Raw genomic sequence first — 62,207 nt, forward strand, 5'->3', positions numbered from 1 at the left:
CACTCAAAAGGTAAGTTCCCGCAAAACTCCCTTTTATCTTCTATTGAAACAAGAAAACTCAAAAATAGATCGTGTAGTATTCTCGAGCTTTATCCCCAGCCAATCAGCATTAGGGTTTTAAACCCTAAACTGAATTTTCCTTTTAGTCAGCATTAGGGTTTTAAACCCTAAACTGAACTTTTTCCTTTCAGCCAGCATTAGAGTTTTAAACTCTAAACTGAGCTCTTCCATGCAATCAGCATTAGGGTTTTAAACCCTAAACTGAATTTTCCTTTTAGTCAGCATTAGGGTTTTAAACCCTAAACTGAACTTTTCCCTTTCAGCCAGCATTAGAGTTTTAAACTCTAAACTGAGCTCTTTCATGCAATCAGCATTAGGGTTTTAAACCCTAAACTGAATTTTCCTTTTAGTCAGCATTAGGGTTTTAAACCCTAAACTGAACTTTTCCCTTTCAGCCAGCATTAGAGTTTTAAACTCTAAACTGAGCTCTTCCATGCAATCAGCATTAGGGTTTTAAACCCTAAACTGAATTTTCCTTTTAGTCAGCATTAGGGTTTTAAACCCTAAACTGAACTTTTCCCTTTCAGCCAGCATTAGAGTTTTAAACTCTAAACTGAGCTTTTCCATGCAATCAGCATTAGGGTTTTAAACCCTAAACTGAATTTTCCTTTTAGTCAGCATTAGGGTTTTAAACCCTAAACTGAACTTTTTCCTTTCAGCCAGCATTAGAGTTTTAAACTCTAAACTGAGCTTTTCCATGCAATCAGCATTAGGGTTTTAAACCCTAAACTGAATTTTCCTTTTAGTCAGCATTAGGGTTTTAAACCCTAAACTGAACTTTTTCCTTTCAGCCAGCATTAGAGTTTTAAACTCTAAACTGAGCTTTTCCATGCAATCAGCATTAGGGTTTTAAACCCTAAACTGAATTTTCCTTCTAGTCAGCATTAGGGTTTTAAACCCTAAACTGAACTTTTTCCTTTCAACCAGCATTAGAGTTTTAAACTCTAAACTGAGCTCTTCCATGCAATCAGCATTAGGGTTTTAAACCCTAAACTGAATTTTCTTTTAGTCAGCATTAGGGTTTTAAACCCTAAACTGAACTTTTCCCTTTCAGCCAGCATTAGAGTTTTAAACTCTAAACTGAGCTCTTCCATGCAATCAGCATTAGGGTTTTAAACCCTAAACTGAATTTTCCTTTTAGTCAGCATTAGGGTTTTAAACCCTAAACTGAACTTTTCCCTTTCAGCCAGCATTAGAGTTTTAAACTCTAAACTGAGCTCTTCCATGCAATCAGCATTAGGGTTTTAAACCCTAAACTGAATTTTCCTTTTAGTCAGCATTAGGGTTTTAAACCCTAAACTGAACTTTTCCCTTTCAGCCAGCATTAGAGTTTTAAACTCTAAACTGTGCTTTTCCATGCAATCAGCATTAGGGTTTTAAACCCTAAACTGAATTTCCTTTTAGTCAGCATTAGGGTTTTAAACCCTAAACTGAACTTTTTCCTTTCAGCCAGCATTAGAGTTTTAAACTCTAAACTGAGCTTTTCCATGCAATCAGCATTAGGGTTTTAAACCCTAAACTGAATTTTCCTTCTAGTCAGCATTAGGGTTTTAAACCCTAAACTGAACTTTTTCCTTTCAGCCAGCATTAGAGTTTTAAACTCTAAACTGAGCTTTTCCATGCAATCAGCATTAGGGTTTTAAACTCTAAACTGAGCTTTTCCATGCAATCAACATTAGGGTTTTAAACCCTAAACTGAATTCTTCCTTTGTTCGGCGTTAGGGTTTTAAACCCCAACCCGAACCTCTCCCCAGCTAGCCGGTGTTAGGGCTCCAACCCTGAACTGAGCATGCATATCCTCTTTCATCAATTTTATGAACTTCCTGGTGAATAATTAACGAAATTTTCCTAGTGAAACTGGGGCAGAAAATTTCGTTCGTTTGTTTGTTTTCTCCCGCAGGTCTGACCTCGAGCCACATGGATCGAAATGACCCACGAGATAAATCCCAGTTCGGAATCAAAGAAGAAAAAGACAAAAGAAGATATCCCGAGATATCAGAGTAAAGGGAAAGCAGATCGACTCCAACATTTGACTAAGGTCCTGAACTCTGCCAGTCACATTTTATTCGGTATCCCGGAGATTAAACAAGTCACCGCAACTCGCAAGCATCAAGATTCAGATCGGAGTCTACAAGCAGAATCAGCTAAGACCCAAGATCAAGTCGTAAAAGAATCATAGATAGGAATCTTGTAACTAGCAGTTGACATGCATATAAGTAGTTAGTTCATTTTCCAATTTTCGTTTGGTTGTAATAAGGCGGTCAGTGACGTAGCAGTGACAACAGCAACAGCAGTAGCAGCAAGCATTGCAATCCCATGGTAGTCCCAGCTACCAAAACTTCCCGAACTACATTGACCTGATTCCTGTTTAGCCCAGGATATGTAGGAAATCTTTGAAGCAAGATTCGGTCAGATCTTTCAAAAACATGCTTCATACGGAGTAGTCCATAGGCAAAAATCGCTCATACACGCTCACTTTATCTTTGCACGAAAACTCTTCGTGTTTCCGAACAAAGAGGGGCAGCTGTGAGCACGTGATTTTTGTTTTACGCGACAATCGCTCCAAAAGAATTAAAAATGTATGTGTCATGCGTAATTTAAACCATGACCCGTTTGTTAGATGGAAAATTACAAAAAATACGCATTTTTTCTTTTGTCCTGATTTGTTGCCTTGTTTAATTTTACCTACTTTTAACATTTTTATACGCGTGAAATAAATATGTTAAGTGTTAATTAGTGGTGCTTAGTTTTATTTAATTAGGTTGTGTATTTAGGAAATTAGAAATAAAGAAAAAGAAGACAAAAATTTGTTGAATGAATTTGGGCCGTGCCCATTTCAAAATTTGGAACCCAAGCAAATAGCCCAGTCCACCGGTCCACACAGCCCACTCCCCAGGCATCAAAACGACGTAGTTTAACACAAAAACTACGTCGTTTCAATGCCAATCCATCCCAACCATTCAAACCAAGCTGATCCAACGGTCCGGATCTCTCACCCATAACCCCATTTGCCCGACCCGTTACCCGAACCAACTCTGCCCCTAACACTTGAAACGACACCGTTTCCCTCAAGTGGAAGGATTTTGGCCCTTCGTCATGCCTCATCCAACGATTGAGGTCCATCCACTCACTCCATATATATGCTGCCCTTCATACCCCACCCCCCTGTCCAAATACCCCTGCCCTTCATCATCCTCACAAAGAACCCCGGAACCCTAGAGCCGCCCCCATCTCCCTTCACCAGGAACCCGGCGGCATGAACGCCGGTGACCTTCCCCTGAACACCATAGAACCCCATGCCATCCTGAACCCAAATCTACCAACCCCATGCTTCGAATCTTATCCCACCTTCTCGAATCTTCATTTGAAGATTCGAGTCGGAACCTGATCTACACCGATTTGCTTCAAATTCATACCAGACACTCCCCAGACCCTCCTCGTGACCAAACCATACTTGGTTTGGTCCGAATCTGATCAGGGAAGCCTGAATCCCAGATCTAAGTTTGAAAGTTTTGTGTCCTTCATCACTGGCCCATGCCAGTCCGAGCCAAAGAGATTAAGGTTCTAATGGACCTTAATCGAAGTGTTTCTCATCTGAGAAACACTTCGATTAAAGTCCGTTCAGCCTTAAGAAAGGTCTGTCCAAATCCGAGTTCAAACTTTTAACTTTGCAAGCTTTAAGGTGAGTTTGCTTTCTTTCCTTTATTTGTTTTAGTCCGTGTGATTTGTTTTAAATATCTGTTCATGTTTTGTTTCAATTTGTGTCTTTAAATTTTACCACCTTCTGATTGACCACTTTGCCTGAACCACTGTGTTTTGTTTGAACCCCTCCTATTCTGATAAGACATGTGTATTGGTTGTATTCCAAATTTGTACTGACTAACTGATTCCTCAAAGTATAATCCTGCTTAATCAGTATAAGTCGAGTCATGTGTCCCATGCTTTTGAATGTCTGATTTGGCTACGTTTGTGTATGTTAATGCTAATATAGTCGAGTCGACATGTGTCGTCAATTAGTTTCAACTGTCTGAACAAAGTTAAATCGATTTGCTTCTATTGAACATTTGCCTGAATCAATTAAGAGCCAGTTTAGTTTACTTATAGCTGTTGGATTGTTTGTGTTTAGATTCTGAATTGGAAGGCATGTGCACTCGTGCACAGCATGTGCATTGGTGCATCTCATGTGCTTTGTGCACAGCCTGTGGCCTGCATAAAGGTCTTTGTTTAATTTTAAAATGGTTTGACAGCATATGCTGTCAACATATCCTACTGCCCATACTTGCTTTTAGTTAAATAAAATGTAAAAGTTAAATCTGCCAGGGAATGATGGGGTTTTTATACCTAATTAACTAAAGTGGAACTGAAAAAGGTTAAAGGCACATGGGAGGGTACTGGGATACTCTAAAAAACAGGCTGTTAAAAGGGTTAAGGAAGGCATACAAAAGGAGGAGGACATCTGATTGAAGAAAGGAGGGAGGAGAAAGATTGGAAAAACAGGAAAATAGAGGGAAAAAGAAAATAAACACACTGTGAGGAGTTTTGAAAGAGAGGGCTTGTCTGATAACTCAGACAGACAAAACCAGAAGTTGCTTCCTTTCCTTTTGTTTCTGACTTCACTAAATCTGGACCTGTTCTGTGCAAACACTGATTTCTCACAACTGAGTCTGCTTGTTTGATGTTTGTTCTGCTCGAAAGTTTGGTTTAGTTGGGGTTGATCTCACTCCAATTGTTTTTGTGAGTTGTGGTTGCTACTCTTCTGTTTCTTGGTGCTGTTGCTATACTGCCCTGCTGCTACTGTTAGTGCTGTTACTGCTGCTGCATTTGTTCATTGTTACTCTACTGATTGCCCTCTTCTTCAATTGCAAATATTCCCAGGTACACAACCTTTGAACCATGTATTGTTGAAAGTTTGAAGTTGAAGCAGAAATAAAGAAATGAACACCAGTTTATGTTATAGCATTGGTGTAAAAAGATAGTTCGAATGTTAGTTGGGCCTGTATTTTACTGCAAACTGCAAATATTCTGTATAAACTAGCATACATTCTGTTTAAGATGAGCTGTTAGATAGCATGGCTCAACAGTAATGACAGTATGACAGCATGTTTGATGTAGTATACATTCAGTTCAGTATAACACTTGTTTGGTTTAGTTATGATTGTATAACATAGAGTCATGGTAAGTACTTGTATGTATTTTGCCTAGACCACTGGATTGACAAATCTATGGTACTAGGTCCGGGATAAATGTATCCCAAACAAACCCTCACGCAGTCACATTAAGAGTTTGGCTATGAAGGCTAACTTTCCTGTCAGATTATGTGCTCCAATATAAGTTCTATATCGGGTTTCGGTATAGATTCTTTGTTTCGAAATAATGTGATGATTGTTGAGAGAAACTAATAGTCATTTTGAGTTCATTTAGTAGTAATTTTCCTAATAAACAGCCGATTTCGTTTATCAATTTCAAATAGGTTAGAGTGTTAAAATGGAACTTGGAGGTCGTTAAACATAACTCAATATATGTTGTTAGTTTGTTGCAATCTCATTTAGCAAATTAATAAGCGTATTCACTCGATGAAGACAAAGCATGAGGTAACCCTCACCTCATGAACAATCAATCAGGTAATCAAACAAATTTAGGTTCGGCAAACATAATAAGGATTCAGTCTGTATTTGTTCAAACAAGCAAAGTTCGGCATCGTCCTTCTCTTTAAAGATAAACGTAGTAGAAATGTAGCCATTGTAGGGTACCCTTCTAAAATAATGAGACGAGCCTCGCCGAATAAAAATGCAAATTGCGGGGCCCTCAATAATTGATCATGATAAATACTTAGAATTTGGGACGGACTGTTTAGTGAATTCCACTGCCTTCCCCAAAGATAATAACGCGTTTAGATTCTTTAGGCGCGACTTTAAGTAAATTATATTCTTAAAATCGGGTGCACATTGCTGTGACCCAAATCCAAGTCTCAACGGAGTCAAAATGTGTTAACAACTACGGGTGCATTGATTGTGACGTGGTTCGAGATGCATTTTCACGACGTTGTAATTCTATAAAATAAATGATAATAATAAAAGCGGTTTAAACTTAATAAAAGCACATAAGTCACAACCTGTATTTAAATCAGATATTTAGCCATTATAACAATTTAAGCGACCGTGCTAGAACCACGGGATTCGAGGGTGCCTAACACCTTCCCTCGGGTCAACAGAATTCCTTACTTAGAATTTCTGGTTCGCAGACTTCATTTGGAAAAGTCGAAAATTTCCTCGATTTGGGATTCAAGATAAACCGGTGACTTGGGACACCAAAAGCCAAACCTTTCCCAAGTGGCGACTCTGAATTAAATAAATAATCCCATTTCGAATATTGTCACTTAAATTGGAAAAACTCCACCCGCGCATTTAACCCTTCGGGGCGGGGCGCGCAAAAAGGAGGTGTGATAGTATGTATTTCCTACTGAGTTCTTAAGTTCTTTGTTTGACTTTTACTGGACCTTTGTTTGAGTTCCCTTTAAACATGTTTCTTCTACTGTTTTCTTAAATGCTATACTATCTCTTTTCTCTTCTGAACCCTGTTTAAGTCCCTTCTAAAAGGGTTTTCTTAAACATGTTCCCTCTACTCTCACTATGCTTCGAATCAGTTTCTTCACTATGTTGTTTCAAACTCGCTATTGTATCTGTTTATTTTCTCATGAGTCTCTGAAAGAGACATCTGAGCTTGTTTTGATCAGATGTCTCTCTATGTCTGATTCGAGTTGGGAAACCCTAGAATTTGGGGGGTTTTGGCGAGTTTTGATCTTGTGTTTGGACTAGGGTTCTATTTTGGAACCCTTGACTCTCTCAGACTCATCCTGAGTCTGTGAATGAAGTTTGAATTTCTTTATTTATGACTCTGAACTTTCTCTTCTATGCTAGACTCTTCTACTGATTAGCATGACAACTCTTCGTGCTTAAGCATGGTTGTATATTTTTATATGTGTGATGAATTCTTTCTTCAGAATGGTTTTTCAACTTGTGATTGATTCAGAATTCCTTTTAATAAGTCTAATTGAATGGTACTAATTTTTCTTAAATTGAAATCTTACCCTTCTTTCTGACTTGGTTATTTCATACAAAATATTCAATTTTTGATTTTCTTGGCTGTTAACTGATTTCCTTTCCTTACTTGCACAATCCGTGTGCTGTCAAGACCCTGTCCTTAAATAGACCTTTATGTATTTACCCCCCTTTTATGCTGCTTTGAAAAAGTGTTTGATGAATCCATTTCCTTAATTAGTTTTGCCCGTTTGAAATCAGAATCCCTTAATTAGGGGAAACCTTGTGTAATTGATTTTCAAACTATTTTCTTACCTTATTCTGCTTGCCTTCTACACTATAAAAGGGGCACGACTCCTTTCTCACCAACACACTCTCAATTTAATACTTTTATACTACTCAAGTATCATAGTTCTCTAATCATAGCGTTCTGACTATTTGCTTGCACTTTGGCTTCACAAGACTATTGCTTTCTTTTCTTGTTTCCCTGAAACTGGTATGTTCTAGTTTGATTTTCAGCCTCATCCCAATGTGTTTATTTTACAGCTTTTACACCCATGTCTGCTTTACTACCTATGTTTAATGTTAATTAGCATATGTTTCTACTGTGAATCCCTGCACCCCTGTCCCCTTCTATGTGTTTGAGTTGAAGTTCAGAACATGGCAACATCCAAGTTGTTGCTCATGTCTGGATTTGATCCCTTAGGGGATCCTAACTCCCAAACAATGTGGCTAACAGGCTGGTTGGGGTGTGTCGGCACTCTAATTGCTAGGTATGACCACTATCTTGTCTTGGTTTTCCCCCCAGAATCCCCTCTCTACACTTACACTCTCTCTTAGATTCTAAGTTCTGCCCCCCTCCTATGAGCCTTGCTTTGGGACCTTGAGTTGCCTCTAAACTTGGACATTCGAGGGTTGGCCCTTCCACACTGCACTATAACTCAATTCTGCAATATATTTGGGTGTAAGCACTGCCCGGAGTCCACTTGAGACTCTTAGGGAACTCTGACACATCCCAAATAAGAGAAAAGCTTTGGAAATTTGATCTTCAGAGTTGGTTTACTTCATGCTTTAGACAGATATCTGAAAAGGGGAGGGTCAATCATGCATGCAAAAGGAGTAGATATCATGTTCATAGGGAGTTGTTAATTTCTGCATTCATATCCTGCTTACAGCTGTCGCTTCTGCATTTCATATGTAGAAACCATGTCTATAGGTTTCTGCACTTCTGCATTTCATAGAAATCATATCTATAGGATCTGCATTTTCATGTAGAAACCATGTCTATAGGATCTGCATTTTCACGTAGAAACCATGTCTATAGGATCTGCATTTTATATAGAAAACATGTCTATAGGTTCTGCATTCCCAAATGCTGCATATCATATAGATAACATGCCTATAGGACTTCCTGAATTATGCATATGCATCTATCACTAGGCAAATGATTTATAGGTTTAAATAACAATCACCATTCTAGATACCATGCCTATAGGACTTCTGCACTTCTATAAATGTTTAAAAATCAATAACGCCTAGAAATCATGCCTATAAGAGTAATCAACCAAATCTGAATCCTCTATCTCGCTTATAAGTCTAAAATTGGTAGTAGCATTGCTTAATATTTGCAGAACCTATGTTTTCTGTAACTACTAAGTCCTCTTCTCTAGAATCAGTATACTTCTGCATTAATAGATATCATGCCTATAGGTTTCACCTAAGCAAGCCATAAGGTAAATTAGCTAGCTGAATCAGACTTCGTTAATTACAACCAGCAGGCAGGTCTGATTCAGATTTATTATCTGAAGTATGTAATAAATTAGTCTATCTCACCCTTTATAGTTTAATTAGACCATAATCAGTACGTGCAAGACATACTAAACAATCTGTATTTAAGTTGAGGAGGCTTGTTTGAGCCTTTACTGTTATATGTTTACCCATAACTACTCTACGTGTTTTTGATTGTCGCCTTAGATTTTGTCCTTTTAAACCCAAAAGCCCAAATCTCCCTTCTCTTTAGGACTAGCAGTCCCAAATGCCTCCGGGACTGATAGGATCGGGGCGGGTAATAGCATGCAATAAGTAACGAAACCATTCCGCGCTTTAATACCTTAACAGGATGGGAAATGGTAGATATGGATATGATGACCGGTGCGCTAATACCACATGTAACCCCTCTTTTGAGGAGTGATTACGGTGTATTGCATTGATGTGATCCATATTATTTGTAAACCTAGGACCCCCTCCTTTTTTCTTACTTGTTTGCTTTATTTTCAGAACTCTTTTAACTACTTCAACTTCAGCTTTTCTCTATTTTCTCTCAACTTCAACTACTTGCAACCATTATGTGAAAACCCTTACGTGTCTATTTGTTGTTCGCACTTAAAGTCACAATTGTATCATGGCCGAGAACCACACTAGTGGATCCTGAGGGGTGCCTAACACCTTCCCCTCGGGATAATTTCTAGCCCTTACCCAATCTCTGGTTTTCTAAAACAAAATCCTTCTTAGTGTCCTAATGCACTTTAATAATTAGGTGGTGACTCTTCAATCCCAATCCAATTCCCAAAAGGGAACGAGTTATCCTCTCGAATGTCATAAACCCGATTTCGCGAGAAAAAAGGGGCGCAAAAACATGGCGACTCCGCTAGGGATGTCTTTTAGGCTTTTACCATTTCATGCTATTTGTGACTTTATGCTACTTTCCATGTCTTTATTTAATGCCTTTAAATATTTATTTCCCTTCTTCTACTATGAAACTGACTTGGCTCTTTATTTCTTTCCTTTATTTCTTTACTGCTTTCCTTTACTACTTTCCTTCATTACCGTTGTAAATTCTGAGGAATTATTGTAATTATTACTTTATGAATATGCAAATACGTTACAACTTGTTTAATTATTGTAACTGCATATTCAACATCATATTCCACTCGTGCCAAACAAATACCATAGCAACGCTTATAATGAGTGGATGCATCATTGTCAAACCTAGACGAGTCAGTTATGTTGTCCGCATAATGACTCTTTAAGATAGCCTTATCCAAAGTCCACTGGGTTTCCCAAAAACCCAAATGGACACTACCACGTTTTGTGCATTTATTTGGAGAACTAAATGTTTTATGCTAATTGTTGGTATTAAATAGTCGAGTCTGGTGGGGGTAACGGCCTAACCCTTTTGTCTTGCAGAAACATGAGGCACGAGGTCCCCAGCTTCGGTATGGTTAACACACCCTCACTCTTGCTAGACTGGTGGAGGAGTCTTCCATCAAATGACAAAATCAATGAGTGGAAAGAGAGGGCCGCCAAAACTAGCGAAAAGTTGGAATATCTAGAGTACAGTCTGCTGGAATTAGAAGGGAAAGTGAGGAAGAGAGTCACCGACTGCCAGAGCACTAAAGGAAATGAAGGAGAACACATGGCAAAGGCATTTCTACTGGTGAACCTACGCGAATTGGAGGATCTGATCAACGAGAGCATCCAACCTGAGGAAGGTCCTTCTGGGACCAAGTAGATAGGAGTCTTTACTTTTCGTTTTATGAATGTAATAAGGCCCATGGCCACTAGTGACATTTTATTTAGCGTCGTTTTGGGATTCGTCTACTTTTTATCAATAAAATGAGGCATTTAGCATTCTAAATTCTCCAAATCAAGTTGTCACAGGCCTACCTCGGGCACAACGAGGCTCCCAAATTAGGACACTACTTACATTCTTGCACTATGTGTTTAAATATCGCAACGTTTCTTTTCATAATCCTCACTAACTTGTTACCTTTTTGTTTTACTTTTGTTTTATTCCCATTCCCAAAGGTTAGTTTGTGCACTCTGGCATAGTCATCACACTCTACAAGATCCAAGGGCCCTCCACCCACTCCTCCTCCTAGTCCTGTCAAAAACAGGAACAAGGGAAAGATGGAAGATTTGAGCAGCATCAGAAAGGAAAACTCGGCTGGACGAGTAGAAATCACTCAGGGTACTCAGGCCTCCAAAGAAAGTGCATCCCAACTCGAGCAGAAACTGTTTAAATTTCAAGAGGAATTTGATCAGGTCCGGAATTTGGCAAGCTTGTCATTTTCCCTCACCACCCCAAACGTCAATTTTCCTAACGCTCAGAACCCCACACCTCCATAAAACATCCCAAAACCACAAAACCATCCTGCTCCTCACCACCACTGCAACACCTGTCATACTTCCAACAATACTCCACTGCTCATCCCAGAACCGATGAACTCCACAAATGACCATTTCCACACTCATAACACCCCATCTACGTGGAAACCATGCAACACTCCACCCAACCCATTTCAAGCACACCCGAGTCTGATGATAAAGACTCACTCATCAGGAGTGTGTCTGAAGAGCTTAAGAAGTTGACTAGCCGAATTTAGGGCGTCGAAGGAAGCAAAGGAATTGAGGGGCTAAACTATGAAGATCTTTGCATACAACCCGATGTTGAATTGCCCGAGGGGTACAAACCTCCAAAGTTCAAGATGTTCGATAGTACAAGAGATCCGAGAGTTCATTTGAGAATATATTGTGACAAGCTGGTCGGAGTAGGAAAGGATGAAAGTATCCGCATGAAACTTTTCATGAGGAGTCTGAAGGGAGATGCTCTGTCTTGGTATATTAACTAAGATCTGAAGAAGTGGTCAAACTAGGTAAGCATGGCGTCCGATTTCATGGACAGGTTCAGGTTCAACACAGAAAATGCGCCAGATGTGTTATACATCTAGAACCTAAAGAAGAAACCCGTGGATACATTCTGCGAGTATGCTACTCACTGGAGATCAGAAGCTGCTAAGGTCAGACCGGCTTTAGAAGAAGAATAAATGAACAAGTTTTTTGTCAGAGCTCAAGACCCAGAGTATTATGAAAGGTTGATGTTGATTGAAAGCCAGAAATTTTCCGACATCATCAAGCTAGGTGAGAGGATCGAGAAAGGCATCAAAAGTGGTATGGTCACAAATTTTGAAGTCTTGCAGGCTACCAACAAGGCTCTACAGTCTAGTGGCGCGTCCAAGAAAAGGGACGTGAGTGCCGTAATGGTTGCACATAGAACTAAATCCCCTATCAAATACCAAACCTACCTTATGCCTCCACTCACATATCAACCTACTTCAAATTACCAAGTACCCTCGCCCTCTTACCAATCTCCACCACCTACTTACCAATCACCTCCACCTCCCACATATCATCCTACTTCACCCAGATATTCCCAACCCGCACATGACTACCAAGCCTATAATGCTCAACCCTCTCACTATCAATCACCTCCCACTCGCCAAAACTTTCCTAGACCCCGACTGAATTTTGACCGCAGACCTCCCAAACAATATACCGCTATTGCTCAACCAATTAACCAGCTGTATGAAAGGCTCAAAGTTGTTGGTTATGTCCTACCCATCTCTGCTATAACCCCTGAAAACCCTTACCAATGGGTCGATCCAAATAAATCCTGTGCATAACATTCCGACATGAAAGGGCATGTCATTGATGAATGTCGTTCTCTGAAAGATAAGATCTAGGCACTAATTGATAACAAGATTATTGTGGCAAAGGAGCCTGCTCCGAATGTCCGCAACAACTCTCTGCCCGACCACAAGGGAGGAGGCGTTCACATGATTGAGATAGAAGATGATTGGGACCCCAAGGGATCCATCGGTTTGATTGTGGATGGTGACGATCTAAAGAAACTGACAGTCACCCTTAATCTGATTGTAGTCCAGATCCAGCCTTCTGGGGACATCGAGGTGAATATGTCAATATCACTTGAGTTTGAAGCGCCTTCCCCCACAAAGACGCCAACAACAATTGAGGTCGAGTTTGGGTCTCCAGCAAACACACCCCCGCCGTTTGAAGTTACAGTTTTACCGTCCAAAATACATGATCCGTTTGGGGTAAATGCGCCCATTCCAGTAGCAATGCCGACTATAACACCATTCCATACAAAGGCCATCCCTTGGGACTACACAGTTGAGGCAAGAAGGAAAGGGAAAGCCAAATTCAGAGAAGCAGTCACGACACGGGATATGACAAGAACCGACAGAGTGTACACCCCGGAACATTTGGCTGAATCAAGCAAGCAGGCTTATGGACAGCTGACGATCACTGCAGCTAGGCCCGATGATCTCTGGAGAAAAATAAAACCAAAGGAGTACTCAGTCATTGATCAGTTGAATAAAACACCGACACAGAACTCTATCCTAGCCTTGCTGCAAAGCTCTGATGCACATAAGAACGCCTTGTTGAAGGTGCTGAGTGAGGCATATGTACCAAGCAAAATCACTGGAGGAGAAATGGCAAACATGGTAGGGCAGATATTGGAGAGTCACAAGATCACTTTTCATGAAGATGAGTTGCCACCAGAAGGGTTGAGTCACAACAAGGCGTTGCACATCACTGTGCAATGCGAGGATTATTTCATCACCAGAATCCTGATTGACGGAGGGTCCAGCCTCAATATTTGTCCGTTGGTAACACTCAGGACATTGGGAAAGGGGCTGCATGAGATCAAGGACGGGGCCATCAATGTCAAAGCTTTCGACGGTTCCCAAAGGTCCCAAAGGATGGGGCCTACTTGGTTTGATGTTGAATTTCAAGTAATAGATGTGCCGACATATTACAACTTGCTTTTGGGATCGCCTTGGATTCATGCCGTTGGGGCTGTAGCATCAACCCTACATCAGGCAGTGAAGTTTGAGTGGAATCACCAAGAGGTTATCATTCACGGCGACGGTAGCAATCCCATATACAGTCACCAAACCATCCCAGCGATCGGAGGTAGAATAAAGATAGGCGGAGAGACCTATCACCACATCGAGCAAGTCAATGCCGTTGATAAAGACAAATGGTGGGACAACAAAATCGAAAGCATATTGAACTGGAGTGGATATGAACCTGGCAAGAACCTTCAAGGAATCACCAAACCTATCAAGTTGAAGAAGCATGGTACCACTTTCGGCCTGGGATACAAGTACACTTGGGAAGAGTTCAACAACTAGTCGCCACCATGGTGCAACCCTTACTACCCACCAGAGCAGTCGATACCCCATTTGGGACAGACTTTCCAGTCAGCTGATGTTATATATGGGTCGGAAGAAGAGGAAGCACTGGCAACAATGAGGAATTTATTCGTGGAAGATGATGACATGGATTGTTGCATCATTTTTAAGGAGGAGGGGGAGGAAAGACCTTCCATACAGGCTGCAAGCCGAGGAACATGCCTCAACAATTGGACCATCAGAACCACCAGAGCCCGAAAAGCCTCGGGATAGCAAGGCTGAACAAAGCATCATGCACTATCTTTCATTTTTACTAGTTGATTTTCCTTTCACAATTTTGAATTTTCGCAATAAGATCTTCAATATTCAAAACAGTTATGGAATTTAGCAAAACATTTTCTCTATAAATATTACTCTTATTATTTTTCTCTCATTACATTACTCATACAACATTGCTATTACTTATCTTGATGAACTAATGACTGTGACATGCAATGAGACAACGCAACAAACGGACATAGATTCAGAGGAAGATGTCATACCAGAAGAGATTGTTAAAGAGGTTGAATATTTTGAGAACAGACCTAAGTCCAACCTGGATGAGACCGAGATTGTTAACCTGGGAGATGCAGAGAACGTCAAAGAAACGAGAATTAGTGTCCACTTATCGCCATCAGAAAAGAAGGAATACACAGAATTTCTAAGGGAATATGAAGACATATTCGCTTGGTCTTATGATGACATGACTGGACTGAGTACATCTATTGTGGCTCACAAACTACCAAATGATCCAATATGTCCGCCGGTAAAGCAAAAGCTCAGAAAGTTTAAGCCTAACATGAGTCTAAAAATTAAGGAAGAAGTCACTAAGCAAGTCAAAGCCAAGGTTCTCAGGGTAGTAGAATACCCAACATGGTTAGCCAACATTGTGCCAGTACCAAAGAAGGATGGGAAGGTCAGAGTCTGTGTCGACTACCGGGATCTCAACCGGGCCAGTTCGAAAGACAACTTCCCCTTGTCGAACATACACATCCTAATTGACAATTGCGTCAAGCACGAGTTGCAATCATTTGTAGATTGCTTCACTTGATATCATTAGATCTAGATGGACGAAGAAGATGCTGAGAAAACGGCTTTCATTACACAGTGGGAAATGTATTGTTACAAGATGATGCCATTCGGCCTGAAAAATGCAGGGGCCACCTACATGAGGGCCATGACTACCATTTTCCATGATATGATACATAAGGAGATCGAGGTTTATGTAGATTATGTCATCATCAAAACCAAGAAAGCCACTGATCACATGGAAGATTTGAGGAAGTTCTTCAACAGACTAAAAAGGTACAACCTGAAACTGAATCCCGCGAAATGTGTATTTGGGGTTCCTGCCGGAAAACTACTTGGGTTCATTGTAAGTCACTGAGGAATAGAACTAGATCCATCAAAGGTTAAAGCCATTCAAGAATTGCCACTGCCAAAGAACAAAAAGGACGTGATGAGTTTCCTGGGAAGACTCAACTACATCAGCCGGTTCATAGCTCAATCCACTGTCATCTGTGAGCCAATCTTTAATATGTTGAAGAAGGACGCCGCTACCAGATGGAATGATGACTGTTAAAGGGCCTTCTACATAATCAAAGAGTACCTGTCAACACCGCCAGTTTTAGTCCCGCCCGAACCAGGTAGACCCCTATTAGTCTACCTTGCAGTGTTAGATGGAGCATTCGGTTGTGTTCTTGGGCAACATGATGAAACGGGGAGGAAGGAGCAGGCCATCTACTATTTTAGCAAGAAGTTCACCCCTTACGAAGCCCGATATTCTCTATTAGAATGCATCCTAGCCAAGTGGCAAATCCTGCTGAGTGAATTTGATTTTGTCTATGTAACTCAGAAAGCAATCAAGGGACAGGCTTTGGCAGATCATCTTGTTGAGAATCCCGTGGACGGAGAATACGAACCCTTAAAGACATATTTTCCTGATGAAGAGATATCATTCATAGGAGAAGAAATTGCAGAATCCTATACGGTTGGAGAATGTTTTTCGATGGAGTAGCAAATTTCAAAGGAGTTGGCATAGGAGCAGTCCTAGTGTCAGAAACCAGTCAGCATTATCCAGTGTTTGCCAAACTCAAATTCCCTTGCACCAAAAACATGGTTGAGTACGAGGCCTGCATCTTGGGACTCAAGATAGCCATTGACATGAACGTCCAAGAGTTGCTAGTGATTGGGGATTCGGACTTGCTTATACATCAGGTCCGAGAAGAATGGGAGACCAAGAACTCCAAGATACTCCCTTATCTACATCATGTGCAGGAGTTGAGAAAAAGGTTCACAAAGACAGAATTCCAGCATGTCCCAAGGTCCAGAATGAATTTGCCGATGCATTGGCTACCCTATCATCCATGATACAGCATCCATATAAGAACTTTATTGATTCCATTCTGGTAAAGATTCATGATCAGCCAGCTTACTGTGCTCATGTCAAAGAAGAAGCAAACGGAAAGCCTTGGTTTCATGATATCAAGGAATACTTGGCAAAAGGGGAATACCTAGAGCTCGCAAATGCTATTCAGAAGTGCGCGCTTCGGAGGTTATCCAACAATTTCTTTCACAATGGAGGAATCCTGCACAGGAGGACTCCTGATTTGGGATTACTAAGGTGTGTCAACGCAAATAAAGCATTTAAATTACTAGAAGAAATCCATGTTGGGACCTGCGGGCCACATATGAATGGCTTTGTCTTAGCCAAGAAGATACTCCGAGCTAGTTATTTTTGGATGACTATGGAAACGGACTGTATCCAATATGTCCGAAAGTGCCACCACTGTCAGATACATGCAAATATGATAATGGTGCCTCCAAACGAGCTTAATATAACAAGCTCACCATGGTCGTTCGCCGCTTGGGGAATGGATGTTATCGGACTAATCAAACCTGCCACATCAAATGGGCACAGGTTCATCCTAGTGGCAATTGATTATATCACCAAATGGGTTGAAGCAGCATCGTACAAGGCAGTGACATAGAAAGTTGTGGCAGACTTTGTCTGCGACCGTATCGTTTGTCGGTTCGGAATTCCAGAATCAATCATTACTGATGATGGTTCCAACCTCAACAATGATTTGATGAAAGCCATGTGTGAAACCATCAGGATCAAACACAAGAATTCTACAACCTATAGACCTCAGATGAACGGAGCCGTAGAGGCCGCCAATAAGAATTGAAGAAGATACTAAGGAAAATGATAGAGAAGCATAAGCAGTGGCACGAGAAGTTATCATTTGCTTTATTGGGGTATGGCACCATAGTCTGCACATCAACCAAGGCGACACCCTATATGCTGGTTTATGGTACAGAGGCGGTCATTCCTGCCGAGGTAGAAATTCTTTCCTTGAGGATCATACAAGAAGCAGAACTCGACAATCCAGAATAGGTGAAGAGTTGTTATGAGTAGCTAGCTCTTATAGATGGAAAAAGAATGAACGCAGTTTGCCATGGTCAGCTTTATCAGAACAGAATGTCTAGAGCCTTCTACAAAAGAGTCAAGCTGAGACACTTCACACCGGGTAGCTAGTGTTAAAGAAGATTTTCCCGCATCAGGACGAGGCCAAAGGGAAGTTCTCTCCCAACTGGCAGGGTCTGTACATGGTCCACCTGGGTCTAACAAGAGGAGCCCTCATACATGCAGAAATGGACGGAGAAGTTTGGCCGAAGCCAATCAATTCAGATGTAGTGAAGCGATACTATATGTAACCATTATGCTTTCCTTCATGATGTAACTTGAACTACGCTTGACCTGATTCCCATTTAAGAGGTGATACGTAGGCAGACCTATGGGTTTGGTCATAATGCAATAAAATTTCCATTTCCCCACTACTGGAAACTGGGGCAGAATTTTGAGGAGGACCCTCAAAATTCCAAAGCCGATTCTAGCCATTTATCATTAACAGCCGTCAGAAGCAGCAGCCCAATAAACTGGGGAGCAAGAGAAGTTGTAATGTCTTGAACCACGTCGTAGTCTTAGGTTCATCTAAGGAAAACTATTCTCGATTATTGTCACACCTCCTTCTTCCGCCCCCGCGAGGGGTGAAGGCGTTTTCTCCAATTAAAGGACAGTCGAAACGGGATTTGTTTATTTATTTCAGAGTCGCCACCTGGAAATTTTATGGCTTCCCAAGTCACCGGTTTTAATCCCGAATCGAGGAGAATATGACTCTGTTTGTCATTCTGCGAACCAGAAGTCCAATTAAGGAATTCTGTTAATTCGGGAGAAGGTGTTAGGCATTCCCGAATTCCGTGGTTCTAGCACGGTCGCTTAACCGTTTTTATACTTGGCTTAATTATCTCTAGATACATTTTTTCCTGTTGCCTGATTTTATTACCGCTTTTGTTTAGATTGTTTACACTTATAGACTTTTCTTGAAACGAATCACGCGTACGTATATTCGTATTATATTTTTTATAAATGTAAAGAATCGTGTCACGCATATGTGTACACAATAAGATTGATAAAATACTTTTTATTTTATTTTTATTTTTATATATATAAAAAAAACTTATGTTCGAAATTGTGCTTAAAATAAAATTAAGAACATTCGTCACTCTTGTATGATTAAATAGTGAACTGCACATCTCGGGTTATATGAAATTAATTTAAGATTCTCCGAAGAACCCCTTTTTATTAAAAGTTTGCTCGAAGTTGCGCGAACGCATAATCCGAATTGCTTTTAGAAAATGTAATTAGGTCACGTGAACGTATCCCTAATTTCACAAAATATTCTTGATGGTAATATAACATTTCTTCAAGTGTTTATTATATCCACCTATTTTTAATATGAAAGTCATGGGAAATCACTGATTGGGACGCCTCTAGATTTTCTTGAAAAGAATTCAAAATTTATTAGGTGTTGACCACAGGTTATATTTTAAACGTATGAATTATATACCTCAAAACTATCTAAATTTAATGAATTAATGATATGAAAAATAAATAACGTGCAACTAAATTTACCATTTTATTAGTTAATACAGTAGTCGTATACCAAAAAGCGAATTACATGCAAAACTAGGAAAGAATTAATTGGATAAACAAACTAATATTTTCCAAAGAATTTTCATTGTTCTATTCAGAGCGAACTCTATTTTGTACTTAAATGTTACATTTTATTATTATAAATCTGACCTTCTTCTTCGCAACTAGTTTTTTTTTTAGTCCAAAGGTCAAATTATTTGGTTAATTCGCTTACAATGACTGAATTTGGGATAGATAAAATTAAACCAATTTTCTTTCTCAACCTATGCAAACTATTTACAAACACTAAATCTACACTTTGTAAAAATCATTGACATTATTTTTATACTATTTTTAAGAAATTAGTTAGACGCATTCTCAAATAAATGGACCATTTGTTGTTTGGAAAGAGAACTAATCTACAAGATGATTTAATAAAATGACATTATATGTAACGTAGTTATACATCTGAACCATTCGCAATATTCCAACATCGTAAATGTAACGGATTATATCAATTCACCTTTTACCTATTGGTTATACACATAACCGTTATCACACCATATACGACCAAAATACAACTTACATCATCTAGCTTTAAACAAAATCGGATATTTGACAAGATATGCTAATAATGTAGTTTCTTGATATTTCCATACTATCCTATACTTAGCCAACAATATCACAAGATTTAATTAACGGCCAACTTTCTGCCATGTTCCCTATCTCGACAATTCAAACAATAAATGTCATCACTAAACTTCAAAATAATAAGATTATCGCAGAATTTATAATACTTCAAAAAGTCAATTGGCTAGTGACTTATCATGTCAAGTATAATACTATATTACAAACTAAAACAAAACTGAAACTTAAACTAAGAGATTTAAATGATTAGAAGACATAATTGCAATTCCAAACTTCATTTACTTGCAATGTTGAAGCTTTTCATGACATGAGTCTACAGATATGTACCTGGAAATAAGGGTAAAAGAGGTAGAGTTCAGCAGTAGCAGCAGCGACAAAAACCAGCAGAAAATGCCAATGACTCAGCAGATTTGAGCAAAAACAACAAGACCCATGAAACCCAGACGCACAGTAGCAGGAATCTTAGGAATTTTCAGATTTAAACCAAACAATAGGAACAAACAAATCCGGACAGATTCAAGAAAAACAGTATTTCTGATTTTTAAGACTTAGGAAAAGGCAAACTGAAAACTCTCAATCTCCAAAAGAAATCAACCTTAACACTAGCTTCTAATGTAGAATTCTGTTTTTACTGTTTCTGATTTTTCTTTCTTTCTATCTTTTTCTTCCTTTTCCTTCTCTGTCTATTTCTATCAGTCCTCTCTATCTCTCTGTTCTGCCTCTGTGTATCTTTCTCTCTGTCTATTCTGCTCTCTTTCTATCTGTTCTCCTCTCTTTCTTTCTTCTCCTCTGTATCTGGTTGTCCCCCTGAAATCAGTCCCTAACCCCCTTCTTATACAAGTCTGCCCCCTCCCTTAAGTGCTGCCTGGCCCCTTCCTTTTAAAATCAGAAAATTTCCACTCAAATAACACTAAAACTGCTTTTCTAATCAATCAGCCACTAAGGATATCTTTTCCCTTATTTTCAGCACTCCCAATTCCCTTTGTCCCCCATTATTGCATTAATTAATACCTCATTGATAAAGCACTAGCAATAAAGTATTATACTAACTGTTTTATTCCCCAAACACCCCTGAAAATCCCTTAATATTACTGCCCTTATTCAAACTTTTAGTAACCTATTATTGAACACCTATATTTCAAACCTATCAGTTGATGACTGAAGACTAACACAACACAGAATTCATCAAAATCATTGAAACTGAAATTCAGACTTGAATTAATATGCACATGAATGCAGGTAATGTGAATGCAGGTTCATTGTCAACTTAATGACAATGTCCTGAAATTAGGTGGCCATAGATCAAACATACACAACAACAATTGACGAACTTAACTGCCTTAACAAACAAGAACAAATTAATTGGCAAGAACTAATTAACTGATTACCTACAACAAATGATAACAATCAATCCAAAATAGATAAACAAGTTGTTTCAATCAGCATTAACAGAAACAGGAATTTATAAAACAACTAATCGACGAACTTAATCGAGTTGATTACACATATTGTAAACAATCACAACAAACAGAAACAATGCTACAATTTGATCGAATAAACGGGTATAGTGTATATGAGACAGAATCAAATAAAAAGATAGAAAAATTACACAGATTACTGAAACAGGCAACAATACACACATAAGATACAAAAAAGAAGTAGGAAAAATACCTATGATTCTTCAAAATTATACGGACACAGGCTCAACTTGGATTCGGACCTTTTTGAGGTTGAACAGACTTTATTCGAAGTATTCTCAATTGAGAATACCTCGATTAAAGTCTCTTAGACCTCAATCTCTCATTTAATCGGACAAATTCTACGATTTGGCATTTTAGGGTTCCACTTTTCTCGGATTTAGGGTTTGACCATTTCTGGGCATATTTGAAGGAAATCAAGAGTGGTTTAGGGTGAAGGAAGCTTGGGGGTTACCTAGTGTAAATCTGAAACACATCTAACAAGTTCATGTTTGTTTCGAACCTTCAAAAGAAGATTCGAGTAGTTTTAGGAAGATTCGAAACAAACAATTGTCAGATCCATGGTGAGGGTAGTCAGGAGAAGCCATGGTGTTAATTAGGGACTGGTTGGTTTGAATCTGAGTTTGGCTCGAATCTTCAAATGAAGATTCGAGAAACTCCAGGAAGATTCGAGCTCAGTGGTTACCGGATTTGGATAGAGGATGGTCAGGGGGTTCAGGGGTGTTAAGGTGGTGACCGGCGGCGTTGTTGCTGCCGGGTTTCAGGCGAGGGGGAGTTAGGGAGGCTAGGGTTTGGGGTATCGTCTCAAGGACAATGATGAACAGGAGAGGGAGGGGGGTGTTTGGTTAGGGGGGCTGGGGTAGGAATTATGCTTTTATAGTAGAGAAGGAAATTGATCTTGGCCGTTAGATCCATCAAGATCTATGGCCAGGATCAATTCACTTAAAGGGGACGACACCGTTTTGTTCAAAATGGGGATGGGTTGGCCCGGGCGATGGGTCGGGTAGGAGATTACGGGTTTGGTCAAAGCTCTGGGAGCCATTGGATCAGAAACAACGAACGGCCCCGATCAAATTCAACCATACGACGTCGTATGGTTTGTCTTTGAAATTAACTGACCGGGCATCATCAAACGGCGTAGTATTTTCCCTATACTACGTCGTTTGATGGTCTTTGGGTTGACTGACCTGGGCCGGGTAAATGCTTTGCTATGGGCCTGATTTTTTTTTCAATTAAAATGTCCCAGTCCAATTTTCTTCCTATTTACACTTTAATTCCTAATTATTAAATTCCTAATTTTAATTATAAAAATCAAAATTACCCTTACAAAATATTATTTACCCAATAACAACCATTAACACACAAGACAAAACATTAATCACACAATGACACATTTAAATGACAAAAATAGGATAAATGCATATTTTTGTGATTTTCTTTTTCAGAGCTAAAATAACAGTTTAATTAATTCTTAAATGCATAATTAAATCCTAGATATGCATGCAACATGTAGTTTTATTTTATTTTTCATTTAACTATAACAAAGTAAACATTTACGGATAAAACACAAATAATTATCCAAAAAATGCCACCTAAATTCTAAAAATTGCATACAAAGAAAAATTATTTGTGATTTCTTTTGGAGTAGTTTTTGTGAGGCAAAAATCACGTGCTCACAATTATGTATTTATGTTATATTTTTTTTACTAAATCATGCATATCTGTTACCAAAGTTTCTTTATTTAGCAACGCTACTCCAATTATGCATACAGTATTACCAAAGTAGAGCCAAACAGGACAAGCGAAGTCAACGGGAATACGAAATAACCTCCCCCCTTTACAAAACTCACGATTTTCTTTGGATACAGGCACTTGAGTTGCAAAATCATCAAATATACTATACACTCACAAGACTCACATTACTCGAAAATACTACTCTTAGAATCGTTGCACCTACTCGCAGCTGCTATCTGCATGTAGTGTCTCCAACATATACAGTATCCCCAGTAGTCGGAATATCACAATCCGCTATCAGCTAAGAAAACTCTATTGCCATTTGCCATTTGACTTCCTACATAAGGCTACCATTCTGCCTTTCGAGGTTAAGCTCTACCTCCATCTGCATTCTCTGAATTGCATAAGGCTACCATTCTGCCTTTCGAGGTTAAGCTCTACCTCCATCCGCATTCTCTGCATTGCATAAATCAACCATTCTGTCTTCCGATACTAATCTCTGTCTCCATCTGCATTCTCTGCATTGCATAAGGCTACCATTCTGCCTTCCGAGGTTAAGCTCTACCTCCATCTGCATTCTCTGCATTGCATAAGGCTACCATTCTGCCTTCCGAGGTTAAGCTCTACCTCCATCTGCATTCTCTGCATTGCATAAGGCTACCATTCTGCCTTCCGAGACTAAGCTCTGTCTCCATTTGCATTCTCTGCATTGCATAAGGCTACCATTCTGCCTTCCGAGGTTAAGCTCTACCTCCATCTACATTCTGTACATCGCATAAGGCTACCATTCTGTCTTCCGAGGTTAAGCTCTACCTCCATCTGCATGGCTGAAATATCGCCACTTCATTTATACCTTGCATGGCTGAAATATCGCCACTTCATTTACATCTGCATGGCTGAAATATCGCCACTTCATTTACACCTTGCATGGCTGAAATATCACCACTTCATTTACATCTGAATGGCTGAAATATCGCCGCTCTATTTATACCTTGCATCGGCTGAAAGATCGCTGCTTTATTTACATCTGCATGGCTGAAATATTGCCGCTTCATTTATACGTTGCATCGGCTCAAAGATCTCCACTTATTGCATTTCATCGACTGAAAGATCGCCGCTTCATTTACACCTCGCGTCGGCTGAAAGATCGTCGCTTTATTTACATCTACATGGCTAAAATATTGCCACTTCATTTATACCTTGCATCGGCTGAAAGATCACTGCTATATTTACATATGTATGGCTGAAATATCGCCACTTCATTTATACCTTGCATGGTTGAAATATCGCCACTTCATTTACATCTGCATGGCTGAAATATCGCCGTTTCATTTGTATGGCTGAAATATTGCCACTTTATTTACACGTTGCATCGGCTGAAAGATCACCGCTTTATTTACATCTGCATGGCTGAAATATCACCGCTTCATTTATACCTTGCATCGGCTGAAAGATCGCCACTTATTGCATTTCATCGGCTAAAAGATCGCCACTTCATTTATACCTTGCATCGGCTGAAAGATCGCCACTTATTGTATTTCATTGGCTGAAAGATCGCCACCTATTGCATCTAATGGGCTGAAAGATCGCCAAATTGTCCAAATGCGTCATTATTCAGAGGCACCATTTTCATAGCCCTGAGAACGCTATTTCATGGCCTAAGGACCCATTTTATCTTTTGCATATCATTATTCAAAGGCATCATGGTTCGAAGGCATCATTCTCATAGCCCGAGAACATCATTTCTTGGCCTGCGAATCCTTATCATACGCTTCATGGCCCAGGACTTCATGGTCTGAGGACGTCATCCTTACCGTCCAAAGTTAATTTCATGGTCCGACGGGAACTTGCATCATGTTTAATTTTTCGCACAACATACATTTGTGTTACTTATTTGTAGGTAAACCGACTAGCAACAGCCATCTCAGCAGGAGCGATCTTGATCCAGGTCCCACAGCCCTTTAGACTTTAACCATCTATCCCAACCTAAATATCGTGTCCGTCTTTGAAGAAATCTCCATCGGCATATTCCGCCGACGGATCCTGAACTACATATGGCCTGATTCCTGTAAGACCAGGGATATGTAGGTAGCTCAGGAACTAGAGCACGGTCAAGTTCTTCAAACCATTTCATTCGGTCAAATTGGCCATCCTATCTTTACCCGACAACTCTTTCATCTTTCCCAGGTAAAGAGGGTCAGTTGTTGATACCCAATTTTTTTCTATATTTTTTTTACATGAAAATACTTTTAAAATAGCATATATATGCATATATAAGTATGTCCAAGTGTTTCAATAATTTTCCTAATTTCTAAAAGATTTTTAAGTTGTTTTATTGCCCATTTTAGTAGTACAAAAACCAATATTTATTCCCAAAATTATTATTTTAGGTGAATAACTTACTTTATTCTCATATTTATACCAAAATATAGCTAGGGTAATCTTTATACATTTTTTACAAAGTTATTTGGTATTTTAAAAGTTAAATTGCATATAATTGCAATTTTAGCCTATTTTAAGATTAATAGCATTTTTATAATTACGAAATTGGTTCAAATATTTTAAATCAATATTTATATATTATTAGTTGACTCAGTACTTTTAATTTATTTTTAGAAGTCATTTTTACAATTTTTGTAAAATAAAAGGGGAAAAACTGGCTATTTAAAATAGGCCTATTTCATTTCAATTATAGCCCAAATTGATCCCCCTAATTGACTCAATTTTGAATCCCAAACGGACTGGCCCAATTTCTATTTATCCCGACCCCTGACCCGTTTATCCAACCCGCCCAGCTCCCTTTTTAATCTAGGTCGTTGATCATTTTGATCAACGGCCACGAATTCGCCTTTCCTTTTTTAATCCGCCGACACCCCTAACCCTACCTCATTTTTTTCAATCAGCCACCTCTGAATACCCTTCCTCTCTCGAGCTCTCACGAAGGTTCTTAAAACCCTAATCGTCTTCTACCATTTTCAACCTCAATCTCACTAGAATCTATGGCCTCTCAGGCCATGGATGGCCGCCTATACTCACCTCCCTCTGCTCTTAAACGCTTGGTGTTCGATGTTTCGAGGTCTGACCTCGATAATGTCCCTTCAGATCTTCTTTGATTCAAGGTTCTATGGCCCCTCCGACCTTGCTCCGGTGTATCCAAGCATTTTGAGCCTATGTCTGACTTATCCGACTCAGATCGGACCTTTTCCAAGCCTTTATCGCTTTAGGGTTCCTCTGAAATCCTAGATATTCGAGGTTTTCTCTGATTATTTTCTTAAATCGGTTCTATATCTGTGCTCTACTTTAGTTCTTAAACGTTTTCCCCAATTTTTCTTTCAAATATTACTTCTCCTCGATTTAGGGTTTCTGAAAAGTTCAAAATGCTTCTCCGACTTTTTTGTTCCTTTTTCTTTGTGTGTATTTGTCACATATGTGCTTCTACTGCTTTCCTATGTTTTTTTCTACTATATATGTTCTTCTGTGCCTTGTCTTTCTACTGTGTTTCTACACCATACTTGCATGTTCATCCTGCTGTGTTTTCCTATATGTCTTGTTGATATAATTTTCTGGTATTTTGTATTCTTCTACTGTATGTATTTCCTACTAAGTTCTTAAGTTCTTTGTTTGCCTTTTACTGGACCTTTGTTTGAGTTACCTTTAAACATGTTTCTTCTACTGTTTTCTTAAATGCTATACTATCTCTTTTCTCTTCTGAACCCTGTTTAAGTCCCTTCTAAAAGGTTTTTCTTAAACATGTTCCCTCCACTCTCACTATGCTTCGAATCAGTTTCTTCACTCTATTGCTTCAAACTCGCTATTGTATCTGTTTGTTTTCTCATGAGTCTTTGAAAGAGACCTCTGAGCCTGTTTCAATTATTTGCCTCCTCGTCTCTATGTCTGATTCGAGTTGGGAAACCCAAGAATTTGGGGGTTTTGGCGAGTTTTGATCTTGTGTTTGGACTAGGGTTCTATTTTGGAACCCTTGAATCTCTCAGACTCATCCTGAGTCTATGAACTAAGTTTGAATTTCTTTGTTTACGACTCTGAACTTTCTCTTCTATGCTAGACTCTTCTACTGATTAGCATAATAGCTCTTTGTGCTTAAGCATGGCTGTATGTTTTTATATGTGTGATGAATTCTTTCTTCAGAATGGTTTTCCAACTTGTGATTGATTCAGAATTCCTTTTAATAAGTCTAATTGAATGGTACTGATTTTTCTTAAGTTGAAATCTTTCTCTTTATTCTGACTTGGTTCATTCATACAAAATCTTCAATTTTTTTATTTTCTTGGTTGTTAACTGATTTCCTTTCCTTATTTGCACAAACCGTGTGATGTCAAGACCCTGTCCTTAAATAGACCTTTATGTATTTACCCCCCTTTTATGCTGCTTTGAAAAAGTGTTTGATGAATCCCTTTCCTTAATTAGTTTTGCCCGTTTGAAATCAGAATCCCTTAATTAGGGGGAAACCTTGTGTAATTGATTTTCAAACTATTTTCTTACCTTATTCTGCTTGCTTTCTACACTATAAAAGGGGAACGACTCCTTTCTCACCAACATACTCTCAATTTAACACTTTTATACTAGTCAAGTATCATAGTTCTCTAATCATAGCATTCTTACTATATGCTTGCACTTTGGCTTCACAAGACTACTGCTTTCTTTTCTTGTTTCCCTGAAACTGGTATATTCTAGTTTGATTTTCAGCCTCATCCCAATGTGTTTATTTTACAGCTTCTACACCCCTGTCTGCTTTACTACCTATGTTTAATGTTAATTAGCATATGTTTATACTGTAAATCCATGCACCACTGCCCCCTTCTATGTGTTTGTGTTGAAGTTCAGAACATGACAACATCCAAGTTGTTGCTCCTGTTTGGACTTGATCCTTTAGGGGATCCTAAGTCCCAAACAATGTGGCTAACAGGCTGGTTGGGGTGTGCCGGCACTCTAATTGCTAGGTATGACCACTAGCTTGTCTTGGCTTTTGCCCCAAAATTCCCTCTCTGCACTTACACTCTCTCTTAGATTCTAAGTTCTGCCCCCTTCTATGAGCCTTGCTTTGGGACCTTGAGTTCCCTCTTAACTTGGACATTTGAGGGCTGGCCCTTCCACACTGCACCATAACTCAATTCTACAATATATTTGGGTGTAAGCACTGCTCGGAATCCACTTGAGACTCTTAGGGAACTCTGACACATCCCAAATAAGAGAAAGGCTTTGGAAATTTGATCTTCGGAGTTAGTTTACTTCATGCTTCAGACAGAAGTCTGAATCAGGCTCTCTTTGGTTTGAATTTTAAGTTTCTAATGTAATTTTTTTTCATTTTCTCGGGCTGTAATAATTTGTAATAACTTATGGGGGTTTTTAGTGAAAAGGGGAGGGTCAATCATGCATGCAAAAGGGGTAGACATCATGTTCATGGGGAGTTGTTATATTTCTGCATTCATATCCTACTTATAGCTGTCGTTTCTGCATTTCATATGTAGAAACCATGTCTATAGGTTTCTGCACTTCTGCATTTCATAGAAATCATATCTATAGGATCTGCATTTTCACGTAGAAACCATGTCTATAGGATCTGCATTTTCACGTAGAAACCATGTCTATAGGATCTGCATTTTATATAGAAATCATGTCTATAGGTTCTGCATTCCCAAACGCTGCATATCATATAGATAACATGCCTATAGGACTTCTGCACTTCTATAAACGTTTAAAAATCAATAACGCCTAGAAAGCATGCCTATAGGAGTAATCAACCAAATCTGAATTGTCTATCTCGCTTATAAGTCTAAAATCAGTAGTAGCATTGCTTAATATTTGCAGAACCTATGTTTTCTGTAACTAATAAGTCTTCTTCTCTAGAATCAGCATACTTATGCATTAATAGATATCATGCCTATAGGTTTCACCTAAGCAAGCCATAAGGTAAATTAGCTAGCTGAATCAGACTTCGTTAATTACAACCAGCAGGCAGGTCTGATTCGGATTTCTTATCTGAAGTATGTAATAAATCAGTCTGCCTCACCCTTTTTAGTTTAATTAGACCATAATCAGTACGTGCAAGACATGCTAAACAATCTGTATTTAAGTTGAGAAGGCTTGTTTGAGCCTTTAACTGTTATATGTTTCCCCATAACTACTCTACGTGTTTTTGATTGCCACCTTAGAGTTTGTCCTTTTAATCCCAAAAGCCCAAATCTCCCTTCCCTTTAGGAGTAGTAGTCCCAAATGCCTCTGGGACTGATAGGATCGGGGCGGGTAATAGCATGCAATAAGTAACGAAATCATTCTGTGCTTTAATACCTTAACGGGGTGGGAAAGGGTAGATATGGATATGATGACCGGTGCGCTAATACCACGTGTAACCCCTCTTTTGAGGAGTGATTACCGGGTATTGCATTGATGTGATCCATATTATTTGTAAACCTAGGACCCCCCTCCTTTTTTCTTACTTGTTTGCTTTATTTTCAGAACTCTTTTAACTACTTCAACTTCAGCTTTTCTCTATTTTCGCTCAACTTCAACTACTTGCAACCATTATGTGAAAACCCTCTTTGTATTGGAAACCCTTACGTGTCTATTTGTTGTTCGCACATAAAGTCACAATTGTAGCATGGTCGGGAACCACACTAGTGGATCCTGAGGGGTGCCTAATACCTTCCCCTCGGGATAATTTCTAGCCCTTACCCAATCTTTGGTTTTCTAAATCAAAATCTTTCTTAGTGTCCTAATGCACTTCAATCATTAGGTGGCGACTATTCAATCCAAACCCAATTCCCAAAAGGGAACGAGTTGTCTTCTCGAATGTCATAAACCTGATTTCGCAAGAAAAAAGGGGGCGCTATACACCCCATGTGGCAGCCACTATGTCTATGTACATATGACTCATACAATTGAGGGAAAGGTGGAAAAACATTAAGGAATTCAAGATTATTTAAGTACTTAGTCATAAAGAATTCAAGACTTTCAATTTATACACAAAAATAGGCGTGAACTTTAGCATAGTAAGAATGAGATTCCTTTTACCTAAAATCCTTGTTTAATCATTCTCCATCCCACTAAAACTTTAACTACAGGCACATTCTTAATCCAAACTGATAATTCCCTTGATATTGACCCAGTTGTATTATAAATTCCTATTTTATCACAAACCAACCACTCCTAAAGGTCTACAAAGGTATTTTGGAAGATTAAAAACTTAAATGGAAGAAGGTATCATTATCATTCACACATACAATTTGACATTAATCGTATGTACGCAAAATCAAATCTCAAGAGTTTTAAGGAATGAACTGAGAGTAATTTCGGATAAGAGAGTGTTGTGTAATCTTTTTTAATATAACCGACTCAGGTATGTTAAGGCTATCCCTTTTTTCCTTTTGGCATGATCCATACAATACAAACAAAACGACAAAATGCAGAACTTCCATAAATGACTCTATTCATAGAAGTATTAGAAGTGCCTATGTTCTTGAATCCCCGTATGTCTTATTATTCCATCATCTGTTCATGGGTCTCAGAAAATACGTAAAATGATTTTATGATATTAATCAGAGGCATGATGGTCTTATGACGTTCCGAAAGAATTTAGTGACGTACTTCTCACGCATTGCTTTCGTTTACATTGACCCATGACCAGATGGTGTTATATACGCGTATATATGTATATTATATGCATATGGGATATGGAAAAGGTTATAGCGTTATATACGCACCACCACCTGATCAGCTGGTATACATTGATGATTTTGCCCACAGTGGTCGAGATGATATGATGGGATGCCCTCAGAGGCCTGATGATGTTATGAAACATGTACATATGCACGACATGACATTCATACGCATATGCATGAAACTATAATTATTTCATGATTTACAGAGTTACCCGGACTTACAGGTTGAGTCGTTTACTCTATATTTCTTCCATGTTTGTTATGTACTTACTTATGTGCCTTACATACTCGGTACATTATTCATACTGACGTCCATTTTGCTTGGGGACGCTGCGTTTCATGCCCACAGGTCCCGATAGACATGTCGAGAGCCCTCCAAGTAGGCTATCAGCTTAGCGGAAGATATTGGTGCGCTCTATTTGCTTCGAAATTGCTTGTTTGGTTAGTATGATTAAGATGTGTATTGTTTGTTATGGCGGGACTCTGTTCCCGATCTTTATGAAAATTATATATATTCTTAGAGGCTTGTAGACAAATGTCATGTATGTAAAAGATTGTATGGCCTTGTCGGCCTATGTTCAGTGTATGAGTGATTATTTTGGCCTTATAGGCCCGTATATCTTATGTATAAGTTGGTATCATATGTTGTATTTTACTTATCTCAGAGCAGCCTTCCGACTCAGTTATCTATGATAATATGACATGAAAAGATATGTTATATTGGTACTCGGTTGAGTAAGGTGTCGGGTGCCCGTCGTAGCCCATCTGTTTGGGTCATGAAACTTCGATTTCCTGGTAAGTCAAATGGACCAGGAACGTGAACGTAATGAATCAAAGTCAAAGCGAGGATCCCCTTGTATCGGGGTTTGGGCAAAACACCTGCCCTCGGGGTATATAGGGGCAATGCCCTGGTTTGAGGATTATGACTTTAGGGAGAATTACCAAACAACTGCACATGACTAACAAAGGATCGTGATTTCCGTGCCTTACCGAATATCACGACATGGATCTCAGCCCGTACCGGCAGAAAATCAGTGATTAGCAAAATAGAAGATTTTTACTTTTCTTAGAATTGTACATAGGGTAAAATTCCCCTACTATATAAAGGGAAAACTTGTTATTCATGGGACACATTGTAATACGCATATCAAGGCAATTACTTCAATTCTCTTTGTTGTTCAAAGTTCTTATTTTTGTTCTTAAGTTCTTCATAAGTGCAAGCTCGGAATCAAGGGCAGGTGTAGTCAATAAATTTGCGTCGAGAAAATAAAATCAAGAGCGGAAAATATTGCAATAATCATAGTATTTTATTTCGAATATTTGAGTGTTACAATCTCTATGAATCCTCCGATTTTTCCTTCCAATAGTAAATAAATTCAAGGGTCATTGAACTTGATCTTGAATCTATATTTGTTTCCACGAACGATGATCTTGTTCTTGAGCTTGAGCTTGAGCTTGATTGCTTGAACTTGACCTTGATTCGTTCTTTGTTCTTGAGCTTGAACTTGATTTCTTGAACTTGAACTTGATTGCTTGAAGCTTGAAACTTATAGAGAAATCTGCGGCATTTGATCCACGAGCTCTATCTTGCTTCTTGTTATAACTTTTGGTATCCTTTCTGAATTATGAAGACCCTTATTTATAGTTGTGGAAGGGAGGAGTTGTGATAAGAACAAACTCTTTCTGACCAATCAAATTGAAGTGTGAAATGACCGCATTTGATTGGCCAGAACATGTCACTTGCACACGTGGCGTAGTTTCATTGGCCTTTTAATTTGACTTGGCATGCCTTGTCATTTTGATACGTGGCACGATCCTATTGGCTCTTCCGTTTGACACTTGGCGTACCATGTCATTTGACACGTGGCACCTAACTGGGCCTCTAGGAAGATGACATCTTGGGCTTAATGAAATGGGCTCATCACTTTAGCCCAATTAAATGGGTTAGCCCAATAGAGTAAGACTTATTTATTTAACCCATATATATTAGGTTATATAATTAATTCAATTATATTAGCCCATAATATTTATTTGGACCAATATATCTCAACTTTAAAATATAGCTCAAAGTATTTTATAAATTTAATTTTAATAAAATTTATATGTCTACAAATACCCTCTACTTCAAGACTTGTCGGGTATAATTTTGTTGCGCATATGAGGACAGGCTTGAAGTATCTACAAAGGCCATATTTTTTTTAATAAAAAATTCATTTGTGGGAAATCAAGTTGTAAGGAAAACACCATCAAATGATGTGGTGCAGCGGATGAGACTGTTCTTCCCTTAACCAGAGGTCTCGAGTTTGAGTCCTGGGTATGGAAAAATCCTTGGTAGGGAGCGCTTCCCCCCGAATGGGACCCTACGCGATACGAATCCGAATATAATCGGGCTCCAATGCAAGTACCGAATACCGAATGGAAAACCAAAAAGTTGTAAGGAAAACAATTGAAGGTGTGGGCAAGTTATCAATTTCGCTCCCTGAAAGCCCACGTAAACTCAACTTTGCCTAACCAAATCCTTATAGACTTATAACACAAAAGCAATCTTAATTTGCTATTTTCCCAAGAATTGGACTCCTACCGTCACTCAAACCAAATCCTTTTACGAGACCATTTCAACACATATCCCACATCGAACAAAATCATCGGGACAGCTGCTATGCGTGGCTAACACCGTATTCTTGACTTCACAATATTAATACACAGTGTTTGCAAGCCACTTTGCGTCTACTTTTGACGACTTGAAAGCATTGACGCGAAGGTAATTTTTTCTTCTTTTTTTTCTTTATTATTATTTTTTTGTAGGCCAAACAAGAAAAATATGTTCTTGTTCAACAAGATGATCCACGCATGAAGAAGGCGATCCTAGGGTGTGAGGGGATGAGTACTCATCCCTTCCCAACAATCGGAGAGATTACTCTCAGTGGCCCAACTATCGGAGAGATTACTCTCGATGTGGCTAGACTATCGGAGAGATTACTCTCAAAATGACCCGACTATCGGAAAGATTACTCTCATTGTGGCCCGACTATCGGAGAGATTACTCTCAAAATGACCCGACTATCGGAGAGATTACTCTCAAAATGACCCGACTATCGGAGAGATTACTCTCAGAATGACCCAACTATTGGAGAGATTACTCTCACAACGACCCGACTATCAGAGAGATTACTCTCAAGGCGGTCCGACTATCGTAGAGATTACTCTCAAGGTGACCCGACTATCGGAGAGATTACTCTTAGTGTGCCCTGACTATCGAAGAGATTACTCTCAATGTTCCCCGATTATTGGAGAGATTACTCTTAAAATGACCCGACTATCCGAGAGATTACTTTTAATGTGGCTCGACTATCGGAGAGATTACTCTCAAAATGACCCGACTACCGGAGAGTTTACTCTCAATGTGACCCGACTATCGGAGGCCATTTCACCCATTTAGACCTTTGTGCCCATTCTAATATTCTTTTTTTTACTTAAATATAAGGAGATTTCATTCAAGTTTTTGATAACATTGAATTAAAAAAACTCGTACTGTTATATTATTAGTTTTAACAGGACCTTCTTCATATCTACTGGTTTTCAACCTTACAACATACTGTACATAAAAGCTGAAACAAGAAGTGATTTCATATGGTCATGGATGTGTAAAAACACACTGTGCATAAAAAACTTGATACAATCTCCAGCTCCCTTCATATAGTTATACATGTTATGTCAGAAACTTCTCCACTCCCATTTTTGTAGCTAGACATCCACGTCCAAGTCAACCTTCTGCCATTCATTTAACGTTTCCGATTGTTGCTTTTTGATGACTTTTTTTTGCAGCTAGATATGGCAAAATTCAGAGACTATACCTCACCTTCCTCCAAACTTAGATATCTCGTATCGAGACTGAAGATGGCATAGAACAAACCAAGCTCTTGGTTCACACCCCACAAATTGACCGGTATCCAACCCCATGGCCTTCTTTGAGGAACTCTTTTTATGTAGAAAACTGGATCTTGGAGCACAAGTCTACCTCTAATTCATTGTCTAAGATGTGGTCTTTCCAAGCGCCAACTCATCGCCATTGCTAGCACCCTTCCAAACTTAGGGCGTCGCATAATTCAAGGCGAAGTACGTTGGGGAAACACAACAACAATCGAGGGCGAGTATCGTCATATTCCAGGATATTGGGAATGGGCTGAAGATGTACTCGGCGGAAGCCAACAAACCCTAAGTACAACAAAGATTTATGATGCAGTCTATGCCTCACTTTTCACTTATGATCGAAACTCGAACATTTTGCAAGCAGTTTGTGAGGCTTGGTGTCCCAAGAAGACCACGCTTCTTACATCATCTGGGAAACTATCTATCTCTCTTTGGGACCTACATATCCTTGGAGGTATGCCCATTGTGCGTTCTCTGTACGAAGAAGTGGTACCTGAGACAAGAGAACTTATCGATTTAGAAGAAAAACAGATGGGATTCATTCCTCGATTTGCGAGTATTTATTTGCTGCCTTCCATCACCTTAAGGAAGGTACGAGTGTTAACCAAAAGGTCTCTTTGAGCAAGTGGACAAATTTCTGGTATAAAAAAGCTTTAATATATAAATCTGCCCCATTGCTAAAGGAAAAGAAATCCGCTCACCTAAAATCAACACATAATCCTAACAGAGTTATTCCCGAGACAACTAGGTGGTCGAGTGATCAAGAAGCTATATTCTCCAAGCTTAGGGTGAGGTCTGACAAGAAAGATGAAACATATATAGCAGCATTCTTATCAATTTGGTTATGTACTTTTGTATTTCCCAATAAGGTAGAGAACTTCATTCGTCCCTAGACTTTTAAGATAGCAAGCATGATGGCAAGCAGGCGAAAGATTAGCCTTGCGATCCTAGTTTTGGCGAGTATTTATCATGGTTTGAATAAAATTTCGTGTTCTTCACAACTTGGTCAGGTCGAAGTTTGTTTTCCCATCCATTACGTTTACGGCTGGATACAAGCTGACCAACTTTATCTATTTTAAAAGAAATGAGCCAACTTCTTGTTAAAAAAAATGGGTCAGCTTGTATGGAGCTTTTGGGCTGCTGGAATTTATTATTAAAATGGGCCAAGAAATGAATTTCAATTGGCCCAATGCTATAAAGAAGAAAAGGGGTAATTTTGTTGTTTAAAGGTAAATGGGCCAACTTTTATCTTTGATTCAATAAGGCCCAAAGTTGATACAATCTTAGCTCTTTACTTAGTTTGAGTTCATGACCATTAACTACATAGTCACAATTGTATAAACGCCCACTTTACAAAAATAGCCATTTTTGCAAATCCGGCAAAATGGATAGATTCACAAAGATATTATCACAGCATTTCTAGAAGCATATGTTGGCAGTGAAATTTCAGCAACTAAAACGAACTCATGCTATGTGTTATACACCTAAAGTCATTCATGGCATACTTAGCATTGTTACTCGGATATAATAGCTTGAAAACATGTTTAAAAAAATCCATAAACAACTTACATATCACATTCAAAAACTTACAACTCAATATTCAAGTATTATAAAGGACTATATTCACATTATCACATGCTTGATACATAACAATAACATACAAGCTCTTTTGTTGTCAAACTATTCATCACATCAAACACATTTAAATGGTGCGACATGTTCAAGTTGTTCCCATTGCTGAAAATACATACATTACGAGTCTTAAAGGATTACCTGGTAGCAAAAGAATAAACAGTAGTTCAGCAACTAAAGTAGCATAAAACCAGCAGCAAAACCAGCATCAAATTCGTGTTAAAACAACCCGAAAACTTAGAGATGGAACCCAGAAACGAACTCTAAAGAAGACTTATACTTTTTTAAAAGTTTTCACTCTAAGATTCACTCCCAAAGCTCACCATTTCAGCTTATTTTTCATGTGTTCAACTGCTGATTTTTTTTTTTTGTGACAAAGAAATTATAAAAAATGTCGCCTGGAAGTGTGATGGAGTCCCCTCTATATATCAAACAACCAGCTATTTCAAAAAATTAAAAATCATTCTTTTTGACAGATTTTTCTACAAAATCTGCTCTTAAATTCAAAAATCAAGACTTTCTAGTTCAAATTTTGTCAAGTATTTCAAACAAAATCTGTTCTCCACTATTCAAAGATAGACTTTATTCAAATAATGTCCAAAGGTCTACATTTTCTTACCAAACAATTTGACTTTTGAGTGTTGTACTCAAAGAGTCTTGAAGCAGTAAACAAACAACCAAACAAGTACCATATACTCTTAAGTATTTTTCATTACCTCACTTTTATCAATACAAAACTATTTTACTACTTCAACAAGTGCAAAAACAGAAAATTTAACATTTCAAACTTCAAAAACTAATGCTAAAATAATTAATAAAAAAAAATCTGAAAATTAAAAATAAAAAGTAAAAAAATCAGCCATGAAAAAGAATAGTATTTTACCATTTTACACATCAAAAGGCCGAAAAAATGGTGGTATGCCAAAGAGGGTGTTCCGGGAGGTCGCCGGAATTAGGCCGGATTTTGGTCGCCGGATTTTTGGGATAGAATTGACATCAATAGCTAGGTTTTGAGGAGCTCTATCCATTGATGTAGGTATTTTGGGGTGGCAGTGGTTGGAGCATCAAGAATTTGGGCAAAAAAGTGACGGAAAAGTTTCCTAGATCTAAGATTCACGGAGTTTGACGGATTTTTTTAGGATTTGGTTTGGAGATATAGAAAGAGGAAGTTGTGGAGATTACGTGGTGTGAATTTGGAGGTGGTCCGCCGGCGGCGGCTATTTCCGGCAGGCGGCAGTGGGTGGAGCTGGGGCGGCGTAGAGAGAGTGAAGAGAGAGAGAAGAGAGAAGAAGGAGAGGGAAAGAAGAGAGAGGAAATAAGGGGGAAATGGGGAAATTTTTTGGGGATTTTAGGCTTTAAATACCTAGGATGAAGATCAAACTAGGACCGTTGGATTAAATCAAGATGGGTGGGTGAGATTGAATCTTGTCACTTAACCAAAACGACGTAGTTTCAAGACAAAACTACGTCGTTTTAAGTTCTTCTTGGCAGCCCCCTTTTGGACCGGGTTTGGGCTCTTTGGGCTCAAATTTTGGGCCAATTTTGGCACAATTTTAATTAAATTACACTAGCCAAACCCACCCTATTTATCAAACCATTACTTAACTCTTAAAACCTATACATACACAAATAAGAACAAACACACACACACACACACACACATACATATTATATATATATATATAAGGCGAAAATTAGGCATTTACAGCTGCCCCTCTTTGCTCGAGAACATGAAGAGTTTTCGTGCAAAGACAAATAAATGTCATGGATAATTTTTTGCTCACATTCACTCTAGTGGAAGCATTTTGAAAAAGGTGGTGACCGAACCTTGCTTCTAAGGTTGCCTATATATCCTTGGCTATAAAGGAATCAGGTCAGTGTAGTTCTGAGAAAATTTGGTAAGTGGGACTACCAGACACTGGAGTTAAGACTGATGTTGTTGCTGCTGTTGCTATTACTCTTACCGTTACTGCTTCTTACATCAAAAGAAAAAGAGAAGAGCACTACATTTGTCTGTAAACTAAGAGTACAAAAATTCCTATCCACGTGTCTTATAGAGTCAAATCTTGATTCTTGACCTTCTCATTTGTGTTGACCTTAGATTGGATCTTAATTTTTTTGAAGAAAAGATTATGACTCAATCTCGATGGCTTGCTTTCTGGATCAGAATCTGAGAAGATGAATCTTGAGAAGCTGGGCTGCTGACACATTATCAAATCTAAACTCCGACTATCTTGTGATCGAAGGATTTCTTTCTTCAGATGAGAAACTGAAACTGCAAGTTTTAATCGTCACTTGTGCTATACGGTAGAGCCTGCAAAGCCATCAAAGACAAACAAAAACGAACAAAAAATTTCTGCCCCAGTCTAGCACTAGGAAAATTCTGTGAGTTATTAGAGAAATTTGTAAATTATCTAATTTATTGAAAAGGCAGATAGAAACAGTAGTGTAAACTAGCTGAAAGAGATAAAATTTGGTAACGAAGGATAGTTTAACCAGGGATCGGTTCCTTGTGCAACTGAAAGGAAATGTAATCATAGGCTGGTACCCTCTCTTACTGGAAGGAAATAGAATCGGGTGTTAGAACCATGTATTATCGATAAAGTGTTGAATCCCTCTAGGCGAAACGGTTCGATCTGAGTTAAACTGTATTTAAACAACTTGAGCGAAGATTACTTCTACCCGGAACTACGAACTAGATCCCCTTAGGCGAAACGGTTCTACCTGGGTTAAGCTACGTAAAATACCCTGAGCGAAGAGTACTTCTACCCGGAAACTATGAGCTGAATCCCCATAGGAGAAATGGTTCTACCTGGGTTAAACTACGTAAAACACCCTGAGTGAAGAGTACTTCTACCTGGAAACTATGAGCTGGATCCCCCTAGGCGAAACGGTTCTACCTAAGTTAAGCTTCAAAAAACACCCTAAGCGAAGAGTACTTCTACCCGGAAACTATGAGCTGAATCCCTATAGGAGAAATGGTTCTACCTGGGTTAAGCTACGTAAAACACCCTGAGTGAAGAGTACTTCTACTCGGAAACTATGAGCTGGATCCCCCTAGGTGAAACGGTTCTACCTGAGTTAAGCTTCAGAAAACACCCTGAGTGAAGAGTACTTCTACCCGGAAACTATGAGCTGAATCCCCATAGGAGAAATGGTTCTACCTGGGTTAAGCTACGTAAAACACCCTGAGTGAAGAGTACTTCTACCCGGAAACTATGAGCTAGATCCCCCTAGGCGAAACGGTTCTACCTAAGTTAAGCTTCAGAAAACACCCTGAGTGAAGAGTACTTCTACCTGGAAACTATGAACTGGATCCCCCTAGGCGAAACGGTTCTACCTGAGTTAAGCTTCAGAAATAGGAGGTGTGAATAATAGTGATGCATGCTGAAAATAAAAGAAAAATGGAGATTTTAAGGATCTTACGTTTGGTGACATTCGTTCACTTAGGACCGACATTCTGCACTCCTTTGTTCCTGCTTTAAACAAAGAAAAACTTGTGAGTTTTTAAAGTGGTGGTTGGTTTGTGGCCTTGATGCCCTGAGTAGTTTGATTCACGACTACTGCTGTCGAAGAACCGATTCTGTCAGTGTGGTACCGAGATGTTATGCCGCTCTGTATCATTTTCTAGAGACCTTGGATTCACAATATTGCCCCCAACTGTTTCATACCCAGATGTCCATGGTACCACTACCCTTGTCTCTAAGGCAATGCATTTTTCTCTAAAATCAAACTCAGTTGTCTTACCCCAGTATCAGTTTGTGTCCGTAGTGCTCATCAACTTTTCTTATAAAGCAGGTCTTGCTTAGGCGACATTTTCAGCTCTTTTTTTACATACTTTGTTTGTTTTATTGAATGAGATCAGAGATGGATTCGTGCCTTCGTCAATGCCATATATGCCCCAAATTGTGCTCCACATTACGGGGAAGCTGTAGCCAGTTTTGCAACCCTTTCTTTGCTTCGATTTTGATGCAGGATTAGACCGAAGGGGACTCAAAGTAAAATTATGGGTAAAAACAGAATAATAATTGGAAGCGAAAAAGAACTGTGCTTAAACAAAAGGTGTCCCTTTCGGGAAAAGGAATACGGAGACCTATCTGGAGTTATGTGCCGACTTTAATGAATCATGACATGCATTTTGGACTGGATGCTTGATATGTCTGAGCTGTCTAATTCTCAAAATCCGCCGCAAATGTTCATCCTGAATTTGTCTTGGTTGTGCTCATGCCGGAGAATCAAAGACTCTTATTCGGCTAGTAGCGCCCATTGCAGGTTTTCGCTAACTAACCTCTCTCATTTCTCTACTAGCTGTCACCTTATGGTGCCCATCTCGGTTATAAGACTCTCATTTCTCTGCTCACTATCGCCTTATAGTGCCCGTACGGGTTTTCACTGATAAGACTCTCTCATTTCTTTTTTTTTTACTAAGATACTGTATGAGGGATGTTATCCAATGCCTTTGGCATGGGGACTTCAATCATTCTTAAAAAACATCGATCAGAAGTTCGTGAAAGATAAAAAGGCGAAATGAACCTTGAACTGAATTACAACTTTTGGAATCATTTTTACAGAAAAAACCGTGAAATAAAACAAACTTCTGCCCCACTTTTGGAGTATTGGGAATATGGATTTTTTGTTCTGATGGGACCGAACCCAGGGTAAGGCTGCCTACGTATCCTTTCTGAATCAAGTCGGACGTAGTTCAATGACTCAGAGATTTGTTGTTGTTGTTTTTTTTACAAGTACACAAGTTCCAAGAAGTGAGAAACAAGGAAGACAAATACGGCTCAAAAGGATTAACAAAAAGGGTGACACCTATGTGGAATAGCGAGTAAATGATAGCCTTCGCCACTTCAATCTGAGAAAATCAATGCGTGAAAATTCTACAATGGGTATATATCAGACATAATATCTTTTGACTGCATCTGCGTTAATAGTCATGTCTGGTACCCGTCCTTCTTCATCTACCAAGTGCAAGGCCCCTTTTGGTAACATTTTCTTGATGATGTAGGGTCCTTGCCAGTTCGGGGCGAACTTTCCTTTAGCTTCTACCTGGTGCAGAAGGATGCGTTTCAAAATCAGCTGGCCTACCTCAAACTGCCTTGGGCGCACTTTCTTATTGTAAGCGCGTGCCATTCTTTGTTGGTATAACTGGCCGAAACACACTGCTGCTAGCCGTTTTTCATCGATCAACATCAGTTGTTCTAATCGGGTCTTGACCCACTCAGTGTCTTCAATCTCTGATTCCACAATTATTCGAAGAGAGGGAATTTCGACTTCAGCAGGTATTACAACTTCAGTTCCGTATACAAGCAGATACGGAGTTGCGCCAACAGATGTGCGAACAGTCATACGGTATCCCAAAAGAGCAAAAGGCAACTTTTCATGCCATTGCCTGGAACCTTGGATCATCTTCCTAAGAATCTTCTTGATGTTCTTGTTTGCCGCTTCGACTGCTCCATTGGCTTTTGGCCGGTAAGGGGTAGAATGGTGATGTATTATTTTAAATTGTTCGCATACCTCCTTCATCAAATGACTATTTAGATTGCCTGCATTGTCAGTGATAATGGTCTTTGGGATACCAAAGCGACAAATGATGATGGAGTGAACAAAGTCTACCACTGCTTTCTTGGTGACTGCTTTGAAAGTAACGGCTTCCACCCACTTGGTGAAGTAATCAATTACAACCAAAATGAATCTATGCCCATTTAAAGCCTTTGGCTCAATTGGCCCAATAACATCCATTCCCCAAGCAACGAAAGGCCAAGGAGAGGACATGGGATGCAACTCCGAAGGAAGCGAGTGAATCAGGTCACCATGAATCTGGCACTGGTGACATTTGTGAACAAATCTGAACCAATCTCGCTCCATGGTAAGCCAGTAATACCCTGCCTGTAGAATCTTCTTCGCCAAAACATATCCATTTATGTGAGGTCTGCATACCCCTGAATGCACTTCACTCATGATCCGCTCTGCTTCTGTAGCATCTATGCATCTCAACAAGTTTAAATCTGGGGTCCTCTTGTACATAATTTCCCTATTTAGGAAGAAACCACTGGCGAGTCGCCTTATAGTTCTTTTTTTATCTCCTTTGGCATGCTCTGGATATTCTCTTGTTTTCGGGAATCATTTTATGTCAAGATACCATGGTTCACCATCTGGTTCTGTCTCGATTGTATTACAGTAATCGTGTTGATTTCGAACTTGGATTTCTAGTGGGTCAATATGAGTGTTGCCTGGATAAGGGAGCATCGAGGCTAGAGTAGCCAATGCATCGGCTAGCTCGTTGTGAAACCGGGGAATGTACCTGAACTCGATAGATTTGAATCTTTTGCTCAAGTCTCGCACACATTGTCTGTACGGAATAAGTTTGATGTCTCGAGTCTCCCATTCTCCTTGGGTTTCCTGATAAGCAAGTCAGAATCTCTCATAACTAATAGTTCACGCACATCCAGATCAATGGCCATTTTCAAACCCATGATACAAGCTTCATATTCTGCCGTATTATTAGTACATAAGAACTGAAGTCGGGCCGTCACAGGGTAATGGTGTCCAATAGGTGAGATGAGGATTGCCTCGATCCCAACTCCTTTGATATTGATAGCCCCATCAAAATACATTTTCCATATAGGGTGATCGTCTGGAACCACTTCCTCTATCGAGTTGACCTCTTCGTCCGGGAAGTATGTGCTAAGTGGCATGTACTCATTATCAACTGGATTCTCTACCAAATGATCTGCCAAAGCCTGTGCTTTCATCGCGGTGCGAGTGACATAGACGATGTCAAACTCTGTGAGCAGGATTTGCCAATTTGCGAGTCTGCCTGTAGACATTGGCTTTTGGAAGATGTACTTCAAGGGATCCATTCTGGATATGAGATAACTAGTGTATACCAAAAGATAATGTCTCAACTTTTGAGCGACCCAACTCAAGGCACAACATGTCCTTTCTAAAAGAGTGTACTTAACCTCATAATCAGTGAACTTCTTGCTCAAATAATATATTGCATGTTCCTTTCTGCTTGTTGCATCATGTTGCCCTAGAACGCATCCAAAGGAATTATCCATCACTGATAGATATAAAAACAAAGGCCTACCAGGTTCAGGTGGGACCAGTACAGGGGTTTTGACAGATAATCTTTGATCCTGTCAAATGCCTTTTGGCAATCGTCTGTCCATCTGACAGCGGCATCCTTTTTCAGCAACTTAAAGATAGGCTCGCACGTGGTTGTGAGCTGAGCAATGAACCTACTGATGTAGTTCAACCTCCCGAGCAAACTCATGACCTTTTTTTTGTTCTTCGGGGGTGGAAGATCTCGAATGGACTTTATCTTAGATAGATCCAATTCGATGCCTCTCCGGCTGACTATAAAATTGAGAAGTTTCCCAGATGGGACCCCAAATGCACACTTGGCTGCATTAAGCTTAAGGTTATACCTACGAAGCCGTTCGAAGAACTTTTTCAAATCACACACGTGATCGGCTTGTGTTTTTGATTTTATGATGACATTGTCGACATATACTTCAATATCTTTGTGCATCATGTCATGAAAAATGGTGGTCATAGCCCTCATGTAAGTTGCCCCTGCATTCTTTAAACCAAATGGCATGACCCTGTAACGATAAGTACCCCATGGCGTGGTGAAAGCGGTCTTTTCTACATCATCCTCATCCATTAGAATTTGGTGGTACCCAGCATAGCAATCCACAAATGATTGGATCTCATGCTTTGCACAATTATCTACAAGAATGTGGATGTTTGGCAAAGGAAAATTATCCTTTGGACTTGCTTTGTTCAGGTCCCTATAATTGACACAAACTCTTGTTTTTTCATCATTCTTTAGCACGAGCACAACATTTGCCACCCAGGTGGTGTATCGGACATCTCTGACCACATTGCCTCTTAGTTGCTTCATTATTTCTTCTTTGATTTTGTCGCTCATGTCTGTTTTAAATTTTCGTTGCTTTTGTTGGACTGGTGGAAAACCAGGATTTATAGGAAGCTTATGAACTACCAGATCAGCACTTAAACCCGGCATATCATCGTAAGACCAAGCAAACACATCTCTGTATTCAAATAAAAGTTGAATCAAGATATCTCTAGTTTTTTGTTCAGTGTGAATGCTTATCTTTATTTCTCTAACTTCTTCAGGACTTCCGATATTAATCATCTCAGTTTCATTGAGGTTTGGATTAGGCTTGTTTTCAAATTGTTCCAACTCTCTTTTTATTTGCTCAACAATCTCATCTTCCTCATATTCAACCTCTTGATGTGTTATTTCGATATTAGACAGCTTTTCAAGATTTGGGCATGAATTCCGCATGCATGTCATGTTATTAAAACTGGCATTAACAAAACTGAAATGAAAATAAAATGACAGTAATTAGGAAAAGGAAAAGATAGGAAACTGAACTGCATTTTATTGAATTCGAAAGGATAGAAGGGTTAACATCAAAACAAAACAATCATCCTGAGATATTTGGATTACAACCCTGAAAGTAACCCAAAATACAAAAAAAAAAACTGCAAATGCAGACTACCAAGACTCCTTCCTTGTGGGGAGAGGAGTTACTTCCCAGTTGGTGAGCATGGTGTCTGGGTCAATTAGTTTCACATCGACACGACTAGTGCCTTCACCAGCCTGGATCATGTTCACTTCAGAAAACGTCTTGCTGAGGTCATGGCAAATTTCATCAATGTTTGCATGCGCCGAGGAATTTTGACCGTCTCGGAGTCGTGGCTTGACAAAAGTGTAGAAAATATGAGGGATAGGCTGTTGCAAGACCCATCCACTCTTTTTGCGGTGTTTGGATTTGTTTTTGTCTTCTTGTGTTGGCCTGAAGCCTAAACCAAAAGTACCCCGATTGCCTAACGGAGAAATAGGCTCTGAAATTCCTTGCAATGATTCCCCCAAACCTTTTCCTGGTTCATAACCTTTTCTCATCATAACCGGTAGCCACCATTACAGATGTGGCGGAAAGACGAGGATGCAGAATGGGCTTTCCTTCCTCGACATGGTCCACAACAACTACTTCAAAAGCCTGATAGAAAATGGACTCAGACCCTTCCTTGGCCTCAATACAGGGGATTAATGGGTCTTTATAAATGGAAGACTCGTCTTCTCCATGAACAATAATTTCTTGCCCGTCATGTTCGAATTTGAGCATCTGGTGCAAGGTGGATGGCACAGCTCGGGCTGTATGGGTCCATGGCCTTCCAAGAAGAAAGTTATAAGAAGTGACCATGTCCACTACTTGGAAAACAATCTCAAAGTCCACCGGCCCAATCGTCATGGTGAGGTTGATTTCCCCCATGGTATCTCTCGTTGAGCCATCGAAATCCCGGATGCGAACATTGCTGGGTCAGATTCTGTCCGTATTGATCTTCATGTTTTGCAAAGTAGAGAGAGGGCATACATCTACACTTGAGCCTCCATCAACCATGGCTCTCTTTACATAATGCCCCTCACATTTGACCATCAATTTCAAAGCCCTATTATGCCCGGCTCCTTCCTCGGGAAGTTCATCATCGGTAAATGAGATTCTGTTTACCTCAAAAAATCTATTGGCCATCTTCTCTAACTGATTCACTGTGGTCTCCTTTGAGATATGTGCCTCGTTCAGGACCTTGATTAGTACACGGGCATGCTCTTTGGAATGTATGAGCAGAGATAGTAGAGAGATTTAGGCAGGAGTCTTTCTTAGCTGGTCAATGATTGAGTAATCCTGAGCTTTCATTTTCTTCAAAAACTCTTCTACCTCTGCTTCAGTGACTGGCTTCTTTATTGGCAATTGGCCTCCTCTGATTTGCTTGGCCTTCATCAACTCTTCTGGAGAATAACACTTCCCCGATCGAGTCAAACCTCCAGTTTCCCCCACTTCCTCTATGATTTCCTTGCCTTTGTAGGTCATCACAGTTTTGTTGTAGTTCCAAGGAACAGTTTTTGTGTTTATCACATGGGGTTGCACGGCAGGTTTGGTTATGATCGGCTCTGTTATGCCATTCTTACCACCCCGATTCTGCCTTGTGATGGGGTGGCCTCCAAGGACATACAACATTGGGCTTGGAACATTGGAGCGAATCTCTAACCTCGAGACCTTGGGCACAAATAAAGTTACCTTTTCTAAGTTCAGGGCACCTTTCGCAATCAACGGCACATCTCGGCTAGGTCTTACTTCCAGACTTGTTCCTTCTTGAATTGCTCCCACTGTCATTTTTGTTTGGTTGAACGGCTTGTATTCCTGATCTCGGCCAATCATTCCCACGAAATGAACATCATTGTGTTCCGGCAACGGGTTGTTTGTCACATTAGGAGGGTCCTCGCCATTCGTTACTACAATTAATTTTTCAGAAATGAGTCTTTCTATGGCTCCTTTCAGAGTCCAACAGTCATCGGTGCTATGCCCAAGGGACTTGAATGATATTCACATCTAGAATTTGCTTGAAATCCATGTGAATTCGGATGCATGTGGTGGGGAGCGATGGGTCCAATCATGCCCATTTGCTTTAGCTTCTGGAATAGACTAGAGTATGATTCAGCCAATGAAGTGAATTTTTCTGTCGGCTTCTGCTCTCGACCATAATCCTGCCTGGGACGAGCATTGTAGGGTGCTCGAAAATTTTGTTGCTGAGGTAGGGGACCCCTTGGAGCTGGTGCACGTACCTGCTGATTAGGAGGCCAAGCATATGATTGAGCATTGAAACTGTATATTGTGGTGGGCCCAAAGAGTATTGAGGAATTGGCGGGGGATAGTAATGTTGAGGGTAGCTGGATTGCCCCTGCTGAACTTGCACATAAGGGTGCGATGCCCCTCTTTGAACTTCCCTAGATCCCGAGGTCATCATAGAACCTTCATCTCTCTTTTTCCTATTTGCAAAACTTCCCGACCCATTTTGGATTGCTTGGGTGGTGTCTTTGAGAGCATCCTGACTTATAATTCTGCCAGTCTTTAGGCCATTTTCAACCATTTCCCCTATTTTGATTGCTTAAGCAAAAGGCCTACCCATTGCAGACATCATGTTTTGGAAATAATCAGGCTCTTGAGCCTCCAAAAAGACAGTGATCAACTCATTATTATCCATGGGCGGCTTAACTCTGGCCGCTTGCTCCCTCCACTTGATGGCGTACTCCCTAAAGCTTTCCGTCGACTTTTTCCTCATATTGTATAGGGAATTGCGGTCTGGTGCAATATCAATGTTGTATTGGAATTGCTTGATGAAGGCCTGGGCCATGTCATCCCAAACATACCAGTGAGAGATGTCTTGGTCAATGAACCATTCGAAAGCTACCCCCACAAAGCTTTACCCAAAGTAAGCCATCAACAACTCTTCCTTTCCTCCTGCACCCCTCAGCTGGTTGCAGTACCTTTTCAAGTGGGCGATAGGGTCGTCGTGTCCATCATATTTCTCAAATTTTGGGGTTTTGAACCCTCGTGGCAAATGGATATGAGGGAACATGCATAGATCACTGAATGAAACACTTTTGTGACCACCTAGTCCCTGTATGTTCTTTATATTCTGTTCAAGACTTGTCATTTTCCTGGCCATCTCATCTGGCTCAATCGTCGTGTCAGGCATTTCATTTTCCACTGGTGATTCGTATCGAGGAGTCTGATTGTATGGAGCCGAGACCCCAAAAGCCATATTCAGAGAATAGTATTGTCCATCATAAGCATGAGATGGTGACTCATTATTTGGCCTCGTCACAGGAGGTGGTGGAGGGATTGTATATACCGGTGCGCCAGACACGACGAGAGGGGTATTCCTGACCGGTGCGACTGGAGGTCGCATATTAGAGGTACTGGGGGCAGCATGGAGGCTATAGTTCGGCACATACCCTGGTGGTAGAATGGGGTCTCTCGTTGCATGGAGCGGTGGTTGAGTAGCCTAGGGTATGGTGTAAGTTCCCACTGAGGGACCCTGGGGTGGAGGTCAACCGGAAACCCAAGCTTGATATACATCTGACAGTTGTTGTCTCAATTTTCTTATCTCCTCAGACTCTTGCTCAACTGACTGACCCTGCGGTTTGTCACTGACCAACTTAATTTCATCACTGTTATCCATTACTACTGGTCTCTTAGATCTTGTGAAGTAATGATGTGCTGCCAGATTTACCACAAACCAACCACCTTAAACTTACTGGTTTAAGAGACAACAAACGTGTTAGGGTTAGGCATTTTATAGATATGAATTACACGTAATATGTCATGCTCCTAACATCGCCACCATTTCTAAAATGCTTTTGGAAGGCTTCAATGTTTCATTTCGGCCTATCAGCTTGTTGCTTATTGACACTGTTATTTCCTTCTTCTTCTTTTTTCTTTTTTTATTATTATTTTTTTTCACTCGCCTTATTTGATCCCTTACTTTAGAGCCATTTTAAAATGAATACTTGATCGAGCCTTTTGTGGGTTGCCTACGTATCATATCGCCGCATGAATCAGATCATTACGTAGTTCAGATATGCAAGACACTTGATTTTTTTTTATTTTTTATTTTTACAAAACAAACATAAAAAACGTTTTCATTGATTTTCCATATAATATTTTGATACAAGACTCAAAAATCAAGAGTTACATAAAGATAAACGAGACCAAACCTAACTCAAATAGTCTATTTAGAATAAAAGTCAAAACAACACCAAAAGACTCTTATAGACTTTGAAACAACAAAAGCATAATGAAAAGGACTGATAACTAAAAGAAGACTTTGATTTCTACAGTAGAATCTACCAGCATTACTGTAATCAAGGCTCTTGTTCCTGCGGCTGACCCCCAACATTGTAGTATATCCTCTCCAATTCTGCAAATATATGACGAGCAACGTTCAATGATACTTCTACAAACCGCTCGAGCGTCATGCCCTGGCAACTCCTGCATGCTCTTGAGGTATATGTGGCTACCTTGAGGATCTTTCCCTTAATGTATTCCTGAGCCACGTGCAACTCTTGATTTTGCCGACCACGGGTCTCATCTAGATCCAGCGCATCACGCTAGCGGTCCAATGCCATATCTTTCTGGCACCGAACTTCTAGCAACTTCGCTTCTAATTGATTGGTCACCTTTTGGTAGTGGTGTTTTTCTATTTCAAACTCCGCGGTCTGGCTCTCTTTGCTTGACTGAACTCCCCCTATCTGATCCCTTAGACCTTGGATTAATGGAGCAAAACCTCTACGTTCATGATCATGGACTACCCTGAACTGGGCTTCTTTCTCTTCTTGCTGCTGAGCGGTTGTGACTATGTTCTTCTTTCGAATTTGGGCTTTGAGTGCTTGCTTCTGTCGTGCCCACTAAGCCTTTTCCTGCTTAAAATTAGCTTGTTGTACGTCAATGGCTATCTCCAGAATGACATTATCTCCTTGTAAAATGTCAATACGAGATTGGAACTCTTGCGCCACTTCCCTTCTGGTTTCTCTAACTTTGACCTCGATCTCTCTCTCCCAATCAACTGAGTGCCATATGGATCTCTCTATCCTTTTCCCGGGGATAGCCTGGTTGTGAAACCACTCAAGGTATGCGAGGCTTACCTCCCTACATTCACGATCAGCTACCATCTCGTCTAAATCGGAAAATCGACTACCAAACCAAATCTTCTGTGCATATGACTCCCTTGGAGGTTCCTCTCCCTTGAATTCCCACATGAATGGGCGCATGTCCTCAATCGGAGGCCTCTTTTGCTCTCTCCCTAACTGGCGCATGACGCGTAAAGGAGCGCAGGGTTGGAAACCCCTAAAACCCATGAGTATGAAGAATGGGCGATACGTCGACATATGCATGACCCTAGCAGAAGGGAACCAATAATAGTTCCAAGTGATTTTATCAGCACTCAATGAACCAAGTAATGTCCGCCAAGCCCTCACCCCCTCTGGAAGATTACAACTCGCAGCTCTGTCTGGGTGACATCCAATGTAATTCAGCCAATCATCATTGAAATTTACTACTATTGGATGATGATGAAGGTGCTCTATGAACCACATATGCAGCAGAATGTTGCATCCCTCAAAGTAATCTTCACCTTCTTGACAACGGGTCAAAGCCCGAAAAATATCTCCCAAAATCATGGGAAGAATGGTGTGATCCTCGCTACTTTGCAAATACGAGACTACCGCAACCAATCGAATTCTGATGTGCCCACCACGCTCCGGAAAGACCATGATCCCTAGAAATGATATCATGAATGCGAAGATTCTCAACTCCCTCCAAGCGTCGTAACTCAACTAGTTGACGAAATTCTGTGCCCGAGAAGTTCTCAAACCCTTTCCGTCCCCAAATCTATCATAAAAATATTCCGACGGAACCCAACCTTCGTTTAAGCAAACCATTGGAATTCGACGAAGGCATAACTTCTTTAAAAAGTTGTTCACACCAACTTTTCTCGGAGCAGCAGGCCTTTTCCCACGAAGGTCTCTCCCCAATCCGGTGAACCCACCTAATTCTTCCAATGTGGGTGTCATTTCACAATGTTTGAACCTAAAGACATTGTTCGCGAGGTCCCAAAAACCTACTAGAGCCTCAATTAAATCTCTGTTAGGCTTAATTCCCATGAGGTTGGTGAGGAACTTGAGGTACTTAAATACTCGATTCTGTTCCCATGTAGCAAAACTAACCCACCAATTAAAGAGACTACTCGGGGTCTTATCTCTGATCAAGAACATAGGAGGTGTCTCGTCCCTTACCCTTTTCTGACTGCTTCTTTGGGGAGAACTCATGGTGATCCTAAGAATAAGATAAAAAAAGGGTTAGGACTTACCTAAACTATATGCAAATTATGATTATTCATTATTTTATTTTATTTTCTGGTCAATTTAGTACTCGATCTATTTTTTTTAATTACAATATATATTTTGAAATTACCGAACACAAAAGTTGAGATGATAAAAGCGAAAAAAATGGCTATTATTACAAAAACGACCCTTTAATACTTCCATAGAAAGCATAAAGGATGTCTCGGCAAAAACAGCCAAACACATGAACAAAATAATAAAAAAAACTATTTTTACGAAAATGACCCTTTGCAATATGAGTATAACCAGATAAAAATAGCTACTTTTTGCAAAAACAATCTTTCCGAAAAGGTTTAAAGTTGCTTCGACAAAAATGGCCAGACATAAGGGCAAAATGGTAAAAGGTGAATAAATATGGATAAAGTAACTATTTTTACAAAAATGGCCCTTCAACACTTCCCAGGAAGATTTTAAGGCTGTCTTGGCAAAACAGCTGGAACATGAGGGCCAGACAGTAAAAGGTAACCAAAATAGGGTTTTTTTTGAAAATTTTATGCTCCCTTTTTTTTTGAAACATGTGGGCTGAACCCGATGGAGGTTGTCTACGTATCTCACATCCGGTGAAAATCAAACCCGCGTAGTTCAGTAAAACAGGGTACTCTTCCTTTTTGTTTTTTTTAATGAAAATTAATCTTTACAACTCACACTAGACTACTACAATATATATATATATATATATATATTAAAAAGGTTTATTTGCACTAAACTAGGAGAATTATTCTCTCTTTTTTTCATTTTTAATAATTACACTATTTTTTTTAAAACCGGTCGACAATGCAAGTAAGCCTTCCAAATGATGTATCAAGTAGCACATACGTGAACATGATGGTCTCCAAGAGGATACCTGTCTTATACGGACCCAACCCCTGTGTCGAGTTTCGCTAAGCCAAATACACGTGATGCAAATAAAGCGAACCTACTAGGGATATCCGGCATGGGGCTTGTTCTTCTAGGTTTAGATCCTATTGGAGAAAGTATCTATACTGTCTTACACAACTCGAGCCGAGGAGGGTCAGTGTACCGGTAGCATTGCTTTCAAGCAAATGCCCAATTTTAATTCAAGAAAACTCGGAGGGGGTACGTGAGAAGACAGTTTATATGTACCATTCAAAAATATCAAAGCGGTAAAAAGCAAACAAGTGGCACATTATACCCAAATAAATCACAGTATATACAAAATTAATAAAGCCAAATAAAAGTCAACATGTACAAGCTCGAATTCTGGCTCTCCCCAGCAGAGTCGCCAGAGTTGTCACATCTCCTTTTCTACCCCTCAAAATAATAATAATATGTATATGGGCCAAAGAGTTTTTCCAATTGAAGTGACAAAATTTGAATAGGGATTATTTTATTGTTCAGAGTCGCCACTTAGAATTGATTTTTTCGGTGTTCCAAGTCACCATTTATTTGGATCCCTAGTCAAAGGAAGGTTTGACTCTATTTTAATCGGTCCGCGAAAACAAAGTTCGGGTAAGGAATTCTGTTGATCGGGGAGAAGGTATAAGGCATTCCCCGAGTCCCGTGGTTCTAGCATGATCGTTTTATTGACTTAAACTTGGCTTGAATTAATTTTGGACAAACTGTGATTTATATTATTTTCATGTTTTACCTATCCTCTTTTATCTCTTGATTATTAGAAAAAATTAAAAAATATTTTTGAATAATAAGATGTCATAACCACACTACGCAAGCGAATGCGTGATCGACGAAATTTATTATTTAGTCATAACGGCGCTACGCAAGCGAATCCGCAGTCATGACAGACGATTGTTAGCACGTTATTTACTTTTGAAAAATTGCTTCAATTGTGTTGGAGGAAACATTAACCCTCCCTTTTTTAGAAAATTTATTAAATGTCACTACCACGCTACGCAAGCGAATCCGTGATTATGACAAAAGATTTATAAATTAATTAAAACTATTGAATATGACATGAAATTGATGAATTAACTTATTAAAAGTTAAGCGTCACGCTACACAAGTGAGTCCGTGAAGTTAAAGCGCACCTACTATTTGCCTAACGTTTAAATTAATTAAAGGGAAACTAGTTAATTAAAATAGTAGAAAAATCTGATATTATTATTAATTTTTCGAGCTTTATAGTTGGGAAAAATTATGCAAATAAATGTTGGACCAACTTTATCTATTTTAAAAGAAATGAGCCAACTGCTTGTTAAAAAAAATGGGTCAGCTTGTATGGAGCTTTTGGGCTGCTGGAATTTATTATTAAAATGGGCCAAGAAATGAATTTCAATTGGCCTAATGCTATATAGAATAAAAGGGGTAATTTTGTTGTTTAAAGGTAAATGAGCCAACTTTTATCTTTGATTCAATAAGGCCCAAAGTTGATACAATCTTAGCTTTTTACTTAGTTTGAGTTCATGACCATTAACTACATAGTCACAATTGTATAAACGCCCACTTTACAAAAATAGCCATTTTTGCAAATCCGGCAAAATGGCCAGATTCACAAAGATATTATCACAGCATTCGTAGAAGCATATGTTGGCAGTGAAATTTCAGCAACTAAAACGAACTCATTCTATGTGTTATACACCTAAAGTCATTCATGGCATACTTAGCATTGTTACTCGGATATAATAGCTTGAAAACATGCTTAAAAAAATCCATAAACGACTTACATATCACATTCAAAAACTTACAACTCAATATTCAAGTATTATGAAGGACTATATTCACATTATCACATGCTTGATACATAACAATAACATACAAGCTCTTTTGTTGTCAAACTATTCATCACATCAAACACATTTAAATGGTGCAGCATGTTCAAGTTGTTCCCATTGCTGAAAATACGTACATTACGAGTCTTAAAGGATTACCTGGTAGCAAAAGAATAAACAGTAGTTCAGCAACTAAAGCAGCATAAAACCTGCAGCAAAACCAGCAGCAAAACCGTGTTAAAACAACCCGAAAACTTAGAGAGGAAACCCAGAAACGAACTCTAAAGAGGACTTATACTTTTTTAAAAGTTTGCACTCTAAGATTCACTCCCAAAGCTCACCATTTCAACTTACTTTTCATGTGTTCAACTGCTGATTTTTTTTGTTTTTGTGACAAAGCAATTATAAAAAATGCCCCCTGGAAGTGTGATGGAGTCCCCTCTATATATCAAAACAACCAGCTATTTCAAAAAATTAAAAATCAATCTTTTTGACAGATTTTTCTACAAAATCTGCTCTTAATTCAAAAAGCAAGACTTTCTAGTTCAAATCTTGTCAAGTATTTCAAACAAAATCTGCTCTCCACTATTCAAAGATAGACTTTATTCAAATAATGTCCAAAGGTCTACATTTTCTTACCAAACAATTTGACTTTTGAGTGTTGTACTCAAAGAGTCTTGAAGCAGTAAACAAACAACCAAATAAGTACCATATACTCTTAAGTATTTTTCATTACCTCACTTTTATCAATACAAAACTATTTTACTACTTCAACAAGTGCAAAAACAGAAAGTTTAACATTTCAAACTTTAAAACTAATGCTAAAATAATTAATAATAGACAAAAATAAAATCTGGAAAAATTAAAAATAAAAATAAAAAAAATCAGCCATGAAAAAGAATAGTATTTTACCATTTTACACATCAAAAGGCCGAAAAAATGGTGGTATGCCAAAGAGGGTGTTCCGGGAGGTCGCCAGAATTAGGCCGGATTTTGGTCGCCGGTTTTTTGGGGTAGAATTGACATCAATAGCTAGGTCTTGAGAAGCTCTATCTATTGATGTAGGTATTTTGGGGTGGTAGTGGTTGGAGCTTCAAGAATTTGGGCAAAAACGTGACGGAAAAGTTTCCTAGATCTAAGATTCACGGAGTTTGAGGGATTTTTTTAGGATTTGGTTTGGAGATATGGAAAGAGGAAGTTGTGGAGATTACGTGGTGTGAATTTGGAGGTTTTTGGAGGTGATCCATCGGCGGCGGCGATTTTCGGCAGGCGACGGTGGGCGGAGCTGGGGCGGCGTAGAGAGAGTGAAGAGAGAGAGAAGAGAGAATAAGGAGAGGGAAAGAAGAGAGAGGAAATAAGGGGGAAATGTGGAAACTTTTTGGGGATTTTAGACTTTAAATACCTAGGATGAAGATCAAACTAGGACCGTTGGATTAAATCAAGATAGGTGGATGAGATTGAATCTTGTCACTTAACCAAAACGACGTAGTTTCAAGACAACTACGTCGTTTTAAACTCTTCTTAGCAGCCCCTTTTTGGATCGGGTTTGGGCTCTTTGGGCTCAAATTTTGGGCCAATTTTGGCACAATGTTAATTAAATTACACTAGCCCAAACCCAACCCCATTTATCAAACCATTACTCAACTCTTAAAACCTATACATACACAAATAAGAACAAACACACACACACATATACATATTATATATATATACATAAGGCGAAAATTAGGCATTTACAATCCCACTTGAGTAAGCTTCTTGTACGACATATGGGCCATCCCATTTTGAAGTGAACTTCCCTACAGGTTTATGGGAAGGAATTATGGGTATTCGTATGGCAAGGACTTGATCTCCTACTTGAAAGGATCTCGGGTGAACTCTTTTATTGAAGGCGCGAGACAATCAAGCTTGATACCATTCAAGACTCTGTTGAGTTTCCAACCTTTTTCTCATCAAGATCCTCCAACTCTGATAATTGAAGTCGAGCATTTTCTTCATCAGTAATACCTTCTTAAATAGCCAGTCGTAACGAAGGTATTTGACGCTCAAGTGGTAAGACAACTTAGACTCCATAAACGAGTGAATAAGGAGTCGCCTGTGTTGGTGTGCGGTGAGTCGTCCTATATGCCCACCGAGCTTCTTCCATAAGGTCATTCTAATCTCGTTTGGATTTGGAGACGACTTTATTTAACAAGTTTCATAGTGTCTTGTTGAATGCCTCGGCTAGACCATTGGCGGCAACATTGTACATCGAAGAGTTACGTTTCTTAAAGCCAAAGAGCTCACAAATCTTGTTCATCAACCTATTGTCGAACGACTTGCCATTATCTGTTATTATGTAACGAGGAATGCCAAAGCGATATGATGTTTACTCAGATGAAACTTGCAACATTTTCCTTCTTTACCTCCTTAAGAGCAACAACTTCAGCCTATTTTGAGAATTAGTCAGTTGCAGCCAAGATGTATAGGTTCCCACCAGAGGACTTTGGTAGTGATCCAACAACATCCAATCCCTAAGCGTCAAATGGCCAGGATGCAACAGTCGGGTGCAATACTTCAGGAGGTTGACAAATAAAATTCGCATGGAATTGACAAGCCTTGCATCTTCGAGCATAGTCCAAACAATCTTTTACCATCGTCGACCAATAATATCCCATCCTTTTTATATGGAAGTGGAGCTTTGGTCCTGACTGGTGTGACCCACATAACCCAGAATGTGCCTCTTGCAAAGCTTGGAGGGCTTCTTCTTCTTCTCCTAAGCATGCAAGAGTACTCCCTCGAACGACCTTCTGTATAGAGTATACTTGTAGTAAAGGAAGCGAGGTGCACGACAACGGATTTCAGTCCTTTTCCTCAGATTTTCTGGAAGTATCCCATAGCATAAGTAGTCGATAATGGGTTGTCTCCATTCTTCTTTCTCAACTTCAGAAATAGCTACAAGAAGCTTGAGTTCATTTTCTTCACCTTCAGCCTCAGTTGGCAGCGGTACTACCCATTTTTGGTAGATGGTAACTTGTGCTTGATCAGGAAGGGCTAATGATGAAGCTAGGGCAGCTAAAGCATTAGCCTTCTTATTTTCTTTCCTTGGCACATGCTGAATAGTCATATCACCGAGTCACCCTATTAACTTTTTAGCGTAATCATGATATGGGCGTAGTTCTGGCTTCTTAACCTCGTAACTACCCAAAAGCTGATTGACCACTAACTGGGAGTCACCAAAGACTTGTAATTCCAATTGCTTTATATCAATGGCCATTTCAAGCCCAAGTATTAATGCTTGATACTCAACAACATTGTTAGAACAGAATTGCGTCAAGGTTAAGGAGTAGGGAAAGACTTCACCTTGGGGAGTGACAAATACTATGCCAGCCCCAACTCCTCCACGATGTGCAACACCATCCTCATCAGGTAGTTCATCAGTTAGCTCCAGTCATTAGGTATCAGATGATCTGCCAAGAAGTCTGCCAATGCTTGTCCTTTTACAGCCTTTTAAGGGATGTACAAAAACTCGAATTGTTAAAATTGGAGGTACGATCTCGCTAGCACCAAACACAACTTTTCAATTGGCAAATAATTCAACTTGTTTGGTGTTGTCATCCTGCTCAAGTAGTAAATAGAGTTTTCTTTCCCCTTACTATTTTCTTGGGCCAACAGTGCTCCAACAGACCTTTCTTGCGCTGCAATGTATAGAATCAATGGCTTTTCAGGCATAGGATCTACTAAAACTGGAGGCTTCATCAAGTAGGTTTTGATACTTTCGAAGGCATTGCTACAAGCTTAGTCCCACTTGAAAGGAACGCCTTTCTTCATGAGGCGACTAAATGGTTGGCACCTCCCAGCTAGGTTCGATATGAATCTTCTAAGGTATGCTAAATTTCCTTGCTATTTCAATTCATAGATATCCCAAGGCTCAGGCATTTTTAAAATGGCATCCACTTTGGCTTGATCAATTTCGATCCCTCGATGTCGGACAATGGAACCAAGGAACTTTCCAGAAGTAACTCCAAAGGCACATTTCAATGGATTCATCCTAAGTTGTACCTCCGATGCAATTCAAATACCATCCTCAAGTCTTTAAAGTGGCTGCCCTTCTCTCTTGATTTTACCACCAAGTCACCAATATAGCATTCAACATTCTTGTGGAGAAAATCGTCGAAAATATTCTGCATAGCACTTTGGTAAGTAGCGCCAGCGTTCTTCAAGCCAAAAGGTATTACCTTGTAGAAATAAATACCCTTTGGGGTACGGAATGCAGTAAGATCTTCATCTTTTGGTGCCATGCGTATTTGGTAATAGCCCGATGAACCGTCCATGAAAGACATTGCCTCATAACTAGTAGTAGCATCGATCATCAGCTCTAGAATAGGAAGCGAAAATTCATCTTTCGGACATGCATTGTTGATATCTCTAAAGTCAACGAATCTGGCTATTCTTCTTCCTTACAGGGACAATACTTGAAACCCATGTTGGGTATTTAACTTCGCGAATAAAGCCAGTTTTGATGAGTTTGTTAACTTCGATTTCAATCAAGGGAACCAAGTCCGGCGTAAAGCGCCTTTGAGCTTGCTTAACAGGACGAACGCCATTATTGACCGCGAGGTGATTGACTGCCATTTTAGGGTCCAAGCCAGACATCTCTTTGTAGCTCCAAGCAAAGATATCCCTGTACTCCTTGAGTAACTCAATATAAGTGCTCTCTCCATCAACTTCTAGTAAAGCACTTAGGTAGGTGGCTCTTGGTTCTTCATCGGTACCAAGGTTAACTTCTTTTAAGGCATTAACTGTCGTCTTCACTCCTTCTTTAAATTCAGGTGGAGCATCGTTCGCATCTTCATCTTCTTGAGGGTCCCCATCATTGAAGGATATGTGATACAACGGTGAAACATCCTCCAATTCCGCATTATCCTCCATTGAAGATGGAACGCCATTCTCGACTTGTACAATAACATGATACGAAGAACCCACACTTTTTTCATCTTTATCTCTTTCCTGTTACGAACTAAAATCCCTCCAAAGGAGTCGTGATGGCACCTAGTCTCTAAACTAGGTAAGCCTAACACTAGCTGAAATAACCTTGACATTTACTAACTTTAAGTTAATTAACTCTGAAAATTTACAATTTCCCAAAACCGGTGGTATAAGTCATAAGCTTTTCTCGCCCACCAAGGGCCATTACCCAAATCTTAGCAGAAACACCCTCATACTTCCAAAACTAGTTTACTTCTTCCAATTTGACTGAATCATCCATTAACTAAATTCAACCATGCACGCGAGTCGATACACATATTATGAAGCTACTCGCGACCTCAAACTGCCGAACCGGGCAAAATTGCACAAAACGACCGTCAGGTCGTTACAGTTCCTTAGTGTAGACCACAGTATATGGCTTTACCTTCAGTACTTCTTTACATGAAACCACAAGTTTTGTTTGTCGTCTCATTCTATAAGGAACCAAACTTTGGAAATCCTTAGAGATCTCCTAGATTTTGGATGAAGCGGGTGTTCTTATGCATTTAAAATTTCTCCGAAACTTGTTCCCCTTCTTTAATGGACCCAATCTTTCAAACACGGAGGTCCTCACAAGCGATTTTCCAAGTCGATCAAAGATATAAGGCTTGTTAGAAGCGGCCAATTCATCTTCTACAGTGATATAATTGTTGCTCGCCCTTCTTATTGAGATGCACACGGGTGACAGTTGCATTTCCCACTGGGCGTGCCAATTTGTTTGTAATAAATTTGGGCAGAAAAGTAAAATTGCAATCAAACAACTATAAAGAAAAAAGGATTTTATTGATAAACATTGCAAGTTACAATTTTGTTTATCTCTTGATTCTTCCCTCTGATTTATTCTACGTTATTCGAGGGCCTTAGCGGCGTATTTCTCGAAAGTAGGACTTTAAGCAAGAGATGTTTGACATGTCTTTGATCTCTTAATGAATATTCCAAGAGTTTTATGAAATTTCGGAGATCTCATATTTGATCTCTTTGTGCATATTCCGAGCGTTTATGGAATTGCTAAGATTGTCTTTGAAGAACATATGTTGCTTATTTATAGGCATAAATTAGGGTTCGGGTGGAGTAGCCATCAAGTAACCATAATAGACTCCTAATATCTCAAGAGTTGTCTTGAATATAGAATTTATCTTGATCTGTTAAAATTTCAGTGTCTACAAATGCCCCATACTTCAAGGTTTGTCGAGGTGTAGGCTTGCTGAAACTTGAAGATGAGACTTGAAGTACCCGACCATCACAACAGATAATCTTGAAACTTGAAGTTTTTGATTTGCAAGAGAAGAGATGAAGGGCAGAATTGGTCCCACTAGGCGTACCAGAATTTGTCGTCAATAAATTTACGTCGAGAAAATAAAATCAAGACCGAAAAATATTTCAACAATCATAGTATTTTATTTCTAATATTTGAGTATTACAATATCTATGAATCCTCTGATTCTTCCTTCCAATAGTAAATAACTTCAAGGGCCTTTCAAGTTGATCTTGAATCTATATTTGTTTCCACGAACGATGATCTTGTTCTATAGCTTGAGCTTGATTGCTTGAACTTGACCTTGATTCGTTCTTTGTTCTTGAGCTTGAACTTGATTTCTTGAACTTGAACTTGATTGCTTGAAGCTTGAAACTTGTAGAGAAATTTGCGGCTTTTGATCCACGAGCTCTCTCTTGCTTCTTGTTATAGCTTTTGGTGTCCTTTCTGAATTATGAAGACCCATATTTATAGTTTTGGAAGGGAGGAGTTGTGATAAGAACAAACTCTTTCCGACCAATCAAATTGAAGTGTGACATGACCGCATTTGATTGGCCATAATATGTCACTTGCACATGTGGCGCGATTTCATTGGCCCTTTAATTTGATTTGGCATGCCTTGTCATTTTGACACGTGGCATGATCCTATTGTCTCTTCCGTTTGACTTGGCATGCCACGTCATTTGACACGTGGCACCAAACTGGGCCTTTAGGAAGATGACATCTTGGGATAAATGAAATGGGCTCATCACTTTAGCCCAATTAAATGGGCTAGTGCGCCCAATGGATTAAGACTTATTTATTTAACTCATATATATTAGGTTATATAATTAATTCAATTATATTAGCCCATAATATTTATTTGGACCAATATAACTCGAATTTAAAATATAACCCAAAGTATTTTATAAATTTAATTTTAATAAAATTTATATGTCTACAGCAAGTTCCTCATCGAGCCATTAACCGAGTTCGCAATCACCCTTATCACTGATTTGACCATCTATTACATCTTTCATTTGCTTAATCTAGCGTCATTAATCATTTGTATTGAAATAATCCACGTATCCTTAAAATCAGATATAAATTCAGTTGTTATCCGTTTTGAAGGATAAACACTCTTCTTAGTATTTTTTTTATATATGTTTTATTTTAATTTTACATAGGGGGGAGGGAATTAAATGAACCTTCGTGAACCAAGTGAAAGTTCAGCCCGGCAACCAATTTTACTGTCGTAATTCTCCAGTAAACTCTTCTTAGTTCGTATGGCTTTATTTGGAATTATTACCATCCGCCAGCCTATGGTGTAGGCTACTGCTAGTTGATGCCGGGAAAGGAATGAAGAGTTAAAATGTATTTATGAGTTAATAATTTGATAAATATAAGACACCTCTATTTTACGTGTCACATACATACTGTTACGCAACGCCTTCCTGATGTTCTTTGGAAGGGAAACGTAAGGCTAAGCAACCGATGTCAGTGCAGTTGTTGTCCGCCAATGAGGTCCCCTCCGTACGCTAGACTAGATTGTCAGTGCTGTGCGGGAAAACCAATGTCACGAGCAATTGCGGAAGCTGAGAGAGAATTGGGTTTTGAATGATGATGATTTTATTGATAAATGAAATGCTGATTACAAAAGATGCGGTGTCGAGGGGGAGAGACACCAGTACAGAAAATTGATTGCTGAAAATGTTTGATTGCTTGATCCCCCCTAATAATGCTTTAAAAAAATAAACCAAAGTTGCAAGACTAGTCCTAATAAAGCTGTAGAAGCACACTGAATGAAAATGATGTAAACTAGCCTATAATTACAATGAAAAGGACTTACTTTATTAAAATGTAGAACTAAGTCTGATGGCAGCAACTTTGTCTTGCGGGTCAGGGTCTGCGCGCACTGTGTTGTGGGCGCGTGTGACACTTGTTGTGTTGGCCTGAGGCTGGGCGCTAGCGCTTGGCATCAGGGTCTGTGCGCGAGGCGCTGCTGGAATGGGCCTGTAGCTGGGTGCTGGCGAGGCATCAAGATCTGCACGCGCGACATTGTTAGGGCGCGCGGCGCTGTTGTCATTGGACAGCCACTGGGCGCTGGCGAGAGGCATCCGTAGGGCGACAGAGGCGCATGCGCGCTTGTCACTTGGCGCAGCCAAGACCATGGGGCCGACCATGGCGCTAGGCATTGTGAGGTTTGCTAGGCTTCCATGGGGCGCGACCAAGGGGTCATGGGGCGTGTCTGGAAAGTAGCCCATGACATTCTCCCCCATCTGAGTTGGTG

General features: G+C 39.5%; 2 long non-coding RNA genes across 2 annotated transcripts; both read right to left on the reverse strand.

The window, feature by feature from the left end:
• Positions 1–36,116: 36,116 nt before the first annotated feature.
• Positions 36,117–37,538, reverse strand: LOC104214488 (uncharacterized). Its single transcript, XR_707926.2, has 2 exons — positions 37,091–37,538; positions 36,117–36,348 (listed from the first exon to the last, which is right to left on the reverse strand). It is a non-coding gene; the product is annotated as an uncharacterized lncRNA (long non-coding RNA).
• Positions 37,539–53,590: 16,052 nt separating this feature from the next.
• Positions 53,591–54,673, reverse strand: LOC138878936 (uncharacterized). The gene is made up of 2 exons (XR_011402655.1): positions 54,589–54,673; positions 53,591–53,835 (listed from the first exon to the last, which is right to left on the reverse strand). It is a non-coding gene; the product is annotated as an uncharacterized lncRNA (long non-coding RNA).
• Positions 54,674–62,207: the final 7,534 nt, after the last annotated feature.

This window comes from Nicotiana sylvestris, chromosome 1, assembly GCF_000393655.2.
Source record: "Nicotiana sylvestris chromosome 1, ASM39365v2, whole genome shotgun sequence".
NCBI lineage: Eukaryota > Viridiplantae > Streptophyta > Magnoliopsida > Solanales > Solanaceae > Nicotiana > Nicotiana sylvestris.